The sequence below is a fragment of the Triticum urartu genome, chromosome 1 (genome assembly GCF_003073215.2).
Source record: "Triticum urartu cultivar G1812 chromosome 1, Tu2.1, whole genome shotgun sequence".
NCBI classification, from domain to species: Eukaryota; Viridiplantae; Streptophyta; class Magnoliopsida; order Poales; family Poaceae; genus Triticum; species Triticum urartu.
In genome coordinates, this window is record NC_053022.1 from 49,091,295 (window position 1) to 49,150,638 (window position 59,344).

General features: G+C 45.6%; 1 protein-coding gene and 2 pseudogenes across 2 annotated transcripts; all 3 read left to right on the forward strand.

The window, feature by feature from the left end:
* The first annotated feature begins 20,951 nt into the window (after positions 1-20,951).
* On the forward strand, positions 20,952-25,951 carry LOC125546237 (protein Rf1, mitochondrial-like). 2 transcript variants are annotated; one of them, XR_007300504.1, is made up of 4 exons: positions 20,952-23,577; positions 23,660-24,047; positions 24,679-24,776; positions 25,457-25,951. XR_007300504.1 is itself a non-coding variant. In XM_048710426.1 (1 exon), the coding sequence occupies exon 1, from the start codon at positions 21,165-21,167 to the stop codon at positions 23,640-23,642; it is 2,478 nt and encodes an 825-aa protein (XP_048566383.1). In that variant the 5' UTR covers positions 20,952-21,164; the 3' UTR covers positions 23,643-23,881. The 2 variants fall into 2 exon arrangements, 1 of the variants encoding a protein (XP_048566383.1); XM_048710426.1 differs by lacking the exons at positions 24,679-24,776; positions 25,457-25,951 and having other exon boundaries at positions 20,952-23,881.
* Positions 25,952-29,001: 3,050 nt separating this feature from the next.
* On the forward strand, positions 29,002-34,503 carry LOC125532687 (annotated as a pseudogene).
* Positions 34,504-41,600: 7,097 nt separating this feature from the next.
* LOC125532688 lies at positions 41,601-45,131 on the forward strand (annotated as a pseudogene).
* The last annotated feature ends 14,213 nt before the right edge of the window (positions 45,132-59,344 follow it).

Genomic DNA, 59,344 nt, shown 5'->3' on the forward strand with positions numbered 1-59,344 from the left:
CTATCTATGGTGTACATAAGACGTATAGTTGTCTGGCTAATGAGGCAATGGAGCATAATTGCAGCAAGCGTGAACTAGCATACTATGGTGGCTATCTACCAACTACGCACATGCAGAGCGAGAAGAGATGGAGGATCAGCATCTCCCTTGCCATCTCGGTCTGAGGACCGAACATACATCGAACAATCCTACCTGATACAGGAAGTCGATCCCTTTTCGACACCTACCGTCACATAAAGCTATCAGGCACCCGACGTGCTTCACTTAGGCATTGTTCATTCATTTCGGCGTGAACAAAGAATCCACCGATCAGATTAGCACCCTAACCTCGGTTACCCGACCCCACCAATCTGGTTGCTGTATTATTATTTTAGGTCACTTCAGGTTTTCTCCCACCCGATGACAGTTTTAAACAAATTCCCATCTTCCAGTAACCCGTTGCTGGGCACGGCTTTCGAAGTTCTCAATCCTGGCCAGGAGCGGTGTCTCTCCAACGCGGTGCTTTTTTAATCAAGAGGATGGTCACCTGAAACTCTCTATGCGCCCATACACGTACATCTCGTAAATAACGTAGGTCACACACGTAGGCTTGCTAATCGCTGGTCTGTGGAGAGAGGATATTCCTGCTAAGACTCGGGAATCGCCGGTTACAAGAGCATTTCGACAATGGTAAAACTAAGCCAGCAAAGCCGCCCGATGCGCCGACAATCCCGATAGGAGTTGCACATATCTCGTTCTCAGGGCACACCGGATAGGTCAAGCTACGTAAAACCAACCCTCGAGTTTCCCCGAGGTGGCCCCGCAGGCTGCCCGTTTCGGACCAACACTTAGAGAAGCACTGGCCCGGGGGGGGGGGTTAAAATAAAGATGACCCTTGAGTCTCCAGAACCCAAGGGAAAAGAGGCTAGGTGGCAAATGGTAAAACCAATGTTGGGCATTGCTGGAGGAGTTTTATTCAAGGCGAACTGTCAAGGGGTTCCCACTATAACCCAACCGCGTAAGGAACGCAAAATCCGGGAACATAACACCGATATGACGGAAACTAGGGCGGCAAGAGTGGAACAAAACACCAGGCATAAGGCCGAGCCTTCCACCCTTTACCAAGTATATAGATGCATTAATTAAATAAGATATATTGTGATATCCCAACAAGTAAACATGTTCCAACAAGGAACAACATCTCCATGTTCCAACAAGGAACAAACTTCAATCTTCACCTGCAACTAACAACGCTATAAGAGGGGCTGAGCAAAGCGGTAACATAGCCAAACAACGGTTTGCTAGGACAAGGTGGGTTAGAGGCTTGGTTCAACAATATGAGGAGGCATGATAAGCAAGTGGTAGGTATCGCAGCATAGGCATAGCAAAAGAGCGAGCAACTAGCAAGCAAAGATAGAAGTGATTTCGAGGGTATGGTCATCTTGCCTGATCCCGCAAGGAAGAACGAGTCCATGAAGAAGACAAACGGACGTCGAACGTCCTCGCACATCAACGTACGGATACCGAGTAACCCGGAAAGAAGCAAACAACATAGTAAACAACCATCACATACATGGCATGATGCACAATCAAGTATGATGCATGTCCGGTTTAATGAAGCATGGCATGGCAAAGTGCACAAGCAATCCTACAAATTAAGTGGAGCTCAATATGCAACTCCGTTGCATATTGACGAAACACCACGACAAGTTATTTAGTTCGATCTCGTTTATGTACCCAACAATATTAAATGTTATTAACATGGCAAGGGGTGAAGCAAAAAAACTACCTATCTAGGCAAGTTTAAATGAGGCCGGAACAACGAACAACAATTCCGGAAAACCTCATATGCATATTTAGATTTGGTACTGTTCTGCCCTAAACCATATTTTATAGTTGTTAAACATGCAAAGTGGCACCATGTTAAACTAGGCATTTTTCTACCCCATTTACATATAAAGTTTATTAAGTTTGGAGCTACGGTTATTAAGTTATGAAATAAATCATTTTAACATGGCATATGAGCAAAATTAATGCAAACACATTTAACATTTTAAACATGGATGAAAGGCATATTATGAAACTACACAAAATTCTAAGCACTTTCATATATTAAGTTTTTACATGTGATGCATGGTTGGTGAGTTATTAAATGCAAGAAGAACGGGGTCTTTTCTGCAAATCTGCAAATCCCTGGAAATTAGCTAAATTCGTCCCGAGGAAAAAACATATGGGCCTGAAAACTGGTAGCCAGGAGGAAAAAAAAAAAAAGAGGGGCGCTGGGGCTCTCACCCATGGGCCAAGCCGAGTCGGAAGGAAGAGGCAGGCCCGCGAAGGGAGGCGCTGGGCGGCTCGCTGTGGCCCATGCGATCGTAGAGCTGGCCCAGGGCACCTGCGTAGCGTGAGTGAGGAGGGGTCGTGACTCACCGCCCGAGTTCAACGCCGGCATCTGACTCAGTCCTTGTTTCGCGAGCAGCAGGGAAGCCGCGGAAGGTTCGTCTAGCGACAGTTGGTCGCCCTCCTTGAGATAAACCCGCCGGGACGGACGTGCTATGTCGGGCCAGTGAAGAGTACAGGCCAGCCCTGGGCGGTCGTCACATGAGGGCTCTTCGACAGATCACCCGCTTGGTCTCGTGCCTTGCCATACGCTGGGCGGCGCTACAGCCGATGGAGGCTCGGTCATATGCGTATGCTGGCTGTGGAAGAGCGGCGAGAGCGACGTTTCCTCGGGGTTTGGCGCGCGCGTAACAGAATTCATTAACTGCCTTAAGGGTCCGCCCTGGTTGGGTACTCCGGCGCGGTGAGTCGTCGGTTTCTGTCTCTGCGCGCAGCGGGGCAGACGCGGCGCAGTGGCGCGGCCAGGTTCGATACCCCAGTGGCGCTGGTCAGTACGCTGCAGAAGGAAGCTCTCTGAGGCGTTCGGCTCAATTGGGAGCAGCATCGAGGCGGCCACAGACAAAAACTTGATCGTTGGGACGGCGCGAGGACGAGGGATCTGGCGCGTGGCATCGGCTTTAGGATGCGGAGCGTCGGAACCTCGAGGCCGATCAACACATGGCACTGGAGCTCCTGTTGAGGTACAAAGAGATGAAGAGGTTAGGGAGAGAGAGTTGCAGGGACGAGGGAACGAAAGGAGAGGGTCGCGAGGAGCTGGCCTGGCGGTTCTGGGTAGAGCTCCGGCGAGGTCTACGGCCGGTGGTGGCGCATGGGGTCGAGCGAGGCTCTCGGGCGGCGGCAGTTGGGTGGATGGATCGATGGAATTGGAAGTTTTTTTGGTGGTGGCTGATAGGTGCGAAGGGGATCCCGAGGTGGGAGAAAGACAGTGGCAGCGGCGTCTGGACAGGGGAGGATTTGGATCGAGGAGGAGGTGGCTGGTTCGATGGATCTAGGGGGATCCCGAGGAAGGAGGGAGTTGGTCGGCTGGCGGCGGAGAGGGGATGGATGGATTGGACTAGGGTTTGATCCGGATATATATATATACCGAGTGGATTTGGGTAGGGTCGTTTGAATCCCTCCGATCGTAATCGGACGGCCCGGAATAAATAGGTAGGGAGCCTAAAAAAGAAAACGGAGATGTTTTGCAGATATTTGGGGATGTTCTGAGTCCAACGGTGACAACTGTTCGGGTCGGGTTCGGGACAGTTTCGGACGCGCACGTGAGGGGTCGGTGCACTGTGCAAGAGGGGTTTTCGGACCGAGCGATCGCATCGGACGGCTCCGGACGCGAAGAGGGGTAGGTCGGAGCTTGTGGGCTGTGCAGAAGGCCTCAGGCTGAGAGGAGAGAAGAGAGAGAAGCCCGACGTCTGTTTCCGGAGACCGAAAACGTCCGACGTGTGCCCGGCTATAATGCCGCTATAGTTAACCGTTGGGGCGTCAAACGAACTCCGAATGCGACGGAAATTGACAGGCGGCCTACCTACAACATAAAAACACCGCACGCCAACTTTCATCCCATTCTGAGAACATTTTCTCGGCCACTTATAGAATACTATTTTGAACATGCCGTGGGCACGTGCAAGTGTCTTTGGGCTCAGAACGGACAACAGAGAGAACGAGGAGGCCGGGACGGATGCAAGTTTGGAAAACATGAAGATGCAATGCACATGATGACATGAAGAGATGCGACACACAAGCAAATGACAAGGTAACAACAACGAAACACCGGAAGACACCTGGCGCAACGGTCTCGGGGCGTTACATAAACCCACAATTCATCGGTCTCAACAAACACACCACAAAAGAAGAAGATTACATCGAATAGATCTTCACAAGAGAGGGGGAGAACATTGTATTGAGATCCAGAAAGACAGAAGAAGCCATCTAGCTACTAACTATGGACCCGAAGGTCTGAGGTAAACTACTCACACTTCATCAGAGGGGCTATGATGATGTAGAAGCCCTCCGTGATGACGGCCCTCTCCGGCGGAGCTCCGGAACAGGCCCATGGGATCTCGTGGATACAGAAAGTTGCGGTGGTGGAATTAGGTTTTTGACTCCTATTCTGATCGTTTGGGGGTACGTGGGTATATATAGGAGGAAGGAGTATGTCGGTGGAGCACCGAGGGGCCCACGAGGCAGGGGGCGCGCCTTGTAGGGGGGGGGCGCCCCTACCCTCGTGACCGCCTCCGGTACTTCTTGGAGTAGGGTCCAAGTCTCCTGGGTCTTATCCGAGAAGAAAATCACGTTCCAAAAATGATTTTTCTGTTTGGACTCCGTTTGATATTCTGTTTCTTCGAAACACTGAAATAGGCAAAAAATAGCAATTCTGGGCTGGGCCTCCGGTTAATAGGTTAGTCCCAAAAATAATATAAAAGTGGAAAATAAAGCCCAATATAGTCCAAAATAGTAGATAATATAACATGGAGCAATCAAAAAATATAGATACCTTGGAGACGTATCAACCGCCGCTGGGGGCCGCGTCGCCCGTACCTAGGATTCGTCCGCCGCTCATGTTGACCGGCGGCCTAGAGAGTCTTTTTCCCGAGTCTTTACTCCGAGTTTTTTTCACTCTCTCGTCGGTCGTTTTGATTGACATTTTTTTTCAATTTCATATCGGCTTGCGTCGTCCACCGCCGTTCGTCATCTACAGCGCGTGTCAACTTCGACACCAGATCAATCGGTTGCTGCACGGCACCCCGCTTCAGCGGCGTCATCTGTATTGACGCCAGGGCCGGCCCTGGGGCATGGGCGACGGGGCGACGGCCCAGGGCCCTGGCGAGGGGGGGGCCATGATTGAGTATATACATATACTATAGCCCAGCAAAAAGCAAAAAAAAATTACAAAAGAATTAAAGAAAAGAAATAGGATGGGCTAGGAGGCCCAGATATAGTTAGCTAGCTAGCAATCGTTGATGGATACGCGAAGGCCAACCGGTGCCGTGACTCACGCTCGTTTCTACGTTTCCTCGTCGCCCTCGCACGCTCGTCGGCCTTCTCGCTCGTCGCTCGGTGCCTTGCCTCTTGGCCCTTGCCGCGTCACCGTCGCCGCCACACAGCAGTCCGGCAGGTAGGCGGCAGCCCGGCCATCCGGCATCCGGCACCGCGGCAATACGGCAATACCTATACGAGTATGCATCCGACTGGAAGTCAACAACAGGCCTGGTCAACAAGTACGCATCCACGTTTCCTGTCCATCCCCAAACCTGAATTTGACAATCTCACTATCTCAGTAGTTTATTTATTCTTTATTTAGTATGTGCGTATTCTAATCCAATCTATCAATTTTTTGTCATTCTATATAACATGTCTAGGGTTCCAATCATCCGATCTATAAATTCCTAATTCTTTGTATGCTCTTTTGATCTTTTCTTCATGATTTTAGGACATTAGCCTGCCATGTTACCTAAGAAGAAGCAATTGTCGGGTGCTGAAAAAAGGAGGAAAAAGAAAGAAAGTGATCTGAAAATTCTAGCACTGAAGGGTTCTTTGAATAACTACTTTACATCTTCAAGCAATGTTGATGTCAGTGAAGAAGAAGGGCAAGAAACTACTTCTGAGCATGAAAATCCAGATGTTGAGGTGAATGAAGATGGTGCGAGCACAGGGGAGCAAATAAATTTTGAAGTTGATGCTGACAGTACAACGGAGGAGGAAAATTTGCAGCCTTCCTCTAATGATGAACAGGAAGATTCCCTTTCATTTATTTTTGATCCAAGAACATGGGAAGTTCTTGACAATAGCAAAAGGGATATTTTAATTGAGAAGGGACCTATTAGAGTACCGGATCTGGAGTTCGAGAAGGACATCATTGGTAGACACTTTTCATATGCTTTTTACTCCAGGAAGTTAAGTAATGGTGAGTTTGTTGACAGAAAGTGGTTGGTTTACCACAAAGGTGCAAACAAAGTATATTGTTTTTGTAGTGTTGACCATTTAACAAACATGAATACATGGAATGAAGTTAGGTTGAGACTAAGCAAAAATCGGACAATTGATGATGATATGCAAAGGGGGATTGCAAAGGAGAAGGAGCGTTGGAGACAAGTTCTGGTAAGAATAGTTTCAGCTGTGAAGTTTCTTGCAAAACATACTTTGGCTTTTCGTGGATCAAATGAGAAGTTGATCAAGATAATAATGGTAATTTTTTGGGCACGATTGAAATGATTGCTGAATTTGATCCTATTATGCAAGAACACATCCGGCGTATTCAAAATAGTGAAATCCATCATCACTATCTTGGCCACAAAATCCAGAACGAGTTGATCTCAGTCCTTGCTGATGCCGTGAGAAATGTAATTTTAAAGATCATCAAAGATGCCAAGTATTTTTCAGTTATTCTGGATTGTACCCCGGATGTGAGCCATGAAGAACAAATGACTCTCATTGTGCGTTGTGTCAATATGTCAAGCAACCTTCCGAGAGTGGAGGAGTTTTTCCTAGAGTTCCTAAAGGTTGAGGACACATCGGGGTTGGGGCTTTTGAAGGTATTGATGGATACATTGAGTTCTTTTGATTTGAATGCTGCTGATGTGAGAGGTCAAGGTTATGACAATGGTTCCAACATGAAAGGACAATACCAAGGTGTCCAGAGTCGCTTCCTTAAAGAAAACCCCAAAGCATTGTATATGCCATGTGCATGTCATAGTTTGAATCTCACTCTTTGTGATATGGCAAAATCTTGCAAACAGGCTATTACATTCTTTGGTATTATACAACGGATATACGTGTTGTTTTCACGTTCTACTAAAAGGTGGAAGATTTTACTTGACAATCTTCCAAAAGGAACAAAACTAACTCTCAAGCCTTTGTCCAGTACTCGTTGGGAGAGTCGAATAAAGAGTGTGCAGCCTATCAGGTACCAAACTATCCATGTAATTTCAGCTTTGAAGGAATTGGAGGAGACTTCTATTGATGACCTAGCAGCTGTAAGTGATGCTCAATCTTTGGTCAGTGCACTTGAGAATTTTGAAACTTTAGTTGGCATGGTTATCTGGCATGATGTTTTATTCTCTGTAAATATGGTGAGCCAAAAGTTGCAGGAAAAGATGGTGTGCATTGATGCTACTATAAAACACATTGACGGGGTCATATTATATTTTAAGAAGTATAGAGATGAAGGCTTTCAAGCTAGTATTGAGATAGCAAAAGCCATTGCATCTGATATGGACATAGAGCCAGAATTTCCTTCAAAACGTCAACGGAAAAGAAAGAGGCATCATGATGAAATCAATGATCAAGAAGAAGAAATACAATTGTCAGCTATGGAATCCTTCAGAGTTAATTACTTTCTAGTCATCGTTGACAATGCAATTCTTTTATTGACCAGTCGCTTTGATCACTTGAAGAAATTTGAAAGGGTGTTTGGTTTCTTATTCAATTTAAAAAATCTGAAGTCCTTGGATGATAGCAAACTACAGGAATGTTGCACTACTTTTGCAAAAGCTTTTTCTGATGATAAATCATCTGATGTTGATCTTCATGATTTTGTCTCAGAGTTAAAAGTGTTGCAGGTAACTTTGCCAGATGGTTTGATGTCAGCGCTTGAGATTCTCCAGTTTGTTATGGCTGTAGATTGCTATCCAAATGTCTCTGTTCCCTATCAGATCCTCTTAACAGTGCCTGTGACTGTAGCCTCAGCTGAAAGAAGTTTCTCTAAACTGAAACTACTGAAAAATTATTTGAGGTCAACTATGTTGCAAGATAGATTGAATGGCCTGGCTATGTGCTGCATTGAGAAGGATATCTTGGACAATGTTGATCTTGATTGTGCCCTTAATGACTTCGCATCAAGAAATGACCGAAGAAACTTTTTCTGAAGCACTGAAGTATTATTGTTGTCGATGGAGTCAGTCTAATTTCGTTCTTATTTGAGGTAATCATGTCATGTTAGTTTCATTTTGCGATCTTTTTAGTACCATTTTTTTATGGAGTCGGTTTGAATTTGGTTATTATTGTTCTCGATGGAGTCATTTGAATTATTATAGTCATATTTTAAACTAAACATGTGTGATTGAAAGTTACTTTTAATAAGTTATATATATAACATACGCGTACATATATTTAAATATATTATAACTGAACACTATTCCAGCCCTCTCAGACCATTAGTGCTTTTGACCATCAGATTTGCACTTCTGAACATTTTTGGCCGTCCGATCAAAGTCTTGGCACCGAAGGAATGGGCAGCTGCTCCCGTAACAAAACTGAAGGCATTTGGTTAACTGGGCCTGATTCTGGTTCGAAGCGAAGCCCATTTAGACCTCACCTGGAACACGAACCATGTTTTCGTTTCGAGTTCTACGACGTTCTCTCACAACATGCCTCCCCATGCCTAATCGCGCTTGGCGGCGGTGGCGGCGAAACGCCCCCCTTCAGGCTCGAGGTGAGCTCTCTCTCTCTCTCTCTCTCCATTGCAGCGTTGGCGAACAACACCACGGATCAGGACCGCAACATCACAGTGGCGTTGCGTCCTCCTCTCATGACCAGGGCAAAAACCAATCTTGTATGCGAGATTGCGAGCAGGTCGTCAGTTCGTCAGACCACCGCATCTGAATGTCCACAGATTCCTCTACTCTATCTGGTTGTTGTGTTGGTAAGTATGCGAGCATGCCATCAGTTCATCACACCACCGCATCCGAATGCGCAGATTCCTCCATCTCGTTGTTGTTGTGTTGATAAGAAAAATAAGATAGCCTACAGGTTCGAATATTAAATCCAGTGATTCATCAATATACTTTTAGGACGGAAGATAAGCTAAGCAACTATTATTATATTCTCCACCTAATTTCCATCTGCCTGCAATCTGATTGATATATACACCTACTACTGATTTTTGTAGTTTGAGAAATGTTGCATACTCGAAAGATTGAAACCTTGGTTTGTTCATGGTACAGGATATCAATTTTAATTATTGTACTATCTATGCATATGTTCTATGAGAAGCTGGTCAGTATGTTTTCTTGATATTCCATCTCTAATGTGTACTTACTTAAATAATTTACTTGTAATATTTCCCTTTTTAGGATCAGAAGTGTGCACTTACATTAGGGGAAAATATGTCTATAGCTTTACTTTAGATAAAGCAATCTCACATGAAGTCTCCCGTTTGTTTAATTACAAACTCCAATAACATTCCTCTAATACAGTGTCAGCAATTGGACTGAAATTGGGAGATATCCATTCTAGTTGTCTGAGAAGTTGAGGTAATATATATGCATCTTCTGCCAGTAAAGGTCTTCTTTACGCTGGTTTTACTTGCTTTGTATAATTTCCTCAATCTCAATTCTTAATTTTTGGCACAAATTTAAAAGAAACAGTAAAAATGATGCATGGAAATTTGCAGTGTGAAAAATAAAGACAGTATGAAACATGAAGAACGACCACAAAATATGGTATGCCGGGGGCATGGAAAACATGCTACTCCTATTTATATCCAGTTTATCCATGGTGAATTCCTATCTATGTCTAGATTTACCATGCCCTGATGGTAGACCTGTACCAATCTGCTTCACTTCTACATTTTATTCCATGTGGTTAATTTGTACCAAACAGCGATAATGTGTTCTATAAAGGATTTTCTTCACACTTAATAGTTTTTGAAGATTTGGTCTGTTCCACATGATACAAGCTAGCACTCACATTGTTTGAATGCATCAAGCCCTGGATTGAGCAAGTGAGTTCTCAATATTACCAGTTGTTCTATTAAGGATTTTCTTCGTACTTAGCATCAAGTGGCTGGTTGCGATCTTCTTCACCATTTACTTTAGGTATATCTCATTTATAAAATTGGGTAAAGTTCTTTTGAAAGAAGACTATGATGGTGGTCATTTATCTTAACTTATTTTGCGAACTATATCTCAATATATTCTTAAAGTAGGTAGCTAATTTTGCTCCACCATTAGCATGTCACTACAGGAATCAAGAACTTTGTCGTCAGCCATGGCGGACGGCAAAGGCACCCATGGCGGACAGCAAAGACCTTTGCCATCAGCCAGCCGACCTCAACACGTCCGGTTGAACAGGCTACGACAAAGGCTTCTTTGCCATCCGCTGGCTGACGGCAAAGAGCCTGGACGGCACACCCTCTTTGCCATCAACTGCTTCTTTGCCATCAGTTTTCTTTAAGCTGATGGTAAAGACCCTCTTTGCCATCAGCTAGCTGATGGCAAAGAAACGGCTGGCGGCAAAGTTCCTGATTCCAGTAGTGTGTGGGAGTTATCATAATTATCATGGACACATATACATGCATGCACATGCGCTGAGAACTAATCAATTTAGGCAATTCTCATTGGATACACATGTTTTATTTTCCCAACTTCAAAGATATAGTAAGGACAGTTCCATAATCATACTCAATTTAGGATTCTCAATTGATAGATGTTGTTCTCTTACTTATATTAGGAAAGCCTCTCCTTGAGTAGTGTTGTTGTTTTCTTCATTAGTATACACAATGTTATTGCTTAATAGGGAGCAATTATAATCGCTTTCCTCGGGAGACTACGCATGTAGTTATTTCCTTGATTAATCTAGCTTACTATTAATCACTTTGCTGATACTTCCATGTAAGAAATTGTAAGATGTTTGGCATGTAACACAACTTGACCATTTGTTTCATGGTAACCTACTCACATTGGATATTGTGATTAAGATCTTTTTTCTTATTGTAGATCAGATGGAATTCTTCAACCTCAAAAATATGAGCAAGTACACCTTAAGATGCAATGCAATTGCAAAGGCGTACCGGCAGAATGCAAAGCATGGAAGTTAAAATGATATATAGTACTCCCTTCATTCCCCAATGAAAAATGACAAGGGCTTTCTACCCCCCCCCCCCCCCCCCCCCCCCCACCCCCTTTTTCCCCCCCCCCCCCCCCCCAAGTACTACAGTTCATAAGACCTTGATCTATTGGAGCATCTTTGGTGAGTCCCATATACTCGGGGTTCTGGTTTTGGGTATACATGTGTGTTGATTTGTATTTTTTGTTTGGTGTGCAAATAAATCATGTGTTCTTGTATATGTAGACATGTTTTCTCATGCTATAAAGCATGGATTGGTTGTACCAGTTAACACGATTTGAGGAACATGGTTTTTCTTCATTGTAATCTGAAATAATTCTGACTTCCAATCTTTTCTTTTAGATTTGCTGGTACATCCTCATATGAACATGGAGAAATAGCCACTTATGGAAGTAAGTAGCATGTTCTTCTAGGGTGGATAAAATAAACATACATATTTCATGCCAATATATATGAGTGAAAATGACTATCATTCTATTAGAAAAATAGACGGGCGCGGCAACGCGCGCCATCAATGATCTAGTAGGTGTGAAACAGTTCAGCACCATAACCCTTCTCCTCCAGCAAAAAATCACTGGAGAGCCTCCAGTAGCTCCTTGGTGACGGCGCGTCGGTCGTCACCTCCGAAGTGCCGTGAGAAACGCCGGTCTCTGATACCACTTGATGCGACCTTCAACAAAAAAACGAGGGCGCGAATGCTTTCCCAATCTTTCACGGTACGATGTCATCAGGAACGATGTGGCGCTCGTGATTGGATAGATGCAATCACCACAGAAACAACACGCACACACAAGAGAGGAAGTACGTGGACGATCCTCCACGAATCAGCAACAAACTAGAGACGGCGTCTCTAATCCCTCGCCAAAAACACAAAGCAATAATTTAAGCTCCTTGACAAAAACGCACGAATTAACTCGCTACGGGGAGATACCCCGGCTTGCCAGCCTTTGTTCGACAACCAAAAACTAAAACTCCCACTCCAAATATTTCTCCGGGTCAGCACAACGTCCAGAGAATTCAGGTATGGTTATCTTGATTCGACCCACCAAACCATCATCCTCGTGGGGACCATTGCCGCCATAGTCACTACAGTTCATAAGACCTTGATCTACTGGAGCATCTTTGGTGAGTCCCATATACTCGGGGTTCTGGTTTTGGGTATATATGTGTGTTGATTTGTATTTTTTGTTTGGTGTGCAAATAAATCATGTGTTCTTGTATATGTAGACATGTTTTCTCATGCTATAAAGCATGGATTGGTTGTACCAGTTAACACGATTTGAGGAACATGGTTTTTCTTCATTGTAATCTGAACTAATTTGCTGGTACATCCTCATATGAACATGGAGAAATAGCCACTTATGGAAGTAAGTAGCATGTTCTTTTAGGGTGGATAAAATAAACATACATATTTCATGCCAATATATATGAGTAAAAATAATTATCATTTTATTAAAAAAATAGACAAGTGCGACAACGCGCGTTATCAATGATTTAGTATTGCTTAGGACTTGGGACGTAGCCCTGATTGACGCGGCGGCTCCTCGCGAGTCCTGCGCTGCTGCCGCTCACGCGCATGCACTAGTGTGGCTGCGGCTAAGCTGGCGTCCGCCGTACGAAGACACATGCACCGATGCACGGGTGCACGTTCTGGACAAGGACGTGTTACACGGCTGTAGTCGATTTGCACCATCGCTCGTCCGTGTCTTCTCAATTTTGCTCATCGCGCGTCCGAGCGGATCACCCGATGCACGTCTCCGTAAGATTAAGTGGAGATCAACATCAAGTTTACACGTCTTTTCGCTGATCGAAGCAATCGGCTGCCGTTGCATCGTCCCTTCAGATCGTTACATCGCCGTCAATGGGTTTTTCCGTAATTGTATCAACCCCCACGCTGCCGCTGCATCGCCTTTTCAGACCATAATGCCACGGCCCATGGTCCGTCGTCGCCACAGGTCATCCCCATGATTGCACCGATCCTTATGCTGCCACTGCGTTGCCTTGTCGGACCATAGTGAGCGTGGTGCGTGTTCTGTGTCACCGCCGCGTGGTTTTTTTCGCGGCTGCACCGATCCGCCTGCTGCAGCTGCGTCGCCCCTTCGGGCCGTAGTGCCATGGCCCGCGGTCCATCGCCGTCACAAGGCCGCCCGCGCTAGGCCGTCTTCGTGGCTGCAACGACCCTCGCGCTGCCGCTGCGTTGCCCCATAGGGCTGTAGCGAGCGTGGCACGCGGTCAACGCCGCCGCTCTGAGGTCTTTCCCGCCGTCGCCCTGACTTGCTCGCCGCTCTTGCGTCGCCCCTTCGGGCCGTAACTCTGCAGCCCGCGGTCCACCGCCGTTCACGCGCGTTGACTTTCACGTGATATGCGCTGCGCCGTCTCCCTTGGCGCAGGAACATCACCGTTCGCGTCGGTCTTCGTCACGCTGTAGGGTTCATTATCGCCTACTTCGAGCACCGCCGCCTCGCTTCTTCTCTAGCCGCCGCTGCTCTTCTTCTGCGGCTCCACGGCGACTACGTCGACACCAGCTATCCCGACCCGACATCGATCACGGCGTTCTTCGCATGGCTACCTCAACCACGGCTACACCATCCTACACTCTCGGCTACCTCGACATCGGCACAAAGGGCTATCATCCGCTTGCGCAACTCGCCGACTTCCTCTACAGTCAACGTGTCCGCGACGCGACACCGTCCACGACGCTACCGCTATGACTGCGGGGGGATGTCAGCTTGTCGGCTGCTATTCTCTCCAGTCTGACCGTCCGCGACGCTCGTGTTGTCTGCGCCGCTACCACTACGACTGCGGGAGGATGTTAGAGTATATAGGCATATCTTTGTATATGGTAGACTATGATTTGTAATCATCTCCTGCCTTATCTCTAAGAGAGGCTTTTTGCCCTCCAAACCTTGTACTCTATATAAATCACCCGAGAGGCTCAATACAACATCCATCATATTCCGCAATAATCCATCTCTCTCCCTTCTAACAGAGAGGAGTGGTGACAGTGGTGAGCCGAAAGGAGAGAAGCTCCTCGGCAGGGTGTGGAGAGGATATGAGATGTGCATTGGCCACACCCTGCTTAAATAGTTGGGGTATGTAAAACAACGCCAGTTCAATGCAACATAGCGGCCGGAGTAAGGCTTATCGGTCACCGCGTCCGCATTAAAGCGGCGCCGCCCTCCCACGCGATCACGTCTCTTTGATCGGTGTCGAGGCCGTCGAGTCGCGTCCGCTATAGAGCGCCGGACCAGCCAAAATGCGTGGTGATCATTCTAGAGCGGGACGCATGGCACTAAGTTTGGGTGGGCCCAGACTTTGATGCTAGTTTGCACAAATTCGGACACGGCGATCTGAGGGACGGGCGTTGGATGCCTTCTTATGAATGTAAGGCCAACTCCACCGCGCGACCTCATTCTGTTCGGCCCCGTCCGTTTGGAGTAAAACAGACAAACCAGACGGCCCAGCGCGCGGGCGCAAACAGACTTTTGCCCATTTTCTGTCCGCTTTCGACTCATCCCCGGCCCAAGTTTGCGCCGATTTTGGGGTGAAACAGACAGCGCACGGACAGGCGGGACGCGCGCGCTTGTCTTCCCCTGGCCCGCCTGTCGGTGGAAGAAAGCAACCCCCCCCCCCCCCCCCCCATTTGGCGCCATTTCCCCAAAACCCTCCCACGTCCCTCCCGCCGCCCCTCCCTCCCCCTCCATGGCCGGCGCCCAGCCGAATTCCGGCGGCCTGGCCGTCGACCCACCTGGAAATGCGAAGAAGAAGGCGGCCAAGGCGCCAAGGAAGCCGCGGTCGGAGTGCACGCCGGAGGAGATCGCCAAGTTGGACGCAGAATCGGCAAAGAGGAGGAACCGGAGGGCGGTCGTCAAGGTCAATGCCTCCGCGGCCAAGTTCGCTGCCGAGCGCGATGCGATGGAGGCCGCGGTCGACGAGAAGGAGGACATCGTCAACAAAGCGCACGCCCTCCTCATGCTTGGCATTGGCCGTCCGGCCGGTTTCCTTGCAACGGCCGTCGGCCCGGCGAGCACAGGCTCGTCGGTCGCCCGGCCTCCGCACTGCCAGTCACCGACGTCGCGGACCATGCCCATGTCGCCCGGCTTTCCTCCGCCAAGGCACGACGGCCAGACCCGTTTCTCGGGGTCGCCGGACGTTGGCATGATCACGCCGTCCACACCGCGCCCCTCGGCCGCCATCGACCTCAACGTCACACCTGGGTCCAGCAGCGGCGGCCGGCCGTCCGTCGAGATGCTAAGAAAGCAAGCATAAGGCACCGTTCACGGGCACCATGCCGGCCGGCCGCGTCTTCTTTGACGGAATGCCAACACCAACGCCACCGGTCGACGACCCCTTCTACAACTAGTACATGGAGGACGTGATCTTTGAGGGTGGGCATGGCCGTGCCTACGACCCCGAGGAGACCCAAAGTCGGGATGGCCGCGCCCAGTTCGTCCCCGATGAAGAGGCCGACGACCGTGCTGACTACGACCATGGTGACTCGTGGCATGAAGACGATGACATCTATTTGCGAAGGTGATGGTGGTGAAGAAGAAGGCAATGACGTTGATATTAGTGGTGAGCCATTGTTCATCGACGAGCTCATCCAAAGAGCAGAAGCACAAAAGAGGAGGAAGCACATTTGCACGGGGTCATATACCCAAGACGAGGACAAGTTGATTTGCCAATGTTGGATGGAGATTAGCCAAGATCCGAAGACCGACGCGTAACAAAAGGGCCTCGTTTTTTGGACAAGAGTCCACAAAACATTCCATGAAAGGAAGATGTTTGAACCCTACCAAATTACAAGCAACCGTGGCATCACATCGATTTAAAAGAGGTGGTTGTTCATCCAACAAGAGTGCAACAAGTATTGCGCCGCATTTGAGAGCGTTGAAGGACGACCCGTGAGTGGTCTCGGTGTTGGGGACATGGTATGCTCTCCCCATCCTAGGCCTTTCCTTGCTACGGCCATGAGACTTCGGCCTTCTATATGTTTGCATGTTCAATTGTTGTTCATCATGTGGTGTAGGCATTTCAATCTTTGGAGGCATTCAAGGCCCGGCATAATGACAAGCCATTCACTCTTACGCATTCACTACATGAAACAGCTAATTTTTCGTCTGCGAGAAACAGACGGGAAAGGCCTAAAAACAGACGACAAAGATTTTGCCGTCAGTTTGCTGACGGCAAAGAAAATGCCGGCAAAGAGAGCTTTGCCATCAGCAATTCATCGCACTGACGGCAAATTCTTTGCCGTCAGCTAATCACCTATTTTGCCGTCAACTAAGAAATAATAGACAGCAAAGAATATGGTCTTTGCCGTCAGTCAAACTGCGTCTTTGCTGTCAGCATCAAATATCACAGACGGCAAACACTCTTTTTTGTTTTAAAAAATATGAATAAATTGTCCAAGTGCAGAGGCGATGGGAAACGAACACCACATTATCAACATCTGCTGTTCCAAAAATGATTGGATTTCACAACACAAAACTACTCTATTTACATAGTATATATACATCATCAGATCCAAATCAAAACTATATTTCACAAGCCGAACAGATTACACTACAGTACATGAGTTCGATCTGGACGCCGCGCCTCACTGGAGCAGCAGCAACCAGCAGCTATGCCCCTTCTCCTTCCTTTCTCCATGGACAGGAGCACACAGATGCCACCTTGGACGCCCGAGGAGCTCAATCCGTCCGCCGCCGAGGCGGAGCTCGCCACCGTCGTCCGGTCGCTGGATCCATCGGACCCCACCAACTCCGTCAACGCCAAGCCCCGCCGCCGGCACAGGGGAGCAGCGGAGGTGGAGGCCCGCAGATCGAGAGAAGGAAGAGAGGGAGGAAGAGGATAGCAACGGAGGCAGACCCCGGCGGCGCGCGGAGACGAGCAGAGGCCGGTTGCGAGCGGAGGATGGCGTCGCGCGGGGACCGGCCGAGCCCGGATGCGGGCAGAGGCCAGCGGCGCGCGAAGACAGGCAGAAGACGGATGTGGGCGGAGTCCGGCGACACGTGGAGACGGGTAGAGGCCGGATGCGGGCGGAGGCCGGCGGCGGGGGAGAGGAAACACGGTGCGGACGGCGAGTGGCGGAGCGGTGGCCGGGGTGGCGAGTGGCGGAGCGGTGGCCGGGGTGGCGAGTAGCGGCGGCAGCCGGTGGGCGAGCCGCGGCGGGTTCCTGCGACGTGAAACAGAGAGAGAGGGGCACGAGAGAGAGGCCTACGAGAGGATAAGGTACAGAGAGAGGGGGGTTACGAGAGGATAAGGTGGGGGTGGGTCGTGGTGAGTGGTGGGGGCCGGTTGCGCGTGGGGTGGATCGTGGTGAGTGGTGGGGGCCGGTTGCCCGTGGGGTGGATCCGTATGTGGGATGTGCGGGTAGGATGCTGCCAAGTCATCGATCTGTGTGATCGATCCATGTGGTGTGCTTTCTCTTTGCCGTCAGCGAAAGAAAATACAGACGGCAAAAAGCTCACTTTGCCGTCTGCAAAAAAACAGACGGCAAAGAATCTTTGTCGTCTGCCAAACCAAACACAGATGGCAAAGATTCTTTGCCGTCTGTGATTTTTGTTGCAGACGGCAATGTGAGCTCTTTACCGTCTGTGATTTTTTCGACAGACGTCAAAGATTCTTTGCCGTCTGTTATTTCTTTGCCGTCTGCTGATGACGGCAAATCATTTCTTTGCCGTCTATCCGAGAAAAAGCTGACGGCAAAGACGCTCCCTGACGGCAAATTAGTTGTTTCCTGTAGTGATTGTTGGACAATCATCAACAATTGCCCTAAGTTCAAGGACCAATACCGTAAACTTCAAAGGAAGATAGGCATGAAGATGACCAAGTTCGCCGGAGGTGGAGATGGCGAGGCGTGCAAGAGGACGAGGGGCAAGACCAACTCCAAGGTTGACGACATACGTGATGCCTCATCCATGGCATTGCATGACACTTTGCATGGCGATGTCTCAAAAGGATGTGAGGGACGAGAAGAAGCGGCAAAGCAAGGACGAGAAAATGAAGCAATACCTAGACCTTCAAAGGAAGAAGCTTGAGATGTAGGAGGCGGCCAAGAGAAGGAAGCTCGGCATGGAGGAGGCAGCCCGGCAAAGGCAGCACGACATGGAGGAGGCGTCCGGCAAAGGCAGCTCGGCATCGAGGCCGACAATGTCAAAGCCAGGCAGAGGCAGCTCGACATCGAGGCCACCAATGCCGCCACCAAAGCGAAGGAGGTGGCCCTTGCGATCATGAGCGTGGACTTGTCCAAGATGAGCGAGAAGACGAGAGCCTGGTTCGAGGCCAGGCAAAAGGAGATGCTCGACGCCGACGGCCTGAACTAGGTTGTCCGATCGGCCGTGCCCGTTCTTTTTGGAGGCTGGCATGGGTGTCGCCCGCCCGCTGGGCCGCTGGCTGTGTGCCGACGAGAAAAACTTTCATTTTGGAGGCCGGCTGTGTTGCCGGCGAGGACAACTATTCATTTTGGAGGCTGACTGTGTTGCCGGCCGCTGACTGTTGCTGGCGATGGACGTGTAGGCCGCTGCCCTGATGAACTAGGGCTTGGCATTTGAAACGTTTCTCTTTTTTTAAATAGACACAGACATGATGGGGGTAAACGGATGCGACCACGCGCTGGGCGCACGGCCACCGCATCCCAGGACATGTCCGAACACGACTCCATCTCCCTACCCAAACGGACAGAATCCGAACGAAACGAACGTCCGTTTGAGATTGCGCGGTAGAGTTGGCCTAACCTGGCATGCTCGTAGTACGTTGGAACGCTGCCAAGATCCCATATTCGTGAATGTAAACATAAATCCCATAGTATTCCATAGCGCAGACTGACTAAGTTATTTTACCGGTGCTGGTATGTACCGGTAGCCAATCCACCATCCATCACTTTTGTTAAAATCTGTGCATATCTTATACTCTATTTTCAGATATTAGATTGGACATAGTAATACATGTACTGGTGTCAGATATTGTCAGCTTTACAGAAGAAAGAGAGTTAGAGGGGAGAGAACGGTGCATGCATGCATGCATTCTCTCAAGCCATACATATGACATGCTTTTATTTTTCTCCTCATATTAATAATGATTCATATCTTTTGAATCAAATGTCTATTATTGAAACATTTTATATATTTGAATTCATGGTGACAAGACCTTCAGAACAAGATCAATTTTGGATATGTTTGAAATATATTTTATTTTATGTATTTCAATTTTGTTTGAAATCACTTTCATAAAACATTATATTGTTTCACTATGTCATAGAAGTTTTTCCTAGTGTTTCACTCATTTTTATAAACTGGAATATGGAACTCACAGAGATACGGATATATTGATAGGACAACATTTTTTCTAGTTTTTTCAAGTGTTTTGCTCATTTTCAAATCATTTGAATAAACATATTTCACTCATTTTCAAAAGATAGATTTAGGCCCATTCAAAATGATGGATATCACTCATTCAAAAATTTATTTCAAACATTTCAGAAAACTGATTTCACTCATTGAATCTAACAACACATTTCACTCATTTGATACAACTGATTTGAGTCGTTTCAATTGAAAGAAATACATGTTTCAATAATTTAAAAAGCTAATTTCACTCATTTGAAAATAAAAATATTCTTGTTTCAAGAAGCTGGTATATGTCACAAAAATAAACTTAAATTATTTCATAAAACTAACTTCACTCATTTGATGTCACTTGTTTCAAATAACGCATTTCAATTATTTCAAAAAAACCAATTTCACTCAATTGAAAAGAAAAAAAATCGCCCGCTTCATAAAACAGATTACGCTCATTTCAAAAATTATATTTCACTCATTTCAAAAACGATTTCACTCATTCAAACAACGATTTCATTCAATTCATAAAATTGGTATCATTGAATTCAAAAAACATATTTCAGTTAATTGATATAACCCATTTCATAAAACCGATTTCACTCATTACAAAAAATATCTCAAAAACTAATTCCACTTTGTATTTACGAAATATATTCAAATATATTTCAATCATCTCAAAAGTAAGTTTCAAATGTTTGAAATATAAATTTTAACTTGAAATAAGTGAAAATTAAATGAAATGGAAAACCATTTTCACTCGCTTCATGAAATAGATTTCACTCATTTATTAAAAAAATTGAAATAATCTGTCTCACATGTTTTAAAATAACTAGTTTCACATTTTCTAAATAACAAGTTAAAAATATTTCACAATGAAATTTGTTTCATATGCATGAAAACAGAATGTACTCATTTGAAAATTTTGGTTTCACTCAAATACTTATTTCGTGTATTCCACAAAACATGTTTCACTCATTTGAAATGTTGAAATTAAAAGATGTTTGAATGTATTCAAGGTTGATCTTTTTCTAAAGGTCTTGGCATCAGGAGTTCAAATATATAAAAAGTTTTAAAAATCAAGTTGTAGTTTAAAATATATGAATGAATGAAATTGCCAAAGAGAAAATAAAGGGCATGAATTAGTCTGACATGTGATGCATTTTCAGTACATGAGAATGAGGAGAGAGAATGGATCATGCATGCGTTAAGTATAACTATATTGCTGACATGGGCCTCTTTCATCTGACATTAATTTGATTATTAATAAAGATATAAAAGATAGATTTTTAGTATATACATTTATACATTGTCTGTGGGTTTTTTTATAGCACGAATCATTTCGCATTTGAGTGGCAGATGGTTTGCCGGTAGGCACCGTATCCGGTAAAAAGAGGTTCGCGTAGCGCAGACCTAAATTGAACACGCTCCCGCAACTGTAACGGCCCCCCTCGCGCGCCGCCCCGACGGCTCACGCGCCGAGCGTCCCGCCTCCGCCGCCGCTCATCGTCGTCGTCCTCCTCCTCCTAGCCGACGTCCGGCTTCCGCCTCCGCAACTCCTCCTCTCCCTAGCCGACGTCCCACCGCGGCTGCTCCTCTCCCATCTCGCCGATGTCCCGCCTCCGCCTCCGCCATTGCTCCTGCTTCACCACGCCCATGTCCCGCATCCGCCTCCGCCGCCGCCTCTCCTCTTCCACCTCACGACCCACACCCTCCCGGTCTCCCCGCGCCGCCTTTGCGGCGGCCACGGAGCGTGTCCGCGCCGGAACGCTCAGCCCGCAAGACGCACACCACCTGTTCGACGAATTGTTTCAGCAGGCCACCCCGGTCCCCGAGCGCCCCCTCAACGGATTCCTTGCCGCCCTCACCCGTGCCACGCCCTCCGAAGCCTGCAGAGACGGCCCCGCTCTCGCCCTCTCCCTCTTCAACCGTGTCTGCCGAGAAGAAGCCGGCATGCGGGTGGCGCCGCCCACCATCTTCACGTACGGCGTCCTCATGAACTGCTGCTGCCGCATGCGTCGTCCGGAACTTGGGCTCGCCTTCTTCGGCCGCCTCCTAAGGACGGGCCTGAAGGCAGACAAGATCGTCGCCAACACTGTCCTCAAGTGCCTGTGCTGCGCTAAACGGGCAGACGACGCTGTGAAAGTGCTGCTTCATAGGATGACCGAGCTGGGGTGTGTGCCTGATGCCTTCTCATACGCCATTGTCCTGAAGAGCTTATGTGATGATAACAGGAGCCAGCAGGCGCTCTACCTGCTCCGGATGATGGCGAAAGAAGAAGGTGTGTGCTCCCCTGACGTGGTCACATATAACACCGTCATCCATGGCTTCTTTAAGGAAGGAAAAATAGGCAAGGCCTGCAATCTATTCCATGAAATGACGAAGCAAGGGTTTGTGCCTAATGTGGTGACATATAACTCGGTTATCAATGCATTGTGCAAGGCCCGAGCAATGGACAATGCAGAGTTGTTCCTTCGGCAGATGGTTGATAACGGCGTTCAACCGAATAAAGTGACATATACTAGCATGATCCATGGATATTCCACTTTGGGCCAGTGGAAAGAGGCGACTAAACTGTTCAGAGAAATGACAAGCAGTGGTCTTATACCAGATATTGTCACTTGGAACTCGTTCATTGACTCCCTTTGCAAGCATGGAAGAAGCAAAGAAGCTGCAGAAATTTTTCATTCCATGTCTGCAAAGGGCCACAAGCCTGATATCATCTCCTACACCACTCTTCTTCATGGGTATGCCAATGAAGGAAGCTTTCCTGATATGATGAGTCTCTTTAAGTCAATGGAAGGCGACGGTATTGTAGCCAACTGCCAATTTTTCAACATATTAATTGATGCATATGCTAAACGAGGAATGATGGACGAAGCTATGCTCATATTTACTGAAATGCCAGGACAAGGAGTCAATCCAAATGTAGTCACCTATTCAACTGTGATAGCTTCACTTTGCAGAATGGGTAGGCTGGCTGATGCAATGAATAAGTTCAGTGAGATGATTGGTACGGGAGTACAACCGAACACAGTTGTTTATCACTCCCTAGTTCAGGGCTTATGTACACATGGTGATTTGGTGAAAGCGAAGGAGTTGATTTCTGAAATGATGAATAAAGGTATTCCTCGTCCAAACATTGCATTCTTCAGTTCAATAGTACACAGTCTATGCAAAGAAGGAAGGGTTATGGATGCACACCATATCTTTGACTTGGTTAAAGACATAGGGGAGAGATCTGACATCATTATGTTTAATACGCTGATTGATGGATATTGCCTAGTCGGTGAGATGGGCAAAGCAGTCAGTGTACTAGATGTCATGATATCAGCCGGCATTGAGCCTGATATCTTTACATATAATACACTTGTCAATGGTTATTTTAAGAGTGGAAGGATCGATGATGGGTTGAATCTGTTCAGAGAAATGTCACATAAGAAAATTAAACCTACAACTGTTACATATAACATCATACTGGATGGATTATTTCGTGCTGGGAGAACCGTTGCTGCCAAGAAAATGCTCCATGAGTTGATCGGATGTGGAACAACAGTGAGCTTGTCCACATACAACATAATTCTTAAAGGACTTTGTAGAAATAATTGCACCGACGAAGCAATCGTCATGTTCCAGAAATTACACACAATTAATGTAAAGTTCAATATCACAACACTCAATACCATGATTAATTCAATGTACACTGTTCAGAGAAGAGAAGAAGCTAAAGATTTGTTTGCTGCAATATCAGACAGCGGGTTGGTGCCCAATGCCTCTACATACGGCATAATGATACGAAATCTTCTAAAAGAAGGATCAGTGGAAGAAGCTGACAGTATGTTCTTATCAATGGAGAGGAGTGGTTGTGCTCCTTGCTCTCGTCTTTTAAATGATACTATTAGAACGTTATTGGAGAAGGGGGAGATAGTCAAGGCCGGAAATTATATGTCTAAAGTTGATGGCAAGAGCATCTCACTTGAAGCTTCAACTTGTTCATTGTTGTTGTCTCTGTTTTCTGGGAAAGGTAAATATCGTGAACAAATACAATTGCTCCCTGTAAAATACCAATTCTTCGGTGGAGTTAGTTGATGCACTGGAATCAGCAGATAAGTGTTCGTGTGGTTTGGAGCTCCTCCCTCTCAACGGTGTGGACAAGTGCCTCACCAAGATTGAGCTGGGTGATGGTGCCACACTGCCACCATGGTGTTCTGGTCGGTGCTTAGCTGCTGGGCGTGTATCCTATGGACATCGCTCCTAAATCCTAATCCGTACGCCACCTCCACGCATGGGCCATCTGGTGTGTGATGTGTTTGCTAATGGTAAAAGATATCAAGCTATTTGGAGTTCTCTGAACCTCAGCATATCAAGTGTGTTTTGGGCCGATGGCAGTTATAGTAAAATCAATGAACTATTCTACATCATCAAGCTGTTTGGCGTTCTCTGAACCCCCCAGCACCAGGAGCTTGATGATTTTACTACCTGACCGATCTTGAGGTATTGAAACCTGTGTACATAAAGTTTGAACTTTCATTCAGTCTCCTGTACATCCTCCAGTTTATGATGAATGAATATTTACTCCCAGAAAAGACAGAATGAGCATTGTGTAGTGATCTAATTTTCTTATGGTTTTGTATATATACCTTTAGTTGTAGCACTAGCTAATTAAAAAAATGTAAGTATGTCCACAGTTTATTCTTGTTATCATTCTATTTTTTTCCAGGAAGCTTTCCTCACTTGTAGTAGCATTAAAAAACTAGAAGTTCCAGCAACATTATGCATTGACATTTAATTAGATAAAAAAACAATAAATTATACCAGCTCCAATAATTTGGTAAAGCTGGATGGACAGCTTCTGAGAAAGACCATCATCTTTTGTAGGCCATCTAACAAAACTCAAGGTAATTTACATGTCATCCCTGCTAAAACTGAAATCATTCTGAACTCCTTGGGAGAGGCAGATCACATCTCTGAAGTATCTTGGCATACATATTTAGATTAAAGCCATACACAGGAGTATAAAACATCTCGACATCATAACTGATGAGAGCTCGTTATTTTCTTGCTATTTATACCTTGAGAACATTGTTTTTCATCTTGCTAACTGAACCTGCACATTTTTCTCCAGATGAAGTTTCTGTGAAGAGAAAGTAAATTGTTATCTTGTCATCCAGTGGATTGGTTAGTGAAATTGGCACTTCTGGTCATCTAACGTTGCTCCAACATGTACGTTCTATAAATATATCTTTTCAGACTTCCTCATAGAACATATTCTTGCCTTAGTTGTTAGTCTCTGAATTAACAGTGCTTGCATTTCTGGACATGTATGGCCATTGACCCTTCCCCGGACCCTGCGCAAGCGGGAGCTATATGCACCGGGCTGCCCTTTATGGCCATTGACTGCTCAATGCTATGTCTCTTTCTAAACTACATTAGCAAATTACCATAGGAACTTAAACTACATGCTTGTAAAAAGTTAAAATTATCTTTGTATTTTATTGTTAAACAATATTTGTCTGACTTTTTCAAACATGGTACGCATGTCAAACCTCGAGTTGAGTTCTTTTTTGTTTTTGAGCTTGAAGTAGTACTCCCTCCGTTCACTTTTGTAAGTCGTTTAGGACAGCTGAAATTGAACTGTTTTAGGTGCTGTCTTAAATGTCTAAAACGTCTTCAAAAGTGAATGGAGGGAGTACTAAACATCTCAATGCAAAAGCTCATTGTGCAAATCAGGGGAATTTATTCTATCATACTTAAACCTTTGTTTCTAAGAGCTTCGTGTTACTTTGCATTTCGAGGGATCTATCTCACCTCAATCTCCCAGGATCAATACCTGATTTTTCGCCATCACTTATGTGTATGTATGTGTCCTTCCTGATCTGACTCCGTGTTTCCAAACTGTGCAGCTCAGAGCCCCTTAAATATGCTATTTCTTCGTCTGTGATGTAGATTCACCCACAAAGCAGCAGTGTGTCAATCATGATTTCGGGAGAATTCGTCATGCTGATATGGTGCCCTAACCAAAGCCAGGCTGTCAGTCTACATCTTATGCATGGGTTGCACCTGATAATATATTTAAGGTCTTAAAAGTTTGTATTATGCAATCTCAATTTTTGTTTAGGAAATAATTGCCAAATTCAGCCCTAGTTACCTACTGCAAGATTTTTATGTTTACTGAGCTAATATGCTCTTCAGAACTATTCTTATTAGGTTATCAAATTGTTCTCTCATGTGATGAGGAAAGTGTTTTCTCGTACGAACAAGTATTTGCTTGTCATTGAACTGGAGGATTTACTTATTCTTTTTATATAATTTAGCTATTGTACTGTATAAAGTTTACTTGGCCCTTCTTTTTCGGACTGATAAATCACGGTGGCTTAATCCAGTATATCCATTTGCTAGCATCTGTGTTTTTTTTTTTGCGGGATGCTAGCATCTGTGTTTTACCACCCTGCACAGAGAATAAGTTGTCGTTGCCATCCTAATCCTAATCCTAATCCTATCCTTCCTTCTTTTTTCCCTATAATTTTCTTTCCCAGTAACTATTGTTTAATGCAGCACTGATCAATTGTAAAAGTGAGGGTCATCTCCTTACATATTTTCAGGGAGCACATGCCTCTCTGCCGACCACTTGCAGAAATGCAAAAATTCTATGAGAGCCAACGATGCCATCTCAGCGATGCAGGTCCCTTTGATCGCTCTGAAGTTGAAAGCTTTTGACTCGGCATCACATGGTGTGTGTTTCGAACTTACCCCGACAAATGAGATATGCTAAAAAAGCAAAAATGAAAAAAAAAATCACAAAGCTAACACGAGCTATTTCGGCGGACGCCTCTTGGAGACCCTAGCAGCTATCGACGCATTGCTAAAACTTTGTAATGGTGATTGGGGAGGACTAACCTCAAAAGTACTAGAAAAGTCAAATCAGATGGTATGTAAGAAAACAAAAAGTAGCTCCACAGCTCGCCCAAAGAAGAAAGACCCGTTGTTAATGATTTTGGAAATCCATGGTAGCTCCACAGCTCGCCCTCGAGTTCACCACAGGAGCTCCGTCTAGATGTGGTTGGGATCAGGGGGGATTATTCTAAATGTCCGTGTGGAACACACTAGTCCCAACCCTACCTATAGCCATGGCAGGGGGGGGGGGGGGGGGGGCACAACCTCGCCGTGCAGAGCTTATCTTTCACTTACACCAATACACCAAACTACTCTTGAAACTCAAGCATTATGTCAGACTTGACTCGCCCAGGTTGATGCGCTTGTTCTGGTGCATCAGTGACGCTTCCATCGTTGTCAATGGCATTTCGTATATCCCGAGATTGATTACAAGCGCAACACAGGCTCCACCAAGAGGACCCAATGTCTCCCTGCTTCCTCATCTTGGTCGCCGACATGCTCCAACGCTAATCATTAATGATGACCACAATCGATCACACATGAAACCCCTTGGCTGATGATCTCCCTTGCCCTGTAATCCAATTGCTATGACACCGACTCCATCTCGCTCCTGTGCGGTCGACGAGCCATATCTCCACCGTGTTGTGGTTCTGATCTTAAATTCAACAGAAACACAAGAGAACGAGAAGAACAAGGGGAAATCCCAATTCATTATGGCTAGTTACATACTGTACAATGTACTCCCTCCGTCTCATAATGTAAGACGCTTTTTGAAACTACACTAATGTCAAAAAATGTCTTACATTATGGGACAAAAGGAGTAGTAAACAGTAAAACGGGCAATTAAATGATAGCTCCTGCCCCCTCTTGCGTGCATCCACCTTGGACTCGAAAAAACACGCGATTCTCATCGAGGAGTTGCGGACCATCGTCGATGAGCTTTGCCACCAAGGAGGCATGGTCGCACTCGGCCTTGAGTTGTGCCTTGGCCTAGCAGTGCTCCTTCTCCTCGTCTCGAGAGATAACCTTAACAGGAGGCACGATGAAGGCCGTGAAGGGAAGGGAGGAAGTGAAGTCTTGTCCAACTCCTGAATTATAGTGGAGTGTCGCTGTGTCGTACGCGTGCCGCCACCTCTGCGGTGTTAGAAGGTGCCAAGCCACACGCGTGCGCCCGTGTCCGGGTTTTGGAACTCCTCGGCATAGTTGCTCGACGATTGGTGCCTTACACCCTGGTACGATGAGGAGGAGCTCGTGGGCATCTGACACGAAGGTGGAAGCAATTGCAACATCCCTTACCATGAGAAGGAGCTCGAGAGCGGTCGGTGTGGCGAGGAATTGGGTTGTGGCGGGGAGCTTGGGGGTGGCCAGAATCGAGCAGGTGGAGCAGATACGCCGGGGGGGAGCTCGAATCCGGTGGCAACCCGTTTAGGCGGCGGGAATGGGGGCGGGCCTCCGGGCAGCCAAGGGAGTGGTGACAGGGACAGGCGACTAGATTCGCGTGAGGCAGCCACCGCGGTGGGGAAACTTCAGGGGCGGAAAGATGCGTTCCCGCAGGCGTGATTTGCGTTTTAGGTATTCAGCGGGTGCAGACCCATATTTGCCAAGCCTATAACGGCTATAATCCCAAAAATTAAGTTTTGACCGCCATGCGAATTTAGATATGATATTAAGGCATCTTCAAAATTAAGTTTTGACCACCATGCAAATTTAGATATGATATTAGGGCATCTTCAATGGCATCTCTTATATCGTACACACCATCCTTTTGCTGACGCGGATATGAGAGCTAGTCACTCAACTGCGTGCCCAAAAAGTCCACCGGTATTTCAAATGAAAATTGAACCAAAAGGAAAAATTTCATGCAAACCAAATAAATTTCATGCAAACCGCTCAAGGTGCTACTCCCTCCGTTCCAAAATAGATGACCCAACTTTATACTAAAATTAGTATAAAGTTGAGTCATCTATTTTAAAACGAAGAGAGTAGGTGGTAACCTCGTGTGCATGGCCTTCCTGGCCGACGGGACCTTCCTCGCTGTCTGCCCCGTCACTGTCGTCATGGTCCTTCTAGCAATGAAAGGGCATGTATGGGCCATGGCAACTTGGATTCGCCACCTCCTGCCGCTCGGCTTCCTCCTCCGCTGCCATGCGCACGACCGTGTCAGCAACGGGCGCCATCCCGGTCCGCCCGCCCCACGCCTTGTCCTTACCGATGACGAGGACGGCAGCGCGCAACGAGTTGGCCACACGAATCTTGACGTGTTAGCCACCCAATCGATGAGGGGAACCCTAGCCGTGTTTCCTATCACACTAGTTGTGAAAAGAAGACTTATTATTCTAGATAACGACATACGGTCGTACAATTAATCTTACTCCTTCCACATCATAAATAAAGTGACGCATTGCACAGGCCTTCAGTCAAAATCTTAGATCTTGACTACAAGTATCATTTAAATTATTGACATTTTCAATTTGAGAATCATACATATTGATTTGCCTCAAAAAAATATTAGATCTTGGCGTGATAGAAAAATATAGGAGTGGTATATGACAGTATGATCTGCCTCCACAAGCAAAGCAAAGCAAAGCTATATCAGTCCCGTCCAGTACGCGCACAGCGCCCGTCCCGCCTCCCCCGCCGTCGATGTCCAGCCTCCACCTCCTCCTTCACTCCCACCCCGCCGCCCTCACGCTCCTGGTCTCCGCACGCCGCCTTTGCCGCTGCTACAGAGCGTGTCCGCGCCGGGACGCTCATCCCGGAAGACGCACACCACCTGTTCGACCAATTGCTACAGCAGTCCACTCCGGTCCCTGACCAAGCCCTGAACAGCTTCCTTGCCGCCCTCGCTCGTGCCCGTGCGCCAGACACCGACGCCTGCAGAGACGGCCCCTCCCTTGCCCTCACGTTCTTCAACCGCGTATGGCGAGAAGAAGCCGGCCGGCGGGTGGCGCCGCCCACAGTCCGCACCTACAACATTCTGATGAACTGCTGCTGCCACGTGCGTCGTTCGGACCTAGGGCTTGTTCTACTTCGGCCGCCTCCTAAGGACCAGCCTCAAAACAAATGAGGTTGTCACCAACACCGTCCTCAAGTGCCTCTGCTGCGCGAAACGGACAGATGAAGCAGTAAACGTGCTGCTTCATAGGATGTCTGTGCTCGGCTGTGTGCCTGATAAGTTCTCATATAACATAGTTCTGAAGAGCTTATGCGAAGAGGGAAGGAGCCAGCAAGCGCTCGACCTGCTCCATGTGATGGCAAAAGGAGATGGTTGCTCCCCCGACGTGGTGGCTTATAGCACGGTCATCTATGGCTTTTTTAAGGAAGGTGAAGTAGGCAAGGCATGCAATCTATTCCATGAAATGATGCGGCAAGGGGTTGTGCCTAATGTGGTGACGTATAGCTATAGATGCATTGTGCAAGGCTGGAGCAATGGGTAAGGCAGAGTTGTTCCTTCGGCGAATGGTTGATAACAGTGTTCAACCGGATAGGGTGACATATACTAGCATGATCCATGGATATTCCACTTTGGGCCGGTGGAAAGAGGCGACGAAAATGTTCAGAGAAATGACAGGCAGGGGCCTTATACCAAATATTGTCACTTGGAACTCGTTCATGGCCTCCCTTTGCAAGCATGGAAAAAGCAAAGAAGCTACAGAAATTTTCTTTTCCATGGCTGCAATGGGCAATAAGCCTAATATCATCACCTACGGTATTCTTCTTCATGGGTATGGCAATGAAGGAAGCTTTGTTGATATGATGAGTCTCTTTAATTCAATGAAAGGCAACGGTATTGTGGCCAACCGCCAGGTTTTCAACATATTAATTGATGCATATGCTAAACGAGGACTGATAGATGAAGCTGTGCTCATACTTACTGAAATGCGGGGACACGGACCGAGTCTGGATGTATTACCGAAAAAGGGTTTCCCCCCGCTTTGTATACAAAGCAACCAACCGAACCATACAGAGATAGGTGCTGGGGCGGAAGCAGCACAGTCACGCCCAAAAGAAACGACAGAGAAAGAGCAAAAGAAACAAATGCCGACAACGACGAATCAACAAAAACGAAGAAGCCTCGCGATCGCTGCACCCACCGGGATCTTCCACTAGGCTCCAATACTCTGAAGCGCCGGCACCTATCAACACCTCCAAGAAGGATCGGGACGATGACGACGCTGCTGCCAAGGGTTTCCACCGGTACACGACGAGGCGAGAGGAAGGGTAGCCCCCGATGCCCTCTCGGAAGGCCAGGTGGCACCCACAGGCGCCACCGCGCCGGTGTCGGCCACAGTCCGGATGTATTCACCTATTCAACTCTAGTATCTGCACTTTGCAGAATGGGTAAGCTAGCTGATGCTATGGATAAGTTCAGTGAGATGATTGGTACGGGAGTACAACCAGGCACAGTTGTTTATCACTCCCTAATGGTTTCTGTACACATGGCGATTTGGTGAAAGCAAAGGAGTTGGTATATGAAATGATGAACAAAGGTAGTCCTTGTCCAAACATTGCATTCTTCAGTTCAATAGTAGACAGTCTATGCAAAGAAGGAAGGGTTATGGATGCACACCATATCTTTGACTTGGTTAAAGACATAGGTGAGAGACCTGACATCATTATGTTTAATACGCTGATTGACGGATATTGCCTAGTCGGTGAGATGGAGAAAGCATGTGGTGTATTTGATGCCATGTTATCAGCTGTCGTTGAGCCTGATGTCATTACCTATAGTACACTTGTCAGTGGATATTGTATAAGTGGAAGGATCGATGATGGGTTGAATCTGTTCACAGAAATGTTGCATAAGAAAGTTAAACCTACAACTGTTACACATGGCACCATACTGGATGGGTTATTTTGTGCTGGGAGATCTGCTGCTGCAAAGAAAGTGTTCCATGAGATGATCGAAAGTGGAATAATGGTGAGCATTTCTACATATAATATAATTCTTGGAGGACTTTGTAGAAATAATTGCGCAGATGAAGCGATCGTCCTATTCCAGAAATTGTGTGCAATGAATGTGAAGTTCAATATCACAACACTCAATACCATGCTTAATGCATTCTACAAGGTTCAAAGAAGAGAAGAAGCTAGTGATTTGTTTGCTGCATTACCAGCCAGCGGGTTGGTGCCTAATGCTTCTACTTACGGAGTAATGATACAAAATCTTCTAAAAGAAGGAGCGGTGGAAGAAGCTGACAGTATGTTCTCATCAATGGAGAAGAGTGGTTGTGCTCCTAGCTCTCGTTTTTTAAATTATATCATCAGAACGTTATTGGAAAAAGGGGAGATCGACAAGCCCGGAAAATATATGTCTAAAGTTGATGGGAAGACTATTTTGCTTGAAGCTTCAACTACTTCATTGCTGATGTCCCTCTTTTCAAGGGGAGGCAAATATCAGGAGCACAGACTCTTGCTCCCTGCAAAGTATCAACTTTTTAGTGGAGTGAACCACAGTTGAGTACTTGATACATTGTTTATGATCTTAACTGCTCAGAAGGTACAGTTGAGTTGTTGGTATAAGAAATGCAAGTTACCTGCTTGTGGAAAGTTAGTCCTTCATTATTTCATTGACTGCATCTTTTGGTGTGTTGAAACCGCTAGAATGTGAAGTATCTGTGAATCTTTTAATCTTTGTTGGACGAGGAAAGGTGGACTGAGTTATCTAACTCAAATGGTTGCAATTTTTGGAATAACGGTTTTTGCTTGCCAACAGGGAAGGTATCGATATGTGTTCTTTCTAGAAGAAGCGCAATGAATACAAATGCAATCTTTTGTAACATGAATTTTTAACCGAAATCTGTAGGGAAGGTCTGAATGGTAAATCTTTATTGAAAAACAAGCAGATGGGTGTACAAGATTAGAGGAGAATCTGCAAAGCAAGAGGGGCGAAAGAACAGAGCTAAACAGGATCCCCAGCCCAGCAACCCTCCCCTCCAAACGAAGATACGTGCCACCTTTGAAAATGGAGCAAGATGCTGCAGATCTGAACTAAACAGCAAGCTTGAACACATCGCTTGACACGAGGATTATCCAATTTGCTATAAAACTTGTGCAGAAACTTCAGTACAAGCTCATTGATTGAAAAGTTGATAATAACTAAGCTCCCACGGTTTTTGGGTAAGCAAACCTTAACACAAGCTGAATTTAATTATGTCTTTGGGTAAGCAAACCTTTGTGTAAGTTTGGCTTTGGCCATTTCATAGCAGAATTTGATGTGTAGTTCAGTGCATCATTTAATTATGTCCATGGCTTTGCAAAAAATGTTTCTATGTAGTTATTTGGTGTTTCTCTTGGCAATGTTTACCTGTAAAGCTTTATGAAAGCTGTAGTAATTTGACATTGTTTGCATAGTAATGGTTGCAGAAGAAACATGATAGCAGGTTTCTCTTGTTCCATGCTTTGTTTGCTACAGATTTAGAGGTCATCCTGTTGCTAGTTATAAGGGGTTTAGTAATTTTTTATTTGTTCCTTTATGTTTATGTGAACAGTTTTTGGTGTTTCTAAGAACTTAAGCAGACAGTTACTTGTATGGGAAAAGAAAAGATAACGCCGACCCATGTTCTGTTCCTATTCTAGTATTCTGTAAGAACGAAATTACTGGACCATTGTGAAGAAGGTAACACGCACTGATCTACCTTAGCCCCAAATTGCTTCCTTTTTGTAAGGGAATGCTTCATTTCTTCCTCTCCAGGACACCAAACTTTTATTGAAGCAACAATTACTGATCTTGTGTTTTCTGCCAATGGCTATTGTAAGATTGGAAGGACCGATGATGGGTTGAATCTGTTCAGAGAAATATTGCATAAGAAAGTTAAACCTACAACTATTACGTATAGCACCATACTGAATGGACTGTTTCGTGCTGGGAGAACAGTTGCTGCAAAGAAAATGCTCCATGAGATGGTCGAATGCGGAACAACAGTGAGCTTGTCCACATACAACATAATTTTTGGGCGACTTTGTAGAAATGATTGCACCGACGAAGCAATCGTCCTATTTCAGAAATTAGGTGCAATGAATGTGAAATTGGATATCACAACACTCAATACCATGATTGATGCAATGTACAAGGTTCGTAGAAGACAAGAAGCTAAAGATTTGTTTGCTGCAATATCAGCCAGTGGCTTGGTACCTAATTCTCCTACTTACGGCACAATGATACAAAGTCTACTAAAAGAAGGATTAATGGAAGAAGCTGACAATATCTTCTCGTCAATGGAGAAGAGTGGCTGTGTTCTGAGCTCTCGTCTTTTAAATGATATCATCAGAACATTACTGGAAAAGGGGGAGATTCTAAAGGCCGGAAATTATATGTCTAAAATTGATGGGAAGAACGCCCAACTTGAAGCTTCAACTAGTTCGTTGTTGTTGTCTCTGTTTTCAGGGGAAGGGAAATATCGGGAACAAATACAGTTGCTCCCTGTAAAGTACCAATTCTTCGATGCAATTAGTTGATGAAGTGGACTCAGCAGATACATGTTCGCTTGGTTTGGAGCTCCCTCTCAACGATGTTGCCAAGTCTTTCATCCGCGCGCACACCAAGATTGAGCTGGGTGATGGTGCCACACTGCCACCATGGTGTTCTGGTCGGTGCTTAGCTGCTGGGCGTGCATCCTATGGACATCGCTCCTAATCCGCTTTCCACCTCCACGCATGGGCCATTTGGTGTGATGTGTTTGCTAATGGTGAAAGCTTACTAATATTCGGGAGGATGTTATCCCTGAGTTTATCAAGCTATTTGGAGTTCTCTGAACCTCTGCATATCAAGTGCATGTTGGCCCGAAGGCAATTATAGTGAAATCGACGGACTATTCTACATTATCAAGCTGTTTGGCGTTAACTGAACCCCCCAGCATCAAGAGTTTGATGATTTTACTACCTGAAGAATCTTAGGCTTTGAAACCTGTGTACATGAAATTTGAACTTCCATTCAGTCTCCTGTGTAATGGTGTAATTTTCCTATGGTTTGATACATAGCTGTAGTTGTAGCACTACCTAATTAAAAAATAATGTAAGAAAATCCACAATTTATTCTTGTTATCATTAAAATAATGAAGTTGCAGAAACATTATGCTTTGACATTTCACAAGATAAAAATAACAATAAATTATACCAGCTCCAATTATCCGGTGAAACTGGATGGACAACTTCTGAGAAAGACCATCATCTTTTGTAGACCCTCTAACAAAACTTGGTACCTGATTGCTTAGCTAGCCACTCTTATAGTACTAGATTATCTGGTTTTGGGAAAGTTCTTTCCCTGACTATCTCTCAGTTACTTGTGAATGACATGGTTATCATTTGAGAAATAAAGTCTTATTGCTGCAAAAGGAAAAAACTGAAGGTAATTTACATGTCATCCCTGCTAAAAACAAAATCATTCTGCAGTGGGCTGCTGCAACTCCTTGGGAGAGGCAGATCACATCTCTGAAGCGTCTTGGCATACGCTCCATATTCAGATTAAAGCCCAAATGCAGGAGTATGAAACATCTCGACATCATAACTGATAGATGCACTTATGTTCTTGCCTTATACCATTAGCGATAACTGGACACATCTACCACATTACCTGTCTAATGTTGATGTTCTGTCGAATTTAGTTTTGGAATGCATGTGCTATTTTTCATCTTTTTGGGTAAGAACACTGTTTTTTGTCTTGCTCACTGAACATGCACATTTTCTCTAGATGAAGTTTCTGTGATGAGAAACTTGCTGGGTGATCCATTTACCCTTACATCTTCTGCATGGAATGGCTTGTGCTGTGATTATACCCCAAGCGGTCCTTCCAAGAATAAAAGCCTGGTGAGTTCTAAGTGAACATAATTGCCCTCTATATATGCTGTGAGTAGATTTGCATCTGAAATCAAAGAAGCGAATAGAAAATAAGGCTATGGACCTATATTTGGATGTATAATGATTGTTTCATCCTTGCAGAATCTTGTCATCCAGTGTATTGGTTAGTGAAATTGGCACTTCTGGTCATCTGATGTTGCTCCAACATGTACCTTCTGTAAATATTTTCTCAGAGTTTCTCGTAGAAAGTGTTCTTGCCATATTTTATAGCCATTTTATTAACAGTGCTCGCATTTTTAGACATGTATGGCCGCTCAATGCTCGTTTTCTTCTAGACATATTAACAGTGCTTTTATAGTCACTGTATTAGCTAGTCTTAGATTGTTCAAAAGGTTATGAAATTGTTCTGTCCTGTGACGAGGATAGAGTTTCGTAGGCACAAGTATTTGCTTGTCATTGGACTGGAGGATTTAGTTTTTTTAATAAAAAAATAGCTATTGTCCTGTAAATTTTACCTGGGCCATCTTTTTTCAGACTCCAGTATTTCCATTTGCCAGCATCTGTCTTTGACAACCATGCAGAGAGATTCAGTTGTTGCTGCCATCATATCCTTCCCTTTTTCACTTTGATTTTCTTTCCTAGTAACTATTGTTTGATGCACCATTGATCAATTACAAAAATGAGGTTCATCTACGTACACATTTTCAGGGCACACAGGCCTCTTGACCGACCACTTGAAAACTGCAAAATAAAATACGTCATGGTTTTTATGCTTTGCTCCACATGTCACTATTAAGAACAACAAATTACCAAATGGATATCTGTGAGATCTGGTGATGCCATTCAAGATCCATGTCCCTTCTATCGCTCTAAAACGGGAAGATTTCGAGTCGGCATGCCTTGGTGTCATGGTGTGTGCTTCAAGCTCGAGCATTCTTTTCCTTCTTTTTGAGAAATTTTGACATACCACTGAACGAATATCAAATTGCAACATGCATCTGCGCAAACCACGAGACAACGAGAGAGGACATATGCCCATAATCATTTGTAGGAGAATTCCCCACAAAAAAAAGAGAACTACATTGAAGTCCTCTGAAATTTCAGCAACTGCAGTCCTCACCGTCGGACACGAAGAAGCACCATCGCTCATGAGGGCTTTCAGATTCGAAGAAGAGGTCTGCCGCCGGCTAGGCCATTTGTCGGTATGGTGCATCGACTGGGATCATCCCCATTCCCCTGCTCCTCGAAACCCAGGTCCACCACATGTCATTGAGGTAGAACAACAAAACAGACATCCTCAAGCATCCAACCTTGTTCTGAGTTCACTGCTAAAGACACCGTCAAGATGAGCTAGGATTTGGGCGAAATTATTCCAAATGTTGTCACGGGACACACTAATCCTAAGCCTTAACTATAGCCGAGGCAGAGAGCCTGGGTTCTCCCACCTCTTCGCTGTCGGAGCGGCGAAGAGAACCCATAGCCTCACCGGAGGGAGGAGTTAGAGGGAGCGCAATTGTTCTTATTTTAATTAAGTTAGGATGCTTGTAATGGGTAGTATCATACCTTAGGTTGATCATAGTGGGAAGTATCATATACTAGTATCATCCATATGATACTAGTGTATGATACTACATCCATAGTGTATAGTAACATAGATTAGTATCATAGGTGGTCACATTTATTGCCATGCATGACACATAGTAGCATAACATTTATTATGTTACGGTATCTACCTATGTTACTATAACCATCTCTCTCTTCTTTAATTGACTGCCACATAAGCATGTTTGTGAGTCCCAAGTGCATGTTACTATTTATGTTACCCCCACTATGGCCAGCCTTAGTATCATGCACATGATACTAAGGTATGATACTACCTCTATAATGCACAGTATCATATACTAGTATTATAGGTAACGGTAAAACTGTGTCTACCATAGCTTGCCATAGAACTAGTTAAGTGTCCCTAAACTTTTAACGGTTCAAAAGTTATCAAAAAATATGAAATAAATATGGGAGCATCTCTTTAATGTAATAAGATGATCCAACGAAGGGATTGTCAAAATATGCATTTATGTGTCCTAACAAAAAATAATAAGCATTTCAACTCACTGCGACATAAATATATACTGAACAATTTGTTTTTTTGTCCAGGACACATACAGTCGTATTTTTTTAATCCCTCCGTTGGATCATGTTATATTATAGGTGTGTTGGTTCAGTATTTTTTTTAGAATTTTTGAGAACTTTTGCACCGTTGAAACCCTTAACTAGTTCTGTGGCAAGCACTTGTAGAAAATCCTACTCCTATAGGTAACCTTATTTATTGTCATACATGACACATAGTAGCATAGTATTTAATATAATACGGTATCATAATATGATACTCAACACTCTCTTTCTTTATTTTGTTCTATGCCACCTCAACAAAATAGTCTAGTTGACATGCATGATACTAGCTATGATACTACCATTACGACCCGAAAGTGCGTAGGAGCACTCGACGACGCAGCCCACTGAAATCCCACCCATTTAATTGTCTTGGGATCATCACCTCCTATATTAGCCCCAGTGTATTTGCTACATTTATTTGCTCGTATCTGACACATTCTCTTGTATGTTGGACCCTGTTCACATTAGATAGCACAACTCACATCCGTTCAACCACAACAACTAGCACCCAGCCACCCAAGAATGCAATGAATGCACACGCTTCTCTTTTCTCTTTTCCCCACCAACCCTTCTTCCCCAGGAGGCCAGGACGTCTTCCTCATCAATCAACTTCTGCACCTTCTTCCTCAGTTTCCAGCTCCACTTGTTCGCCATGTTCCAAGCGTGGAACAAAGCTAATAGGAACTACGAAGACTACATTCATCCTGGTTGTCTCCGGAGCACTGCTAGGCGGACGACTGATTTAGACGACCAGTGCACAACGATGAATCCCAGCCATGGAATCGCGTGCAGAACCCACACTCTGTCCACTGGATTTTTTATCGTGTATAGATCGGCCACAGGCTGTCGTGTGTGGAGCAATTCCGCTCCGAGTTACTGCCATGCACTATTATGGAAAACCCTAGTAGTAGCGTGGGTTTTAGGTTATTAGCAGCGCAGGCAGTCGCGCTATCAATAAGGCGCTAGCTACTACTCTGGACTGTATCAGCAGTGCGTTTCGTAACGCGCTACTATTAATTAGTTGTAGCGATTTCCTTGCCCCGCGCTACTGCTATATCTTTCATCATTTCCCCCGGCTTCCTACCCCGTTTCAGCTTTAATAAACAGTAATTTCCAGATACTAGGTACTACTAGATATCAATTTTATAAAGCATTATAGGTACTAGATATATTTCTATTAAGTCTAGATTTCTACACTATCAAAAGACACGGTACTACGCATTTGTACTAACTAATCATGAATTCTACTAATAAGTATATATGGATTATCTACACTATTAATAGTTCATTGGATGCTACACTAATAAAAGCATGTGATCAGACTCTACACTAAAGCATATCATCTACTAGATTCCACAAAGCATATCATTAGACTCTACACTAAGCATATCATCGGATTCACTAAGCATATCATCGAATAATTTGCATTTGTAAGTATAACAATAAAGCATATATATATATATATATATATATATATATCATCAAATTACTACAGGCAGTACGTATAACATACCATTTCATGCCGATCGACCATGGTACTTGTCAGGCGGGTCACGAATGGCACCCCGACAAAGTCATCACGTGGCGGAATTATGTCCGATAGGTTGCACACCTCCTCCTCGCTCAGTCTCATTCTTTGAGCTATGATGGCTTCATGAAGTGGGTTCTCATCATCTTCATCGAGTGGGTCCTCGTTATCTTCATCATCTTCGTCATCTTCCACCAGGTTGAGATAAATGACAACCAGCTTGGGTCTTTCTGCTCTGAAGGAGAAGCTGATCAACTCACCACCAGTAAGACGCATGTGGGCAAGGAAACGGGCCCGTCCATCTCCTCCAATCTGCGACATATTGCATCCTTTCTCGACCTTCATAGTGTACGGCCCCCCAGGAGCCTCAAATGTCACAGTGTCTCCTGTCAGCTTGTTGAATTTCAACCTCACATTGCATGGGACGATCTGTGTAAAAAAAGCAAAATGACACAATGCAATAATGCCAACACTAAAAATAAAATAGTTGTTACATTTCATCTAATTTCTTACCGCCGCATGACGAAAACTCGGCTGGAAGTAGATGCCGAACAGCTTGCCAGTTGCAAGGCTGCTGGTGCACCTTGACTTGCACAGTTGACATAATGGTGGTGGTGGTGGCGCCATTTTCCTAAAGCAATATGAGCAAAGGATTAACGATTCACTCACAGGAAAGAAAAACAGTAGCATGTGATATTTTTGGTTCTTTCGCGAGAAGCAATTTTATGGACAAAGCATTTCAGTGGCACCTATTGCCGAAAAAACTTTTCACAAATATCTACCAAATAAGGGTACCAACTACCAAGACATTTCATCTCATCTGCCCCCTATTGCCTAAGATAATTGATTAAAAAAACAAGTGGCAAATTTAACTAAATTGGCACCTACATTTTGCCAAAAAATAACTTATTACAAAAAAACAAAAGCATCTACCTATCCATGTACAGAAAAATAACAATAAAATGGTGCATACTAAATCAACTAAATCAACTAGCCTACTAAATCCACTAGCACACTAAATCAACTAAATAAAAATGTTCTAAATCAACTAGCCTACTAAATCAACTAAATCAAGATGTTCTAAATCAAGTAAATCAACTACATACTAAATCAACTAAATTAAAATGTTCTAAATCAACTAAATCAACTAGCCCACTAAATCAAAATGGCAGGGAGGAGGGGTTGTGGATAGAGGAGGGAGGAGGGAGGAGGGTGACTCGAGGAGGGAGAAGAGAGTAGGACGGAGGAGGAAGACGGAGCGAGGAGGGGCCAGCCGGCAGCGAGTGGAGGGAGGATGGAGAAGGAAGGCAGAGCGAGGAGGGGCCGGCAGAGGCGACTAGAGGGAGGACGGAGGAGGAGGCTGGTACCGAATCCAGCGAGGAGGAGGAGGTGGCGGCGGCGCAGATCGGAGGAGGGGCGACAGGGGAGGACCGACGTGGGGGGTTGAGAGGGAGATCAAGTGAGTGTGAGTGTGAGTGGATTGGATAGGTCGGAGAGTGGGGGAGATGGAATGGCTTAGCAGTAGCGCGCTATAGAAAAAGGCGCTACTGCTAAACGACCTAGCAGTAGCGCCTTTCACAAAGAGCCCGCTACTGCTATGTGTCAGCATATAAAAATAGACATCAAAAATACATTGATCATCAATGATCTTTTTATGTACAATCTGATTTGTCAATATGAGTTCTCACCAGTTTAGGAACCGGTGAAGACTCATATTGCGGCCACAAATTTTACACATAGAGTTCGATGAAGACCAAGTGGTTGTGAAAGTTTAAGAAGTAACATATTTAAGGTGGTACAAACTCTCTTCACGAAGCGAGGTGGGACTAATTTTTTTAGTAAACTTAGCAGTAGCGGTTATTGTGTAAATGCGCTACTACTATGGTCGCTAGCAGTAGCGCTTTTCATACAAGCGCGCTGCTGCTAGAACTAGCCTCGCGGCGGCATCGTGGCAATTGTAGCAGTAGCGCGTCTTAGAGTGGGCGCACTACTGATACATTCATTTCAGCAGCGAGGTTTGTGCACGAGCGTTACTGCGCTGCTGATAAGATTCTGTGTATAGTCTTTTTCCTAATAATGATGGCCAGCGACACCACGTCCTCCCTGCACATCAACAACAAGCCATGTGTTTCGGCAGCCAGCGTGTGGGAGAAAATCCAGGAAGAAGACTATGCCATCCATTACAAGCAAATCAAAGTAGTTGTCCGAGGCTTCGAGTTTGCCGCATGCCTATGCGACCATAGCTAGCGACGCCGCAAGACGCACCCCCTGGCTACCAACACCATGTCACGTGTTCCTGCACCAGGCTCCAGTAGCTCCGTGTCAGCTCGCAGCAACAACCACGAGTTCCCGAGAACCGCTCGCAAGAGAGGTCGGACATCCATCTCTCTGTCCCCTGTTAGTTTTCATAACGAGGCCACTGTTCTTCTTCGCTAGGAGCTCAGTTGTTCCCAAAGAACGGACCAAGAGAGAGAGAAGAATCACCGGGTCTAGTCCCACCGATGTATACTCGCTGGAGTTCTTCGCGTCGAGAGTTCTCCAGCTGCATATCTCTCTCTCTCTCTCTCTCTCTCTCTCTCTCTCTCTCTCTCTCTCTCTCTCTCTCTCTTTTTCTCTCTTCTGCTTCCTTCTCTATGCACCTGCACAAGCAGGCTGCCATGGCCAGCATCTCGTCCGCGAGTCCTCTTTCCGTCACAAGCAAGAGGCACTGGCGGGCGTCGTCCGTGGTGTGCCCGCAGCTCGCCGGTATACCTTCGTGCTATATGGCCGCAGTGGCCGTTTATGTACTGACATGTCCGTTCTTTACTGTTATATACTGTGATTAACCATCCAATTAAATGTGATGCACAGGTATGCACTGTGCGCATGTACGATTCGGCAGTGTATTCACATATGCGAAATGATTACTGTAAAACATGAATATATCCGTAGATAGCAGCGCGATGGCCTGGATTACAAGGAGGTGCGCCTCCGTGTGCTCCTTGTCGGCCTCCCATTACGATCAGCCTTATATACTCCTTTCATCTTCAAATATAAGATGTTTCTTGAGTGTCAAAAATCGTCTTATATTTAGAGACGGAAGGAGTGCCAAACTGCTTCCCCTACTTCTTGCGTGCCCATTTCACAGAGCACGGCTCACGCCTCCGCCTCCGCCGCTCATCCTCCTCATCTCCATCTCCTCCTCCGCCGCCGCCGCTCATCCTCCATCTCCTCCTCCTCCTCTACGTAGCCGACGCACGGCTTCCGCCTTCGCCATTCTTCCTCTTCCATCACGCCCGGGGCGCCACACCTCTGCCACGCCCATGTCCCGCGTCTGCCTCCGCCGCCGCCTCTCCTCCACCTCCACCTCCAACACGCCACCCTCACCTTCCTGGTCACCCCAGGCCGCCTTTGCCACGGCCACGGAGCGCGCCCGCGCCGGAACGCTCAGCCCTCAAGACGCACACCACCTGTTCGACGAATTGTTTCGGCAGGCCACTCCGGTTCCCGAGCGCTCCCTTGATGGATTCCTTGCCGCCCTCGGCCGTGCTGCGTCCTCTGAAGCCTGCAGAGACGGCCCCTCCCTCGCCCTCACTCTCTTCAACCGTCTCTGCCGAGAAGAAGCCGGCCGGCGGGTGGCGCCGCCCACAATCTACACCTACGGCATCCTGATGAACTGCTGCTGCCGCGTGCGTCGTCCAGACCTAGGGCTCGCCTTCTTCGGCCGCCTCCTAAGGACCGGCCTCAAAACAAATGAGGTCGTCGCCAGCACCCTCCTCAAGTGCCTCTGCTGTGCAAAACGGGCAGATGAAGCTGTGAACGTGCTGCTTCATAGGATGTCCGTCGCTGTGTGCCTAATTCCTTCTCATACAACATAGTTCTAAAGAGCTTATGTGATGACAGCAGGAGCCAGCGAGCGCTCGGCCTGCTCCAGATGATGGCAAAAGGAGGTGTCTGCTCCCCCAACGTTCTGTCATATAACACGGTCATCCATGGCTTCTTTAAGGAAGGTGAAATAGGCAAGGCCTGCAATCTATTCCATGAAATGACGAAGCAAGGGTTTGTGCCTAATGTGGTGACATATAACTCGGTTATCAATGCATTGTGCAAGGCCCGAGCAATGGACAATGCAGAGTCGTTCCTTCGGCAGATGGTTGATAACGGTGTTCCACCCGATAAGGTGACATATACTAGCATCATCCATGGATATTCCACTTTGGGCCGATGGAAAGAGGCAACTAAAATGTTCAGAGAAACGACAAGCAGGGGTCATATACCAGATATTGTCACTCGGAACTCATTCATGGACTCACTCTGCAAGCATGGAAGAAGCAAAGAAGCTGCAGAAATTTTCTTTTCCATGGCTGCAAGGGGCCACAAGCCTGATATCGTCTCCTGCACTATTCTTCTCCATGGGTATGGCAATGAAGGAAGCTTTTCTGATATGATGAGTCTCTTTAATTCAATGGAAGGCGGCGGTATTGTGGCCGATTGCCAAGTTTTCAACATATTAATTGCTGCATATGCTAAACGAGGAATGATCGACGAAGCTATGCTCATATTTACTGAAATGCTAGGACAAGGAGTCAATCCGAGTGTAGTCACCTACTCAACTCTGATAGCTGCACTTTGCAGAACAGGTAGGCTAGCTGATGCTATGGATAAGTTTAGTCAGATGGTTGGTACGGGAGTACAACCGGACACAGTTGTTTATCACTCCCTAATTCAGGGTTTCTGTACACATGGCGATTTGGTCAAAGCGAAGGAATTGATTTCTGAAATGATGAATAAAGGTATGATTTGTCCAAACATTGCATTCTTCAATTCAATAGTAGACAGTCTATGCAAAGAAGGAAGGGTTATGGATGCACACCATATCTTTGACTTGGTTAAAGACATAGGTGAGAAACCTGATGTCATCATGTTTAATACGCTAATTGACGGATATTGCTTAGTTGGTGAGATGGGCAAAGCATTCATGGTACTTGATGTCATGACATCAGCTGGCATTGAGCCTGATGCCATTGCGTATAGTACACTTGTGAGTGGATATTGTAAAAGTGGAAGGATCGATGATGGGTTGATTCTGTTCAGAGAAGAAATGTTGCATAAGAAAGTTAAACCAACAATTGTTACATATAACATCATATTGGAGGGGTTATTTCGTGCTGGGAGAACAGTTGCTGCAAAGAAAATGCTCCATGAAATTATCGGAAGTGGGACACCTGTGAGCATGCATACATACGACATATTTCTTAGAGGACTTTGTAGAAATAATTGCGCGAATGAAGCGATCGTCCTATTCCAGAAATCACGTGCAATGAATGTGAAGTTCAATATCACAACACTCAATACCATGATTAATGCATTCTACAAGGGTGACAGAAGAGAAGAAGCTAATGATCTGTTTGCTGCATTACCAGCCAGCGGGTTGGTGCCTAATGCTTCCACTTACGGAGTAATGATACAAATCCTTCTAAAGGAAGGAGCAGTGGAGGAAGCTGACAATATGTTCTCATCAATGGAGAAGAGTGGTTGTGCTCCTAGCTCTCGTCTTGTGAATGATGTCATCAGAACTTTATTGGAAAAGGGGGAGATAGTCAAGGCCGGAAAATATATGTCTAAAGTTGATGGGAAGAGCATATCACTTGATGCTTCAACTAGTTCGTTGTTGTTGTCTCTCTTTTCAGGGAATGGGAAATATCGGGAACAAATACAATTGCTCCCTGCAAAGTACCAGTTTTTCGGTGGAATCAGTTGATGCACTGGACTTGGCAGATAAGCCTTGTCATGGTTCGGAGTTCTCTCTCAACGATGTGGACAAGAGTCTCTTCCATGCGCTCACCAAGATTGAGCTGGGTGATGGTGCCACCATGGTGTTCTTGGCCGGTGCTTAGCTGCTAGGCGTGCATCCAATGTGCAACGTTCCTAATCTGCAAGTCTTCTCTACGCAAGGGCTGTCTGGTACGTGATGCGTTTGATAATGGTGAAAAGATAACTAATAGTCAGGAGCATATCACGGTGGATGTTAATACTGAGTTCGTCGAGTTCTTTGCTACTGTATTAGGCTGCTTTTGAGTTCTCTGAACCTGAGCATATCTACTGCATGTTGGGCTGAGGGTAATTATAATGAACCTGAGCATATCGATGGACTATTCTATGTTATCAAGCTATTTGGTGTTAACTGAACCTTCAGCACCAACAACTTACAGTGATGGAGAGTTTAATGATTTTACTACCTGAACAAAAACTTGAGCTATTGAAATCCGGAAATCCGTTGGTGCTCCCGGGAGCGCGCGCTCCTGCATGCGAAAAAATATTTAAAAGTGTGAAAAAATTCCAAACAAAAATTTGGCGCATACATCTAGACATATATGTGTGCACGTCAAGTTTCGGAGAAAACCGACATTTTTTGTGGCTTGTGTAAAAAAGACAAAAGAATGTCTTGTGAAAAGCATTTTTTAACACCGGATTTTGTCTTTTTCACATGTGACACATAAGTTGTCGGTTTTTCGCGAAACGACTTTGTGAGCATGTAGAATATCGAGATGTACGCGCCAAATTTTTGTTTAGAATTTTTTGATATTTCAAAATATGTTTAAAACACATTTTAAAAACCAGGAGAGTGTGCTCCCATGTGCTAAAACACCAAAGGGACCTCTTTCTTCTTTCTTCGACGTGAGAGGAGCTTGGCTGGACTCTTTTGTACAGTCCTGTGTACAGCCCTCTTGCTTCAATTTCCTAAAAAAAATGGTACCTTGAGAGCAAGTTTAGTAATTACTAATGGTGATCTGAACAGAAAATAGTGAGCTTGAGTTGTTAAGGAAACAGCCACCGCAAGGAAACCATTCTGCAAGATCTGAATAGAAAGAAGCCATGCTATCAGATTCAGTTGGCCACTCTGTTCCCGCCAGTGTGCTCCATGAGTTGATGGCCATATAAATTCCTAGTTGATAACACAGATCCGTAAATAACAGTTCAATGCCATGTCTGAATGGCCCTTGCTGATCATTTTTGTGTGTGCATATGTACGTGTGTAACTTGACACTTGGGGAAAGTGATCTTATTTTTGTAGCGAGGCCTACTTTCCTCTTAAGTTTACAGTTCCTGGTCTTCCTATGTGTGCACACTTTTGCAACGATTGAGCTGGACACAGAGAGCAGCATTACTTACATGTTTCCTTTCTAGGTATCTCAAAAGGAAGACTGTTTGTGTGCGCAATATCTTTTTATCTCGAAAAAAGGTTATCGAATTGTTCTGTCCTGTGACGGGGATAGAATTTCGTAAGCGCAAGTATTTGCAAGTTGGACTGGAGGATTTACCTATTCTATTTATTGAATTTAACTGTTGTACTGTGAATTGTACTTAGTTGACTTACTCTTCCATATAGGACGGTCCTTCTGGTTCTGGGAGTTCCGTTCCCTTCTTTTTCTTTTCTTTTCTATGTTGGTTTACTTCTTTATTTATTTATTTTCATGTTCGTTTTCATGCCTGTTGTAAAATTAATTTTGGGGAGATTTTTTTGCTTTTTTTTATCTCTATCGAGTTTTACTTCTTTTTTTTTCATTTTCCAGTTTATTTTCATATCTGTTTTCCTTCTTCCGACAATATTTTTCAAGTTTATGAATACTCTTTATATTCAGGAACATAATTTTAATTTGTAAACAGTATTAAATACATAAAAGTTTTCTTCAAAATTGTGAACATTTTTTAAAAAATTATAGATTTTTCATGTCCATGAACATTTTTAAATTTACAAACATTTTTAAATCCATGATTTTTTTTTGCGAGGGTAAAAAGAGTTTTATTCCATATTCATAGGGTTACAATCAAATGGCAAAAGCTCCTCTATACACGGAGGGCCCTGCCCAAGCCATACAACAGTAGTGCTCTCTGTACGACTATACGTAGCCAAACGATCTGCTACCCTATTATGTTCTTGCTTAAGTTTCAATGGAATAAACTCTATCACCCGACACACGACGAATCTCAGCAACTAAATGACCATAAGCCGACCGGGACAGACACTCACCGGTCAGAGACGAAAGAGTTTGGGCAGAATCAGATTGAACAACGATCGGCAAGTTGCAATGCTGGATTGCTAGTGCCATCCCTTGCATTATTGCATGTAGTTCCGCCTCCAAAGCATCGTTGCAGTTGAAGATACACCGGTAAGCTGCAAATATGACCGACTCATCAACTCTTCTAAGGATCATACCTGCAGCAGCTGATCCATCCACTGGTGAGAAAGATCCATCGATCGACAAGGCCGCTTGGCCATCCTTAGGACGAGGCCAAGGTAACCGCACTGCCGTACCGGGCGACCTGACCGGCTCCTCTCCAAGTAGTGGCATCTTCCCCTTTATGATATCTTCCGTAGAGTATCTCCTGACCAAATGTATCGAGTGCATATAACTTTGCAAATAATCTGCCGTAGCCGCCGGACTTGGAACATCTTTACCATGCGCCATATCAGACCTCAGTGTCCAAATCCTCCATATTAACATTGTAGTGCAGTCCCGCATCTCATCATTGCAGTTCATCAGTACATTTAACAGCCACTCCTTTCCTGTGTCTCGGAGCAGTTGGGGATCAGGGAGGTTCCAAACTGCACGCATTTGCATCCACACTGCCCGAGCATACTCACAAGTAACCAACGCATGGAAGCTGGTCTCCTTATCTGAGCCACAAAGAGGGCAAGTATCATGCGTAGATATGTGTCTATATTTCTTGTAAGAGTTTGTTGCGAGTGCTCCTGACACCACTTTCCACGCCATGATCTTCATCTTGAGAGGTACCCGCACATCCCACACCCGACTCCATATCGACCTGTGTCCGCTTGGGTTAGAGCTAGACGCGCTTATCGAGTCTGACAATTGGTATTCTCTTGCGAGGTGATAAGCGCTCTTAACAATGAACAAACCACTCTTTTCTGGGAACCATGCCAAAAAATCCTGCCCCCGATTTGGTGACGTTCAGATCTTCACAATTTCACGTATGTCCATATCCCAGAAATATTGCCTCAGCATTTGCATATTCCATGCACCAGATTCATCCAAGAAGTCCGCAACCCAATTGTGTCTACAATTCCTCTTTGAGGTGATCGGTTTGAAGTCATACTTCCTTGGGATCCAGGGATCCCGCCAAGTCTTAATTAACGAGCCATCAGCCACACGCCATATCAGCCCCTTTTTCAATAGATCAAGTCCATGCATGATGCCTTTCCACACAGCCGACGAATTTGAAGGAAAGACGGTATCAAGCAAGTTACCATTGGGGTAATATTTGGCCCGGAGTAAACGGGCGCACAAACTGCCCGGACTGTCAAGCAATCTCCAGGCTTGCTTCGCGAGTAGCGCCTGATTAAAAGATCTCATCTCTAAAACCCATTCCTCCCATATCCTTGGGCAAGATCATCTTCTCCCAACTGAGCCATGCCATTTTCCTTTTACCATTCTCCACACCCCACCAGTATTGCCTCATCATACGCGTTAAGTCATCGCAAACAGAGGCCGGTAGCCGAAACACACTCATGACATATGTAGGTATAGCTTGCGCCACCGCCTTGATCAAAATTTCCTTGTTCCCCGCCGAGACAATCTGTTCACTCCAATCAATCAATCTCTTCCTCAATCTCTCCTGAAGAGATTCAAATTGTCCCTTGTGCACTCTTCCCTCCGGCACCGAAAGGCCAAGGTACTTTGGCTCGAACACCTGCTGCGTAACCTCGAGGGTGCTTTTGACTTCATCCGCCACCGCATCCGAGCAATTGTCAGAAAAAAGGATGGAACACTTCTCTGGGTTAATAAGTTGACCCGTCGCAGAAGTATAAGTGTTCAACAGCCCCTTCACAATGCTCGCTTGCTCGCCAGACGCCTCAAAAAGCAACATAGTATCATCTGCAAATAACAGGTGAGAAATAACCGGTGCACCACGACATATAGCCACCCCCTTTAGCGAGCCTTCCTCCACTGAATTCGAGAACAGGGCAGAAAGGGCATCAACAACAAAAAGAAATAAGAACGGCGACAAAGGATCACCTTGCCTTAATCCTCTAGAGGGTATGAAACTCTCAAGCAATTGTCCATTGAATTTGACCGAATATTTCACTGATTTCACACACTCCATAATCCATGCAATCCACTGTTGGGCGAAGCCCCATCTCCCTAGTGCCTTCTCCAAGAAGTCCCAATCCACGCGGTCATATGCCTTCGACAAGTCAAGCTTGTAGGCACACGGCGCGGGTCTGTTTTGTTTCAGCGATTGTAAGTGATGAAGGCACTCAAAAGCAATAATAGAATTGTCAGTGATAAGCCTCCCTGGAACGAAGGCACTCTGGTTCTCTAAGATGAGCTCCGCAAGCAACGGCCTTAGTCTGTTCACAAGGCATTTTGAAACAATCTTGTATATGACGTTACACAAGCTTATCGGTCTAAAATCCTTGAGTTCCTTTGGAAAAGGAATTTTCGGAATAAGAACGATAGCCGTATCGTTCACCCCCTCCGGCATATCTCCTGACTTAAAGAACTCCAGCACAGCAGCTATGATTTCAGATTTCAGCACGGCCCAGTTTCGTTGAAAGAACCTCGCTGGGAGGCCGTCCGTCCCTGGCGCTTTAAGCGGGCCGATTTGAAAGAGGGCATTTGATACCTCCTCCTCCGAGAAGGGAGCACATAGGGTATCGTTCATACCTTGAGTTACTTTAGATGCGATACCCTCCAAAACACTCTCCGGAGTGAGAGTTGGATCTTTCGTATAGACCTCCTTGAAGTATGATGTGGCCATACGTTGCATATTTGTCGGGGATGAGCACCACGTACCATCCTCTCGCTTCAAGCGCTGTATATAGTTCCGCCGATCACGCCACACGGCACGGCGATGAAGATATGCTCTATTTCGCTCACCTTCTTTTAACCATGTGATCCGAGATCTCTGAAGCCATAGCAGCTCCTCCCTATAGAGGAGTTCATCAAGTTGGTGCATTTTCTGTTTTATTAAATTTCTGTCCGCATCATGAAGTTGTAAGTCTGCTAATTCTGCCCGTAACTTTTCCAGGTCAGATATGACGTGACCAAAGTTCTCTCGACTCCATGACCGCAGCTTGATCATCATCTCCTTAAGGGCATCACGAACCGCGCCCAGGTTCCCATCTGGCCGGCTTCGGCCCCACCATTCTGCCACCACCGCCGTCAAGCCGGGGTGCCGCTCCCACATAATCTCGTATCGTGACACCGATCTCGTTCTCGATGGTGCCTCAGATAAGCGAACGAGGACCGGGCAGTGGTCCGAGCAAGAGGTAGCTAGGTGAACCACCTGCGTGAGTGGAAACAGATCCCTCCATGCATCGTCCGCACAGGCCCTATCCAACCTGACCCGTACGTTCCTCCTGTTGGAAATATGCCCTAGAGGCAATAATAAATTGGTTATTATTATATTTCCTTGTTCATGATAATCATTTATTATCCATGCTAGAATTGTATTGATAGGAAACTCAGATACATGTGTGGATACATAGACAACACCGTGTCCCTAGTAAGCCTCTAGTTGACTAGCTCGTTGATCAATAGATGGTTACGGTTTCCTGACCATGGACATTGGATGTCGTTGATAACGGGATCACATCATTAGGAGAATGATGTGATGGACAAGACCCAATCCTAAGCCTAGCACAAAGATCGTGTAGTTCGTATGCTAAAGCTTTTCTAATGTCAAGTATCATTTCCTTAGACCATGAGATTATGCAACTCCCGGATACCGTAGGAGTGCTTTGGGTGTGCCAAACGTCACAACGTAACTGGGTGGCTATAAAGGTACACTACAGGTATCTCCGAAAGTGTCTATTGGGTTGGCACGAATCGAGACTGGGATTTGTCACTCCATGTAAACGGAGAGGTATCTCTGGGCCCACTCGGTAGGACATCATCATAATGTGCACAATGTGATCAAGGAGTTGATCACGGGATGATGTGTTACGGAACGAGTAAAGAGACTTGCCGGTAACGAGATTGAACAAGGTATCGGGATACCGACGATCGAATCTCGGGCAAGTATCGTACCGCTAGACAAAAGGAATTGTATACGGGATTGATTGAATCCTTGACATCGTGGTTCATCCGATGAGATCATCGTGGAGCATGTGGGAGCCAACATGGTTATCCAGATCCCGCTGTTGGTTATTGACCGGAGAGTTGTCTCGGCCATGTCTGCATGACTCCCGAGCCCGTAGGGTCTACACACTTAAGGTTCAATGACGCTAGGGTTATAGGGAAAGTATGTACGCGGTTACCGAATGTTGTTCGGAGTCCCATATGAGATCCCGGACGTCATGAGGAGTTCCGGAATGGTCCGGAGGTAAAGATTGATATATAGGAAGTAGGTTTGGCCACCGGAAGTGTTCCAGGCATCACCGGTAGTGTACCGGGACCACCGGGAGGGGCCACGGGCCCCGGAGGCATACATGGGCCTATAGTGGGAAGGGACAAGCCCCTAGGTGGGCTGGGGCGCCTCCCACCAAAGCCCAAGGCGCCTCCAAGAGGGGAGGGGGCAAACCCTAGGGCAGATGGGCCCTAAGGCCCACCCCAGGTGCGCCTCCCCCTCTCCCCCTTGTGGCCACCACCCTAGATGGGATCTAGGGCTGCCGCACCCCTTGAGGTGGGAACCCTAGGTGGGGGCGCAGCCCTTCCTCTCCCCCTATATATAGTGGAGGCAAAGGGGAAGCCCAAGACGCGATTCAATCTCCCTGTTGGCGCAGCCCTACCCCTCTCCCTCCTCATCTCTCGTAGTGCTTGGCGAAGCCCTGCTGGAGTCCCGCGCTCCTCCACCACCACCACGCCGTCGTGCTGCTGTTGGATGGAGTCTTCCCCAACCTCTCCTTCTCCCCTTGCTGGATCAAGGCGTAGGAGACGTCACCGGGCTGTACGTGTGTTGAACACGGAGGTGCTGTCCGTTCGGCACTAGGATCATCGGTGATTTGGATCACGACGAGTACGACTCCATCAACCCCGTTCACTTGAACGCTTCCGCTTAGCGATCTACAAGGGTATGTAGATGCACTCTCCTTCCCTCGTTGCTAGATTACTCCATAGATTGGTCTTGGTGATGCGTAGAAAATTTTGAATTTCTGCTATGTTCCCCAATAGTGGCATCATGAGCTAGATCTATGCGTAGTTTCTTTGCACGAGTAGAACAAAAAGCAGTTGTGGGCGTCGATATTGTCAATTTACTTGCCGTTACTAGTCTTATCTTGATTCGGCGGCATCGTGGGATGAAGCGGCCCGGACCGACCTTACACGTACTCTTACGTGAGACTGGTTTCACCGACTGACATGCACTAGTTGCATAAGGTGGCTAGCGGGTGTCTGTCTCTCCCACTTTAGTCGGATCAGATTCAATGAAAAGGGTCCTTATGAAGGGTAAATAGAAATTGGCATATCACGTTGTGGTTTTCGCGTAGGTAAGAAACGTTCTTGCTAGAAACCTATAGTAGCCACGTAAAAAACATGCAACAACAATTAGAGGACGTCTAACTTGTTTTTGCAGTATATGCCTTGTGATGTGATATGGCCAAAAGGATGTGATGAATGATATATGTGATGTATGAGATTGGCCATGTTCTTGTAATAGGAATCACGACTTGCATGTCGATGAGTATGACAACCGGCAGGAGCCATAGGAGTTGTCTTAATTTATTTATGACCTACGTGTCAACATAAACGTCATGTAATTACTTTACTTTATTGCTAAAGCGTTAGCCGTAGTAGTAGAAGTAATAGATGACGAGACAACTTCAAGAAGACATGATGATGGAGATCATGGTGTCATGCCAGTGACAACGATGATCATGGAGCCCCGAAGATGGAGATCAAAAGGAGCAAAATGATATTGGCCATATCATGTCACTATTTGATTGCATGTGACGTTTATCATGTTTTACATCTTATTTGCTTAGAACGACGGTAGCTTAAATAAGATGATCCCTCACTAAAATTTCAAGAAAAGTGTTCCCCCTAACTGTGCACCGTTGCGAAGGTTCGTTGTTTCAAAGCACCACATGATGATCGGGTGTGATAGATTCTAATGTTCGAATACAACGGGTGTAAGCCAGATTTACACGCGCAATACACTTAGGTTGACTTGACGAGCCTAGCATGTACAGACATGGCCTCGGAACACGGAAGACCGAAAGGTCGAGCATGAGTCGTATAGAAGATACGATCAACATGAAGATGTTCACCGATGTTGACTAGTCCGTCTCACGTGATGATCGGACACGGCCTAGTTGACTTGGATCATGTTTCACTTAGATGACTAGAGGGATGTCTATCTGAGTGGGAGTTCATTGAATAATTTGATTAGATGAACTTAATTATCATGAACATAGTCTAAATTGTCTTTGCAAATATGTTGTAGATAAATAGCTCATGTTGTAGCTCCCTGTTTCAATACGTTCCTAGAGAAAGATTAAGTTGAAAGATATTGTAAGCAATGATGCGGACTAGGTCCGTAGTCCGAGGAGTGTCCTCACTGCTAAACAGAAGGCTTACGTCTTTGATGCACCGCTCGATGTGCAAACCCCTACAACGTCGTCTGTGGATGTTGTGAACACCTGACAGACACGTCCTGATGACTACTTGATAGTTTAGTGCACCATACTTTATGGCTTAGAATCGGGATTCCAATGACGTTTTGAACGCCATAGAACATATGAGATGTTCCAAGAGCTGAAATTGGGATTTCAGGCTCATGCCCGTGTTGAGAGGTGTGAGACCTCTGACAAGTTCTTTTGCCGACAAGATGGAGGAGAATAGCTCAGCTAGTGAGCATGTGCTCAGAATGTCTGGGTGCTACAATCACTTAAATTAAGTGGGAGTTAAACTTCCAGATAAGATAGTGATTGATAGAGTTCTCTAGCCACTATCACTAAGCTACTAGATCTTCGTGATGAACTATGACATGCAAGGGATGGAGTTGATCTCGGAGCTGTTCGCGGTGCTTAAGGCCGCAAAAGGTAGAAATCAAGAAGGAGCATCAAGTGTTGATGGTTTAACAAGACCACTGGTTTCAAGAAGGGCAAGGGCTAGAAGGGAAACTTCATGGATGGCAAACCAGTTGCCGCTCCAGTGAAGGAACCCAAGGTTGAACCCAAACCCGAGACTAAGTGCTTCTATTGTAAGGGGAACGGCCACTGATAGCAGAATTACCCCAGATGCATGGTAGATAAGAAGGCTGGCAACTTCAAAGTATATATGTGTTATTAATGTGTACCTCACTAGTACTCCTGGTAGCACCTGGGTATTGGATACCGGTTCAGTTGCTATTGTTGGTGACTTGAAACAAAAGCTATGGACTAAGCGGAGACTGGCTAAGGGCGAGGTGATGATGTGTGTTGGAAGTGTTTCCAAAGTTGATGAGATCACCATCGCACGCTCCATCTGCCTTCGGGATTAGTATTGAACCTAGATAAATGTTATCAGGTATCTACGTTGAGCATGAATATGATTAGATCATGTTCATTGCAATACGGTCATTCATTTAAGTTAGAGAATAATGGTTATTCTGTTTACATGATACCTTTCATGGTCATGCACCCTATGTGAATGGTTCATTGAATCTCGGTCGTGGTAATACATATGTTCACGCCAAAAGATGTAGAGTTAATAATGATAGTACCACTTTCTCGTGGCACTGCCGCTTAGGTCATATTGGCGTAAGATGCATGAAGAAACTCCATGTCGATGGATGTTTGGAGTCACTTGATTTTGAATCACTTGACACATGCGAGCCATGCCTCATGGGCAGGATGACTAAGACCCCGTTTTCAGGTACAATGAAACGGGTAAGTGACTTGTTGGAAATCATGCATGCTGATGCGTGTGATCCAATGAGAATTGAAGCGTGCGGTGGATATCGCTATTTTCTCATCTTCACTGACGATTTGGGTAGATATAGGTATATCTACCTAATGAAGCACAAGTCTGAAATGTTTGAAAAGTTCAAGCGATTTCAGAGTGAAGTTAAGAATCATCATAACAAAGAAGATCATGTTCCTACGATCTGATCAAAAAGGGGATTTTCTGAGTTATGAGTTTGGCAATCACTTAAGACATTGTGGAATTGTTTCGCAGTTGAAGCCACCTGGAACACCACAAGGTAATGGTGTGTCCGGACGTCGTAATCAAACCTTATGAGATATGGTGCGATCTATGATGTCTCTTACCGATCTACCGCTATTATTTTGAGGTTATGCATTAGAGACAGCTGCATTCACTTTAGATAGGACACCATATAAATCCGTTGAGACAACGTCGTATGAACATTGGTTTGGCAAGAAACCAAGGTTGTCGTTTATTAATGTTTGGGGCTGTGATGCTTAAGGCTTCAGCCGGAGAAGCTCGAACCCAAAGCGGACAAACACATCTTCATAGGATACCCAAAGGTGACAGTTGGGTATATCTTCTATCTCAGATCCGAGGGCAAATTGTTTGTCGCTAAGAATGGGTCCTTTCTCGAGAAGGAGTTTCTCTCGAAAGAATTGAGTGGGAGGAAGATAGAACTTGATGAGGTTGTCGAACCTTTATTTCAACCAGAGCGTGATGCAACACAGAAAGATGTTTTCTGTGGAGCCTACATCTGTTGAATAGGAAGTTAATGATAGTGATCATGAAGCTTCGGATCAAGTTGCTATCGAACCCCGTAGGTCGACAAGGATATGTACTACTCCTGAGTGGTACGGTAATCCTGTCTTGGATATCATGTTGTTAGACAACAATGAACCTACGAGCTATGGAGAAGCGATGGTGGGCCCGTATTCCGACAAATGGTTAGAAGCCATGAAATCCGAGATAGGATCCATGTATCAGAACAAAGTATGGACTTTGGTGGACTTGCCCGATGATCGGCAAGCCATTGAGATAAATGGATCTTTAAGAAGAAGACAGACGTGGGCGGTAATGTTACCGTCTATGAAGCTCGACTTGTGGGAAAGAATTTTTTCACAAGTTCAAGGAGTTGACTACGATGAGAATTTCTCACCCGTAGCGATGCTTAAGTTCGTCGGAATCATGTTAGCATTAGCTGTATTTTTCGATTATGAAATCTGACAGATGGATGTCAAAACGAGTTTTCTTACCAGTTTTCGTAAGAAAGAGTTGTATGTGATACAATCAAAGTTTTGTCGATCCTAAGGATGCTAAAAGGAATGCTGGCTCCAGTGATCCTTCTATGGACTAGAGCAAGCATCTCGGAGTCAGAATATATGCTTTGATGGAGTGATCAAAGCTTTTAGGTTTATACAATGTTTGCTAGAAACTTGTATTTACAAGAAAGTGAGTGGGAGCACTACAACATTTCTGATAAGTATATGTGGATGACATATTGTTGATCCGAAATAATGTAGAATTTCTGGAAAGCATAAACGGTTGTTTGAAGAGTGTTTTTCAAAGGAAGACCTGGATATAGCTGCTTACATATTGGGCATTAAGATCTATAGAAATAGATCAAGACGTCTGATGATACTTTCAAAGAACCACACCTTGACATGTTTTTGAAGGAGTTCAAAATAGATCAGTCAAAGAAGGGGTTCTTACCTGAGTTGTAAGGTGTGAAGTTGAGTAAGACTCAAAGCTTGACCACGGCAAAAGAAAGAGGAAGGACGAAGGTCGTCCCCTATGCTCTTGTCATAGGCTCTATACGGTATGCCATGCTGAGTACCGCACCAGATGTGTGCCTTGCCACATGTCTGGCAAGAGGGTACAAAGGAGATCTTGGATTGGATCACCAGATAGCGGTCAAAATTATCCTTAGAGGAATAAGCAAATGTTTCTCGGTTATGGAGGTGATAAAGAGTTCGACGGAAAGAGTTACATCGATGCAAGCTTAACACCTATCTGGATAGCTCTAAGAAGAGATACCAGATATGTATAATGGAGCAACAATTTGGAATAGCTCCAAGTGGAACGTGGTAGCAGCATCTATAACATAAAGTTTTGTGAAATACATAGGGATCTGAATATGGCAAGACCCATTAACTACAACCTCTCTCACAAGCATAACATGATCAAACCTAGAACTCATTGAGTATTAATCACATAGTGATGTGAACTAGATTAGTGACTCTAGTAAACTCTTTGGATGTTGGTCACATGGCGATATGACCTGTGAGTGTTAATCACATGGCGATGTGAACTAGATTATTGACTCTAGTGCAAGTGGGAGACTGTTGGAAATATGCCCTAGAGGCAATAATAATTGGTTATTATTATATTTCCTTGTTCATGATAATCGTTTATTATCCATGCTAGAATTGTATTGATAGGAAACTCAGATACATGTGTGGATACATAGACAACACCATGTCCCTAGTAAGCCTCTAGTTGACTAGCTCGTTGATCAATAGATGGTTACGGTTTCCTGACCATGGACATTGGATGTCGTTGATAACGGGATCACATCATTAGGATAATGATGTGATGGACAAGACCCAATCCTAAGCCTAGCACAAAGATCGTGTAGTTCGTATGCTAAAGCTTTTCTAATGTCAAGTATCATTTCCTTAGACCATGAGATTGTGCAACTCCCGGATACCGTAGGAGTGCTTTGGGTGTGCCAAACGTCACAATGTAACTGGGTGGCTATAAAGGTACACTACAGGTATCTCCGAAAGTGTCTGTTGGGTTGGCACGAATCGAGACTGGGATTTGTCACTCCGTGTAAACGGAGAGGTATCTCTGGGCCCACTCGATAGGACATCATCATAATGTGCACAATGTGATCAAGGAGTTGATCACGGGATGATGTGTTACGGAACAAGTAAAGAGACTTGCCGGTAACGAGATTGAACAAGGTATCGGGATACCGACGATCGAATCTCGGGCAAGTATCGTACCGCTAGACAAAGGGAATTGTATACGGGATTGATTGAATCCTTGACATCGTGGTTCATCCGATGAGATCATCGTGGAGCATGTGGGAGCCAACATGGGTATCCAGATCCCGCTGTTGGTTATTGACCGGAGAGTTATCTCGACCATGTCTGCATGACTCCCGAGCCCGTAGGGTCTACACACTTAAGGTTCGATGACGTTGGGGTTATAGGGAAAGTATGTACGCGGTTACCGAATGTTGTTCGGAGTCCCGGATGAGATCCCGGACATCACGAGGAGTTCCGGAGGTAAAGATTGATATATAGGAAGTATGGTTTTGGCCACCGGAAGTGTTCCGGGCATCACCGGTAGTGTACCGGGACCACCGAAGGGGTCCGGGGGTCCACCGGGAGGGGCCACGGGCCCCGGAGGCATACATGGGCCTATAGTGGGAAGGGACCAGCCCCTAGGTGGGCTGGGGCGCCTCCCACCAAAGCCCAAGGCGCCTCCAAGAGGGGAGGGGGCAAACCCTAGGGCAGATGGGCCCTAAGGCCCACCCCAGGTGCGCCTCCCCATCTCCCCCTTGTGGCCGCCACCCTAGATGGGATATAGGGCTGCCGCACCCCTTGGGGTGGGAACCCTAGGTGGGGGCGCAGCCCTCCCTCTCCCCCTATATATAGTGGAGGCAAAGGGGCAGCCCAAGACGCGATTCAATCTCCCTGTTGGCGCAGCCCTACCCCTCTCCCTCCTCGTCTCTCGTAGTGCTTGGCGAAGCCCTGCTGGAGTCCCGCGCTCCTCCACCACCACCACGCCGTTGTGCTGCTGCTGGATGGAGTCTTCCCCAACCTCTCCTTCTCCCCTTGCTGGATCAAGGCGTAGGAGACGTCACCGGGCTGTACGTGTGTTGAACACGGAGGTGCCGTCCGTTCGGCACTAGGATCATCGGTGATTTGGATCACGACGAGTACGACTCCATCAACCCCGTTCACTTGAACGCTTCCGCTTAGCGATCTACAAGGGTATGTAGATGCACTCTCCTTCCCTCGTTGCTAGATTACTCCATAGATTGATCTTGGTGATGCGTAGAAAATTTTGAATTTCTGCTACGTTCCCCAACACCTCCCACCTTGTTGGCCATTATCATATGTAAACGGAACGCCACTGAATCCAAGATCCAAAATTTCACATGCTAGCAGGCAATCACGGAACGCTTGCATTTGATTTTCAGATCGCTGTGACCGAGAAAAGTGCTCATGTTGCCACATAGCTTCGTTGAAATCGCCGCATACTAACCAAGGCTCAGCAGAAAATGCCCTTAGGTTAGATAGCGAGCTCCACATACGGTGCCGATTCTCCACTCTCGGCTCCCCGTACACAAAAGTTATCCTCCATGATTTGTCATTCGCTGCGTCCACTATCCGCACGTCTATATACTGTGCACACGAGTCCAGAACTGTAACTTGCAAGCTTTCGTCCCAGTAAAGGGCAAGGCCTCCACTCAGACCCTGGCTCGACACCCCCACAAAACCCTTCATCTGTAATCTCCACTTGAGTCGCTCCAT

What these genes read in the sequence shown, in the direction of transcription:
- LOC125546237 (XM_048710426.1), top strand. Translation starts at nt 21,165, where the DNA reads ATGTCCCGCCTCCGCCTCCGCCATTGCTCCTGCTTCACCACGCCCATG.